Consider the following 72,089-nt stretch of genomic DNA (forward strand, 5'->3'; position numbering starts at 1 on the left):
AATGATAGGATCACGAAATTATGTTCAAGTTAGATTCAGTGTCGACTTGGAGAAGTGAACTAGCAAATCTAAGAAATCTTATGCATTAAAGGTAATAGGGTAAAGTTCAAAGCAGATGTGCAGAGCGAAGTTTATTACGCAGACTTGTAGGTGCCTGGAATAGGCAGCTATTAGCAACAGTGGAAGTAGACAGGGTAGCAGAATTAAAGAAACTGTTGGACAAACATATGAATATGCAGAGAATGGATATGTTTGATTCATTTGCTGGAGATTTTGTTTAATTTGGCATTGAGTTCAGCAAAAACATAATGTGCTGCACAGTTCTATGTTTTATTTGCTGTTCATTAAATATGTGTTGACAAGTTGCTTGTCAATTTCTGTGGAAAATGTGAAAGAGGCATGGATAAAATACTTTTAGAAAATAAAATTGGAGACGTGTAGTTCCTTTATATAGGGGACATGCTATGATTTTAATGGTCAGCCAAAACATGTAATACTTTGCAACAAAGTAACAGTGATTCATTGAAGACTTAACATGGGTATGGATTAAGTTTACCGTTTTACAACATGTAAAGTGCTAAGTTATTTGATGTCCTTATTCTAGTGCTTTGATTGGTTTCCAGTGATGCACCTCTTTTGGGTTTTGTTATGTCTAATTTGTATATGGTTCTACATATGCTTAGTGATGGTGCGTGATGGTTGTACATCTGCTAATATTAAGGCCTCACATCTTTGAGAACTAAGTTATTTTCACTCTTTGCCATCTTCTTGAAACAGCAAGCATCCTACAACAATGGAAGGTTGGGTTTCTTAGCTTACTTTGTATGGCTTACATAGTCAGTATTTATTATCCATCACTAATCCTTCGAGAATGTGGTGATAGACCACGTTCTCAAACACCTGCAATCTTTCCAGCACTTCCCCCAAACTCTTCTGGGGTGAGAGTCTCAAGATTTGGACTCTAGAATGATGAAAAAAATCATGAATTGTTCCAGGTGAAGCTGGTAAGCCCCATTCATAGGCAGTCGGACAGTTGGCTATGGGAAGAATGGGAATGTAGGTGGACAATGTAGATTTAGATTCTATTTCTTTTCCTAATAAATATTATTAAATTCCACATTAATTCCCAAAGAAATCAATGAAGAAATCTTTTGCCCTTCTGCGAAAAGAAAAGACTAGGTACTACTTTTTAAAATTATAGTGGTGCAGCAATAAGGCTGCCCAGAACACTGGGAGAAGCTCCGTTTTATTTTACCTTATAGGCTTGCTTCAGTTGAGCCTGGTTTAATGCCTCATCCAAATGATGGTCATTTATGATGCATCACTTCCTCTGTTTTGCACTGGAATGCCATCAATTCTTGTTCTATTCTCCCCATTGTGGAGCATGAGCTGAAAATCCTTTGATTAAGAAGTGAGAATGCTGCAACCAAGGTCATTAATTATTTACACAAAAGAAAAAAAGTTGTCGTCAAGCCACTCCATTTGTAATGCATGCGATTTCACGTATGCTGTCAAACCTAAGTCGAGAATTAAAACTGAAAAACCTGGTAAAAATAATAAAACCAGTTTTTAAAAAATGTAAAATATTGGAGCTGCTGGTCAATGAATGAAAACGTCATCCTCCGGGATATGTACCATAATAGTGACGGAGTATTCCAGAAGAAACTTGAGACTATGAGGTTGTTTGACTTTGATGTTACCTTTGCACAAGGAGTGTAACATGAACTTTTATTTTTGTTCTATAAAGATTAACAGACTTCCAGATTTCATCTGTGATTGAATATAAATGAGTTGGAGCTTAGTTTGACCTGTGAATTATATTGATGAATTATTGATCCCCGTATTTATAGTAGGTATTAAACTTCAAGGAACTTATAATTTGAATTGATTTTCTGCATGTGTGTTTCTCACATATGTTGGTTTATTGATGAAATAGTTAAATGGTCAGATGATTAAATAAATTAAATGTATTTTTTATATATAAAGTAATAACAAAGGCAGAAATTCAGAGTTTATTAATTTCACTGGCTTGTGATTTTCCAGCCTCCCTATTAACAAACAATGAAAAATGGGTCACAGCACAAACTTCAGCAGGGATATCACACAATGCTCATTGAATGTCACTCATTTAAACTAGGCACCTTTCATATTTCGTATAATTAGATTAGGCATTCAAAAACTTTCAAAATTATTTTAATCAGGGAAGTGTTGAGAATGTTCCATTTCAAACAGCACTGTGGAATCAGAAGATGTACTAAACGCCTTAAACCTCTCTTGAGCTCTTCGTGTAAATGAGAAAAATGCAATCTATTAAATTTCAGAAAAAATAAAAGTGAACAATGAAGTCATCACGTAGTAATCTCTGGAATTTTAAGATCAAGGACACAGTAGAGGCTGCCTCGTTAATTATATTTAAGACATAGATTTTTGTATAGTTGGGGAATTAACCAGTCTCTGCTACTTTGTGTGCCTGTAATGTCACCTGATTTGTTAGTCACAGATAGTGACTCATTCTCACCGAATCCCTCTCTCTAATTGGAATAAATTCCTGCAACATATCATAGAATAGCTATTTGCCACAGTTCGCTTATCTACCAAAATCACTGATATTTTCCTTATCCACCTTAGACTCCCCCATCTTCAGACCCTTATTTAAGTTGAAGACAGTGTTTTTTGTTCTGTTATGTTCACCCTAAAACTACATCTTGTATTCTACCATACCTCCTTGGCATCTTTAATCACAAGATCACATTAATCATTCCCATGACTAAATGTAAAATTATCTATTTTACCTTCAACAAAATACTGGTCTAAGAAGCATCGCACAAATCCTTCTATGATATCCTTGACATTCTGTTTATCTAATCAATATGGCCACTAATATCTCCCATTACAATTGCAATTCCCTTCAAGCATGCCCTTGATAATTACTTATTTATGCTCTGCCCTAACAGAATGTCACATTTTTGAAGCCCATAGAATATTTTAACCTTCCCTTTACTATTCGTGATTTTAACCCGAACCGATTTTCTACTTTGTCCACTGTTGCTAGGCTATAACTCAACACCATCCTCATATCTTTGAGTAACTGCCCTGTCTGCCTTTTTGCCCTTTTGGCCGATATATTTGGAACCTTGTATAAACTGGAATACTGACCCATCCATTCCTATTCATCCTGCAACCATATCTTTGTAATAGCTATTGAGTCATACTAATTGCCACCTGTTCTGTCATTTGTCTATCTTGTGTAAAAACTATGTACATTTAAATATACAAAACATTAGGATAGATAATTTTACAAATTTTACCAACTCTTTGAATTTTCTGCACAGTTTTGTGTACCTATACATTTTTTTTGTCCAGCTTGTCACACTTTTTTGTCATTGCCACATCTCCATTCACTAAACAAGCCAATGGGATCTGTAGGTTAGGTGGTTTGGCTCTTTTTTTTTCCCCAGAATGAACATGTGAGGACATAAGTTCAAGGTGAGAAGGGGGAATCTTCAAAGGAGATGTGTGAGGCAAATTATTTATACAGAGTGGTAAGAGCCTTAAATGTGCTGCCTGGGAAGGTGGTGGGAACAGATACAATGGCAATGATTAACAGCCATTTAGACAGACCATGAACAGGCAGGGAATGCAGAGATAGAGATCATGTGCAAGCAGATTGGATTAGTCTAGAATGGCATCAATGTTGCCACAAACATCATGAGCCAATGAGTTCTTCTTGGTGCTGTATTTTTCTGTGTTCTATTAGCCATTCTTGGAGCCCTCCATTCTTCTATTTAGTTTACAGCTATGCCAACAATGCTCTTTATGTTATTTTTCCAGGACACTGGCCCTGGCACTGTTCTCATGAAGCCCATCTGAATAGAACCTTTCCCTGTACTGGTCCCAGTGTCCCATGGATCACAACATGTGTCTCTCTCACCATGCTTACCTTTTGCATCCTTTGTCAGTTTGTACATTGCTCAGGTCATGTTAATCTTGCCCCAAACTCTTTGTAAACCCTTAGCAGAACATTCTTCCTAATCCAACCTACATCAATAATGCCTTCATGGACTGCAGCAATGGCATCCTCCCCCTCCTACTCCACCCCAGATGAGAGGACCCCCTGCTTGCTGGTGTGCCCTCCTTCCCTTATCCACCTTTTACCTTCTGCCTTTGGGACTGTACTCCTCTCCCCCTCCCACCACCCCCCCCCCCACCATTTTGCCGACATTTTTTCATAGCTTGATGAAGGGCCCAAGCCCGAAATGTCAGTTATGTAACTTGACGTTTACTACATAAAGGACATTGTTTGACCAGCTGAGTTTCTCCACCATTGTGTTTTTATTTGGATGACCTTAAGCACCAAGAAGGCAATATATCCTTTGGGACTCTCAATCTTTATGGCAGAGAACAGTGTCCATTCCTATAACTCTGGTATTCCATATGACTAAAATTTGGAATCATTTTGATAAGTTTCTATACCCTTTCTAATGCCTTTATGACTCGATAGTACTGAAATCTCCAGTTACTTTTATGAATATCTCCACCTCCACCTGAAACTCTGGCACAGTGGTACTGTGGTTGCATTTACCACAATTTCTGGCATAGATACCCCTCAATCTGGCATATATGCCCCTCAATTATGACTAGCCATTTATTCCCAGTGAATGCTAATATTTTTTCTTCTTCCATTCTGCTACACCAATGGTTCTCATTCTTTTTCTTTTCACTCACATACCACCTTAAGCAATCCCTCATTAATCACCAAGCACCTATAGCATAGCGATTATTTAAAGTGGTAAGTGAGTGGAAAGAAAGAGGTTGAGAACCACTGCATTAGGCAGTCCTCAGTTTCTGGTCCATTTAATTTCTCCTCACTGCTATCCTTTCATTCCCTAATGTTATGTGTGCCTTCTTGCCTGCTTTCTGTTTGATGACATCCAGTTGTTATCTTTCATCATCACTTTACCATATTCCTTCTTTAGCACCATCGGTTGCCCCCATTCCCTTTAATATCTGCCTATCCTCTCCAAAGTGGACCAGAACAGCATTCTTCTCGCATCATTAACACTAATGGCAGGGAAGAGTCCTTGAAAAGAGTGCCTATTCCCACCTGTACAATGCAGGGTCCAGAACAACTACCTTCAATTATATGAAGACAGGGATACTGTTCAGATTGGTTAGTTAAAAGTGCAGGTAGAGGATTAGGGTTCAGTTCTTGCACTCAGGGAGTGAGGGGGGAAAAAAAAATATCCCGAGGATAGGAAATTTTTCTTCAACGATTCAGAAAGGTTTGACTGGGGCTTTGATTCAACTCCCATAAAACTGCATTTGAGAAAATGTATTCATTGCTATTTTATTACATGTAGTTAGGGAATAATGGAAACATACAACATCACAGCACAGAAAACAGGCCCTTCAGCCCTTCTAGTCTGTGCTGAACTATTATTCTGCCTTGTCCCACTTACCTGCACACATTCCATATCCCTCCATACCTCTCCCATCCATGTACCTGCTCAAATTATTCTTAAATGTTAAAATTGATCCTGTATTCACCACTTCATCTGGTTCTCCAACCACTCCCTGTGTAAAGAAATTCCCCAAAACATCCCCCCCTTTCACCATTAACCCATGTCATCTTGTTTTGATCTTGTCTAACCTCAGTGGAAAAAGTCTACTTGCATTTACTCTATCTCAACCCATCATAATTTTGTATACTTCTATCAAATGCCCATAAATTTTCAATGCTCCAGGGAATAAACTCCAAACCTGCTCTATCTTTCCATGGAACTCAGTTCCTGAAGTTCTGACAACATCCAAGTAAATCTTCTCTGCGCTCTTTCAATTTTATTGACCAAAACTGCACACAGTGCTCCAAATGTAGCCTCACCAATGTTTTGTACGACTTCGCCATAACATCCCAACTCCTATACTCAATACTTTGATTTTTGAAGCCCAATGTGTTTAAAGCACTCTTTGCAATCCTCTCTACCTGTGATGTCACTTTCAGGGAATTATGTATCCGTATTCCCATTCCATACTCCTCTGTGTCCTAGCATTTACTGTGCATGTCCTTCCTAATTACCATAGCTCACATGTTTCTGCATTATATTCCATTTGCCCTTTTGCAGCCTATTTATCCAGCTGGTCCAGATCCCACTGAAAGCTTTGAAAGTCTTCCTCACTGTCTACTCTACAGTAAAAGCCCTAAAATTTGGACTGCCTGGGGATTGGGTCGGTCCAGATTTTTGCATTTTCTGGATTCTCAGGCAGGACATCTGTGGCACTTATGCAATGCAAGCACACAATGCATGTACACATGCAAAGGGTTATTGAGAAGTCTGGATTCTCGGGTGGTCCAGATTTCAGGCAAGAGTTTTTGAGATCCAGATTGTCAGGTGACCTGGATTTCTGGCATCTGGATTTTTGGACTTTTACTGTACCTCCAATCTTTGTGTCATGTGCAATGTACAACTTTAGGCACAGTTTCCAAGCTTTTATACTTTCCTTGTGAAGTCCCACACATCAAGAATATAAATGGAGTATTCCTGCCATGATTCATCCTGCCAGTGTAATTTCACTTTTACCCTTTGCACATGTGATAATGTCTTTAACATCTACAGTGCACGTACTTTACTTAATGGCAGTAATTGATCAAAAAGTCATGCATTGTAGTTTGTGCTATTAACACACAATTCAACAAGGACCACAGCACAGCAAAATAACAAAATATGTGTGATTTATAGTTTCTTCCCAGGGAAATTGTTTTCATGTGTTAATATCACTGTAATTGTTAGTTCCATAAGCCTGCAGCCAGCAACTATCAGTAGAAGATCTGTTTATAGTATAAGCTCGATATGTGTAATCACGAGGTGGACTCATTGTTGATATTTGAATCAAGCACAGCAAAAAGGCTCAGACAAACCCCTCCATGCAAACCCCTAGAAGACTCATTCTCTATGACCTTTAACGATGGGCCTACTTGTCAATGCTCCTGCTGAACTCTTCCCACAAATGGTGATTCAAGAAATATGTGGTTTTTTATTGTTTCTCAAAGGGATATATCAAGATGGTACTTTCTTTAAGAAGGATCTGTGGAGCAACTTTTTTTTCCACTCAGATGATGGTAGCTGTATGGAATGAACTGCCAGATGAAGTGAAAGAGCCAGATACAGTGGAATCCTGATTTACTGCAAACCCAGATATAATGCAATCAGTCAGTGGACCCCTTCATTCTCTCTTTCCATTATTGAAATTGCTTTCCGATCAAATGGAACGTATCGTTGGAAGACCAAAAAAAAAAAAATTTAGTGAAAGATATGTTTCACACATTTGACCTGATCAAGAATAAAAGTCAAACCCAAGTTGCGCGCGACCTCGGCACACCTGAATCAAAACTTCGTGGCTGGAAATCTCAGGAAGACAGATTTCGCACGTCGCTTTGGAAAGTTGTGGAAGAGACAGGACAAAAGGCCAAATGCATGAAGACAGCCAGCCTCGATGACCTGCTGGATGAGTGGTTAGTTCAAGCTTTTTCAGAATCAGAAGGCATTCCAATTTTTGGGCCTATTCCCAAAGCTTAACCAGTTAAGTTTGACCAGCTGATCAACGGAGAGCCCTCGCAGTTCAAAGCTAGCAATAGATTGCTAGACTGGTTTGAACACCATCGTGGGATTTCTCAAGTGTTTGTGTCTGGACAATGCCACCACCAAGGAATACCCGGCACTATTAGGAGAAGGTGGCTACATTGAAGAAAAAGTGTACATCAGTGATGAAACAGGCCTCTGCTACAAGATGATCCCAGACCACACGAAGTCTAGCAAAGATGACGGCCATTGACGTGAGGGGTTCAACGCAAAGATCACATGGCATTGTTGTTTTGTGTTAACAAGACTGAAACACACACGTTAAAGATGCTCATGATTGGCAAATTTTGCTCACCCCGCTGTTTCCACCATGTCAACATGAAGTTGTACACGTGCAGCAGCAATATTTGGATGACATAACTTTTTAGTCCTTGCTGTCTGTACTCTTTTGCGTAAGCAAAAAACTAAAACTCAAATCTCTTCTTTTGCTTGACCACTGTCCCGCCAGCTGCCAGTAGTAAGCCGTGATGGCTTCCCAAAGAACACTACAGCTATGATCCAGCCCCTAGATCAGGGGACCATCTCCATGTTCAAGCAGAATTACAGGCATGAATTAATTCATAGATGAATCCACAATGCTGGAAGACTATCTGAAAAGAATGAATGGTAAAGAAGTTTGCTACCTAGGTGGGAAGGGCCAGGCAGCAGTCAGTCTGTGTGTGGAAAAATGCTGGGAGAAGGGTCTGGGTCCAGCCTTTACATCACGATAATCCACCATGGAAGATGAAGATGATGATGTTGAGGAAGATTCCTATAGCTTCACAGATGAAGATGTGGACGAGGTTACAGAGGATTTTCACCAGTGATAGCCTGCTAATGACAAATGTCCAACATACGAGCATCTGATACACCCTGAGATTGTCCGTAATGTTACTATAGCACCGGTTCCTGAAGCACAGGAGGATGATAATGAGGAGCCTCCTCCCCCCCCAGCCCCAAAAGTGTTGAGTATCACGAGGCCAGCCTATGTTGGCTGGAGACCCAGGATGTGGACCATGTATAAATCCTCCAGCTCAGATGCATTTTGGATTTTGCTCATCGCCACTAACGTGCTGCATTCAGGAAATGGACACTTGATCATTTTTTAAAAAATATAAATGATGATTGCAAGAAATAAAAAGATGATTGCAAATACAGGTATGGTACATTTTTTTTTAAACTGCTGTTTTTCAAGACGCTGATTTAGGCAACCCTGCTTTTTTCATATTCCAATTTTTTTTTTGGTGGGGGGAACCAGAACCATCGCATTATAATGGGTTTTCACTGTACAATTACAGCATTTAAAAGATTCTGGGATAGGGACATGGATAGGAAAGGAAGAGAAGAATAAAGATCAAGTGGGATCAATGTGTACAGGTTTCATCTCTGTCACGATTAAGGTGGGCTGAATAGCTCATTTGTGTGCTGTATGACTCGGGTGAGTCTATGAATTACAGCTGGATTGGATAAGGCAGTCTGTCAATCCTATCAAAGTACTCACTGAGCAACCATTCTGAAAGCTTGATTGAACAGAGTAGAGAAACATTTAGTGCAAGCATTTACTGCATTGAGCAGAGACACATTTCATTTGACAGCAACAATTCCATGTTACTGATGCTTAGTCCTGTGTGATTAGCTCATGACATTTAGACATAAAGGTGCCATCAATCGAATGGCAAATGTCACTGTTAACAACAAGATTTCAATTTTCCCACAGTTTCGACTAATAACCAAACTTAAGAAATGTTGTTCCTGGCAGTTTAAATGTTAGGCTCCCTTATCCGTGAGCAGTCATCTGTAACTTCTACACTTCAGAAAGATTATTAATTGCAAATCACTCCTTGTGGATGGGGAAAAGAGATAGGGGATGATGGGATTGATTCTCCAGTGATTTCTCACTAACTTTTCAAGACAGTGGGTCTCTTGGAACTGCTCATTTCTGTCATCATCTCTGGTAACCAGTGGAAACAACATCGTCATGCAGTAAAAAAAAAAGAGTTAAATATTTACTTCCTTCAACATGGGAATAGTTGGCTTCTCATCTGGCATTCTTCATGCCAGGTGTAAATCAGACCCAGGGCAGTCTGATGGGATAAATGATAGGAACTGCACAAAATTCAGTAAGTATCATTAACAAACGCCCATGTCAGGCATTGTGTGGAATGGAATATTACTAATGACAGTATCATGCTTGGCAACAGTCAGAGGATGGTCTATCTCATCTGTTGCTGAATTCAGCACTGAATTCAGAAGCAGGACATGACATGCTGAACTGATAGGCCAGGTACACATTTTATTTGGTCCCTTGCCAATACAGATAATTTATAGCATGTTTTCATGCATTCAGATAAGTTCACCTTGTTTGAAGGTTGAAAAGTGCACATATCATTTATTTTCTTTATTTCACTGAATGTTAAGGTCTTCAATTCTATTAACATATTTAGAATTATTTATTTCAATGTGTCTGATCACCAAAGACATTTAGAAACTATAAGGAAGTCTTCTGAAAGCACTAACTGCCAAGAGGTCATCAGAGCACTCTAGGAGTGGGTTATCAGGATTCTCCGCCCGAGGCCCAGTCAGTCTCCAGTGGCTATGGACTGAGGAATAGCAGTTATTATTCCAGTTGAAGATAAGAGTTGGTGAGAAGGTTGCAAGAGTTGGTGAGAGGCATTGGACCCTTTCAAATTGTCTTGTAAAATGGGGTTAACTGGGCAATTTACTAGGTTGAAAATCCAGATAGAGGGCTATTTGTTTTTTTTTAAACTTTATTTATTCGTTCAAAAATCAAATGGTATATGACATATACAACAATTAACCATAAACATGAATGTTATTTTTTATATATAGGAAAAAAAAAGAAAAGACCCCCCCCCCTCTTTCAGCCAACCCTCCTAAGGAGAGCCATAAAGAAAGAAAAAAGAAAAATATTAAAGAAAAATTAAATATACATATTAAGATCTAATCAATGTAAATTGAAATGTAAATATTCTGAATATAACAACCACTTATTAATAAAAAAATATTTATCACATGAAACATACATAATTTTTTCCATTATTAAACAATATCTCATCTCATTATGCCATCTATTAATATCAATCATATGTGTATCTTTCCACATACTAGCAATACATTTTTTCACTACAGATAAAGTTAAATATACAAAAGCAAGCTGAAACATATCTAATCCCAAGCCTTATTAGGTTGCAAACTACCTAATAAAAATACTGTTGGATGTAAAAGTATTTTAATCTTATGCAGGTATTCTATAAACAATTGAATTTTCTTCCAAAAAGATTGTATATGTATACATGACCAAACAGCATTTAAAAATGTTCCAACTGTATTACCACATCTAAAACACAAATCTGATTCATGAAAACCATACTTTCTTAATTTTTCAGGTGTTAAGTATAATTGATGTAAAAAAGTATAGTTAATCATTGCATAACATCCATTTATCAATCTAGTTACACTATCATAACAGATGATAACCAATCATCCTCAGAAAAAAGAAAACCAGTATCCGTTTCCCATTTACTTTGAGATCTATCCCAACCCTTTTTATCCATACCATCCTGTAATATTTGATACATAGATGAAATATAACCCTTCTCTGGTACCTTCATAAGAAAAGTCTCAAATTCAGTCATTTCAGGTAAAATCATATCTCTACCAAACATACGTTTTACCAAAGATCGAATTTGATAATAGAGAAACAAAGAGTTCTTATCAATACCAAAACTGTCCCTCATCTGATTAAAAGATAAAAATTTACCCTCTTTAAAACAATCTCCCTAATTTTTCACACCTTTAAATCTCCAATGCAATAAACTTCAATTATGTATTGAAAAATAAATAAATTGATTATTATACAATGGAGTCAAAGCCGATAATTTACCCCTAGAGCCTATCATTTTATTTTTCTTTATCCATAACTCAATAACTTCATTAAATTAGTATAGGCATATTATATTGTTGTAACAAATTTATATTCCATCTAAATAAAAATTGATGTATTTCAAATTCAGAAATATTTGCCATCTCGATTTTGGCCCAACTAGGAGGCTGTACCAAATCCATCAATGAACTAATAAATTTAAGTTGGGCTGCTTCATAATAATTTTGAAAATGTGGTAAATGTAATCCCCCTAACTCATATTTCCAAGTTAATTTATTCAAAGCTACTCTCGAAAATGTATCTCTCCATAAAAACTCCCTAACCATTTTATTCAAGTCTCGAAAAAAAATATTATCAAGTAAATACGGAATAGATAGAAACAAATATTGTATACGTGGAAAAATATTCATCTTAATTATATTTATCCTACCCAATAAATTATTAGGTAAATCTTTCCATTTAATCAAATCAGTTTTAATTTTTTTTTATTAATGGAACACAAGTTAATTTATATAAAGATTGATAATTAACATCCAAAATTATACCCAAATATTTAATTCGATCAGTCCATTTCAAATTAATAATATTCTTATAAACTGAATAATCTCCTTCACTTTCCGGTAATATTTCACTTTTTTCCCAATTAACTTTATATCCAGAAAGACATCCATATTTTATTAAACACTCTTTCAAGTGCAGTAGTGATTGAGCTGGATTTGTTAAATACACCAATACATCATAAGCAAATAAATTAATTTTATACTTCTCATCTAAAACTTTCATACCTTGTATCTGTATATTTTGTCTTATCAGCTGTGCTAAAGGTTCAATCACTAACGCAAACGAAGCTGGTGATAAAGGACAACCTTGACGAGTTGATCTAGTCAATTTAAAAGGTTCTGAAATGAAACCATTCATCAATAATCTAGCTACCAGTTTACTACATAGAGCCCTAATCCAACCAATAAAGAAAGGACCAAATTTCTCCAAAACTTTAAACAAAAAATTCCATTCAACTCTATCAAATGCTTTTTCTGCATCTAAAGATATCACCATCGGGTGATCTGAAGATTGTCAAAATCTATTAATCAAACTAATCACGCACAAAATATTATCTGAAGCATATCTATTCTTTATAAAACCTGTTTGATCCATATGAATTAACTTGGGTAAAAATTTAGCCAATCTATTCGCTAATATTTTAGCTATTATTTTATAATCTAGATTTCACAACAAAATTGGTCTATATGAAGATACTTTCAAAGGATCTCTATCTTTTTTTGGGATTACTGTAATTAAAGCACGAGAACAAGACTCAGGTAATTCATAATGTTCTCCAACTTGATGTAATACATCCCCAAACACTGTAGATAAATAATCATTAAAAAATTTATAAAATTCGACCGAAAATCCATCATCACCAGGCGATTTATCATTTGGCATTTCCATCATAGCCATTTTAATTTATGAATCAGTAAATGGTTCTTCTAATTCCTGTATATCTGCATCCTCTAATATCGGTAAATTCAACTGTGATAAAAAAAGTATCAATCGATCCAGTTTCTTGTTTTCCTTCAGATGTATATAACTTTTTATAAAATGAACAATATTCATCATTAATCTCACGAGGTTTATAAGTCATAAGAGAATTCCATCTAACAGCATTAATAGTCCTTGAAATCTGTTCTTTCTTTAATTGCCATGCCAATACCTTATGTGCTTTCTCTCCCCATTCATAATACCATTGTTTAGTCCTATTAATCACACATTCAAATTGATAAGATTGCAAAGTATTATATTCCAATTTCAACCTAGATAATTCTATTTTCTGATGTTCTGTAGCATCTTTCCGGAATTCCTTTTCTAACTCATCAATCTGTTTCTCTAATTCAAGACTCTGATTTAATCGATTCTTTTTATTTTAGCAGTATAACTAATTATTTGTCCTCTCAAACAAGTTTTCATAGTATCCCATAATACAAACTTACTTTGAACAGAATTAGAATCTTCTTTCAAAAAAAATTAATTTGTTTTTTAAAAAAATCAATAAATTCCCTTTTTTTTTTACATCATTGTATTAAACCTCCAACAATAGGCCACTTATATTTTCTTAGAAGTTGCATATGTAAAATATAACAAAGAATGATCTATAATCACCCTACTTTTATATTCCAGTTGTTGTATATTCCCTTGTAAATGTGCCGATACTATAAATAAGTCAAACCTTGAAAACGATTCATGTCGAGATGAATAAAAGGAAAAATCTTTCTCTGTCGGATTCAAACATCTCCAAATATCTACTAAATTAAGATCTTTCATCAACGCTTGAACCTGAACTGCCATCTTAGATTTCTTAACTTTCTTCGGAGATTTATCTAATAAAGGTTCCAAAACACAATTAAAATCACCACAAACTAAAATATTATCATTAGCCAGACCCAAACATAAAAATGAATTTGAAATAAATATTTCATCATCTGCATATGGAGCATAAATATTAAGTAAAGTCCAAAATTCGCTAAAAATCTCACAATTCAATTTAAGAATACATCCTGCCTTTTCCTCCATTGATTGTAATTCAAAAGATTATTTTTTATGTATCAAGATTGCTACACCTTTAGCCCTAGAATTAAATGAAGAAGAATATACATGCCCAACCCAGTCCCTCTTTAATTTCATACTTTTCTTCACATTCAAATGTGTTTCTTGTAAAAAAGCAATATCAATTTTTGTTTTCTTAATATACGCCAAGACTCGCTTATGCTTAATCGAATTGTTTAATCCTCAAACATTAAAAGTAGCAAACCTCAACTTCGACATATCTACTAATATTACTAAATACCAATAATATCTTTATATGAAAACTCAAATCAATGTATATAGGCCCTCCAATAGGAAAAAAAATCACAAATTAAAAGCTAACTAAAATGAAAATAATAAAGAAAAAAAATCCCCCCCCAAAAAAAAACTACCAAAAAGTTAGTAATCCTTAAACAAAAATTGAGTGTGGGTCACCCACCAGTGGCTGATGACTAGTAAAGAACTTAGAGCAAATCTCCCCCTCCCCAGGCAAACAATGAATAACATCAAAATATCATAGTAACAAAAAAAGAGTAAGAAAAAGAAAATTCTTCTATTCATCCAAGAGATTCCAATCTCAGAAATCCCATTTCAGAAGAAGTTGAACACTTTCCATTCCAATTTTTTCCATTTCTGCCATTTCTTCTATTTCCAGAACAACCAGATTTTTCTTTAGGAGACAATGGTGGACTGCATTTTTGTCCTCTTATATCTGGCAATGAATCAGCAAAAATCATTGCTTCATGATCATTCTCAAAAAACCAAAATTGATAATCTCCATAAAACACCTTCAACACTGCCGGGTAGCGAAAAGTAGACTTAAAACCTTTACACCACAAAACTTCTTTAACTGGATTAAATCGATGTCGATGTTGAATGACATCTTGACTCAAATAAGGATTAAAAAACTCTGCTATTCTGAATCAATAACGGAGTTTGTCGTTGTCTCACATTTTGCACTGCTAGTCGAAGTATTGCTTCTCTGTCCAAATAATTCAAACATTGAATTATTACCAGTCTCGGTGGCTCACCAGCTGAGGGTGTTCTTCTTAGAGCTCTTTGGGCTCTTTCCAGTACCAATCTTCCAGAAAAAAAATTCTCCCCCTAATACTTGTGGGATCCAGTCTTTAAAGAAACAAAGAGGATCTTGTCCTTCTATACTTTCTGGCAGTCCAACGATTTTCACATTATTCCTTCTGCTTTGATTCTCCAAGTAGTCTATTTTCCTCTCTAACTTCTCGTGTTCTCCCAATTCTATGACTGATTTTTCAACCTTCAACACTTTTACTGTGTTAGAAGCCACTTGTTGTTTACAGTCCAAAAAAGCAGTCTGAAATTTTTTAAAATTCTTCATAAGATGCATCCACACGTGCTTTAACTATATTCAATTCTGAACTTATCATTTGAACCATCTCATTCATTAGAGGCTGAATAACTGCATTTAGTTGCTTACACTGTAGCTCAGAAAAGCTCAGCCCTGCTCTCTCTGATGTAGTGGCAGATCCAGGTAACTGCAGCTCCTGCTGCAACTCAACAGAAGCCATTTTAAAAGTTTTACTGTGGGTCTGGACTCCCAGCGATGGCACCCCGACTTCCTCAGAGGGTCGCCGCTGGTATCCCCCTGCATCTCGTTGTTTTTTCACAAAATCACGAAGGAAAGCAATATCTTCAGGTTGAAATGCTTCCTGATGCATTTCCAACAATAGAGTCTTCTTCCTGCATGCTCCCTCCATTGAAATCGAAAGGCTTTCCAAATCGGGATCCACTTCTTGGGTACACACACCTTCTTCCAGAGAACGGGTAATTCCAGCTCCATCCTTCACTTGGTGAGTAATAGACTTTTTTTTTCAGCTCCCACAGGCAGACTTTGAGATTTAGACACTGAAGAGATTAAGCCTGAGGCTGTATCAAGTTGTCTAGGCCCCAAATCTTTAGCACTTGGAAAATGTAACTTCTTCTGCACTTGAGGTTTAATATTTTTACCATTAATGGCCATAATAGTTCCTTAATACTTTAAATTAAAATTTAAAAAGTTTAAACTTGAAAACAAAGGGTTAAAAAACAGGTACTTAAAAGTCTGGCCAGAGAGGTCGAGATTACAGGTCTAGATTCTACGCCATCTTGCCAAGCCCCCCAGGGCTATTTGAAAGGGCTTCACTACCTCGGATGTTGTCAGAGAACCCAGTTAAACCTCCTCGAGTGTCCTCTTTCACCTATTTAACAGGGGAAATGGCTCACCGGTTACTCTGGATCATTAAATAGAAATAACACAGGGAAACGGCATCACTCACCACATCATCGCAGGGGCAGGATCCCCCTTAAGTTGCCAGGTTGGCGATTTAAAAGGTAGGTTAGGCTGCTTTTTGAAGGTTGCAGGAGGCACACATGACCTAATAATCTCACCCGGGTCCCAGTAGGGCTGGCCGGGTCCTGCAATTCGAAAGCACCCATTGACTGAACTGGCCATTCATGACCTAATATTACTGACTGGCTCCAATCATCAGTAATAATTGGAATCATTCCATATACAATGCAAGTTCTCAGCTGTTATAAAATTATTAATACTCTGATAAAACATCAAATCTAACATCTATTTGTGTTTGGTTTTAGTTCATGTTATCTTTTATCATTTATCTTTTCAATGTTTGACCCTGCTCAGTATCATTATTAAATCTTCCACTAACATACTAAGCTTTTTTTGCAATAATTTTGAACAGTAATTATTATTTTGGTTTGATTCGCTTTGCCATACAATTTAGTTGTAACTCAAATGTTCATGCTCATTTTTTTCTCTGTAATTATTTGCAAAAAGGTTTGAATAGATAAGATAAATCCAGATTGATTGCTGAGATATTTCTGTTCTGCTACTGATAAAATTAATTGGCCGAGAATATCAAAGCATTGTGCTGTTTAACAGGGTATAGATATGAAGATTATTTGTTTCTGGAACAGATAATGATCATGCATTTTTGGGTCAACTTGGGCAGGTCTGAAAATTTGATCTGGCACAGCTGTGATTTAACCTTGATTTGTTGACATGATTTCTCTGTGTTAGTCATGCATGAGATATCATAAATCCTGTTCAATTTTATGATGGTTTCCTTGAATAGATCCACGGTGTCACTGGGGATATGACTCCGATATATCCCTTCAGATTTTTGCTACTTACCTCCTCTCTTCAGGCTCAAAGTTCAGATTTATTGTCAGGGTAAATGCATGACATCAGATCTTTTTCCTATGGGCCAGGCAGAATTTCTACTTATCGTCAGTGCAAAAAACTGTACTCAAGAAAAAATGCACATACTAAAGAAGGAAAAATAAAGAAAGAAACATATAAACCAGTGGTTCTCAACCTTTTTCTTTCCACTCACATAGAACTTTAAGTATTCACTATGTTATAAGTGCTCTGTGATTAGTAAGAGATTGCTTAAGATGGTATATGGGTGGAAAGAAAAAGCTTGAAAAAACTGTTTTAGTTGTCCCTCATTGACTCGTTATATGCAAGGTTTCAGAACTCCAAAGGAAATGGGCCAGTGGCATTTTTTTCTCAAAGTATTTCAGTAACAATTGGGTCTTGAGCAGTGATTCTCAACCTTCCCTTCCCACTCACATTCCACCTTAAGCAATCCCTTAAGCAAACATATGTACAGATGGTAGTGTAGGATGACTGTGATTGGCTGAGAGTGTAGCCAGACCTATTGGCAGGTCTTAAAGGATTGCTCCTAGCCAGACCAGGTCATTCTGGACTGGTCAACCTACTTGTGATATGCTCCAGTCTTTTAGTTAATAAAAGCCTTGGTTTGGATCAACAGGTCTTTGGTTCTTTCACACTCAGAGTTATTGTGCCCCCATACCATGCCACAATGCAGTCAGTTGGCAAACATTCCATTACATATCACTAGAAGTTTGCCAAGGTTTCTGATGTAATGCCAAACCTCTGCAAACACCTGAGGAAGTAAAAGTGCTGATGTTCTTTTTCATGATGACATTAATGGGTTGGGTTCAGAGAATGTCCCCTGGTCCTCTGAGCTGGTGACTCCCGAGAAATTAAATTTGCTCACCCTCTACTTATTTGATCACCCAATGATCACTAGATCATACACCAGTGGTTCTCCCTTCCTAAAGTCCACAATCAACCCCTTGGTTTTGGTGAGTTTGTTGTTGATGCACCATTCAGCCAAGTTTTCAATCTCCTTCCTGTATGCTGTAGATGGTGCTGTTGACGTACTGAGCCACATTGTCATAGGTGTATAGTTAGTAGATCAAGGGGCCAAGTACACAGCCCTGTAGTGCTCCAATACTGATGGAGATTGTGGAGGAGCTGTTCTTATTAATCTGCACTGATTGGCAGAGAGGAAATGCAGGATCTCGTTATACAATGGGGTACTGAGGTCCAGGTCTTGGAGTTTTCTGATCAGTTTTGAGAGGGTTATGCCAAACTGTAGTCGATAAAATGTCTCCTCCTGATGGATGCAGCTTTGTTGTCCTGATGTTCCAACATTTTGTGTAGAGTCAGTGAAAATGGCGTCTGCCATAAACATGTTGCTGTGGTTGGGAAATTGGAATGGATGCATGTTGCCGCTCAGAAAGGAGAAGATACTCTTCAACCCCAGCCTCTCAAAACACTTCACTGTGAATGTGAGAGCCGCTGGTTGGTCATCATTTCGGGAGGTTACCACACTCATCTTGGGCACCTGTATAAATGAGGCCTGTTTGAAACAGGTGGGTACCATGTCCTCAAGTTAACATCAAACTGATCCCCAATAAACCCCTAATCCTCAAAAACTATCCTCCCCAATAGACCTCAGATGTGACCCAGTTCCTACTGGGATGCAATCAGCCTTCACTAGAGGTTGTACTGGTGCATAATCCTTAGTTCCAGGGTCTTCAGTGTAGCCCTGATATTCAATTTATTTTGTCAATGGCCAAATAGTGAGGTATTTCCTGTTTTGCATCCTCATCTTCTCATTCAGTAGTAGCATTCCATTATTGGCCCAAGTTGAAACACATTCAAATAGTGGACATGTGAAATGTTCTATTTATTCAAATTTTTGGGACCTCATCATAAACAATGGATCAGCAATTATTGTTCATCCTTCATTGCAATACTGACGTTCTTTTCAGTATACTGAAGAGATTTCCAGACTGCTGGTGTGAGTTGCTCTTTCTAGATCTAAGATGATAAAGAACCCTTAATAAGTATCTTGGTGAGGTAGTATGTGATTTAGGAGGGCATCCCACAATACATGGTGTTCCAATACACATGCTTATCTTCTTAAAGGTAGACATTTTGAGTTTAGCATGTGCTTTTTGAGTAGCCGTAAAGGCAGGCTGTATTTTGTAGATAGTACCTATTGTAGACAGTATGCCCAGATGTCAGAGGGAGTGAATGTTTTAGGTGGTTGAAGGTTTTCTGGTCAAGTTGGCTGCTTTTCCCTGAATGATATGGAATATAACTTTTATCCAAGCAAATAGAGAACATTTCCATCATCATGATAGCAGCACCCCTCCATGACCATAAAATCACTGTTGGCATTCTTTTTCCACTGGGATAGCTGAATATTAATTATCTATCCATCTTTTGTGTTTATTGTCTATTTTTAATTTAATTAATGTACACTATTGTAGTTGTGTGTTTTAAAGTACCTCTTCAGCTGCAGCAAGTAAGAATTTCAGTGCATATGTTCATTGTACAATGCATATGAAAGTAAACCCATTATCACAGGATGCAGTCTCTGATCTACTCTTGTTACAGCTGGTCATGATTCCTTGCATTGACTTTTAGTTCTCCACCATGATTGATGACTGTTCATGATTTTGATCTGATGCTTTTGTTCTGTTAATAGCGTGCTATTTCCGCAGTTTTATCAAACACGCATGCAGGCAACATTATAGCCTCAGCAATTTAACACTCACTTTCAGCTTCTGTTTGCCGTGATTTGATGCTCACAGTCAAGTGGTTAATATGGTGGTCCATGTTATCCAGATTTTGCTAGAGCTCAGTGTGGTGCTGAGGGCCCACTTCTGCTCAATCTATTCTCTATCTATCTTTGGTGAAGGGCTCACACCCAAAATGTTGGTTGTTCATTTTTATCTTTGCTATATAAAGGTCACTGATGTGCAGAGTTTCTCCAACCATTGTGTTTTAAGCTCCATCTATCTCATTTTGCACAGTGAATTACCACACAACATGAAGGAGGGAGTTCTCAGTTTGATGATCTTCCTTACAGATAAATGGGAACCGTTTGTTCTTCAAGCTACAGAGAGCATTTCCTGCTTTGAAATTAAGGAAGTTATACAGGCTATGCCAAATTGGAAATCTTCTGGAGACAATGGGTTTAATGTAGAGTTTTATAAGATGTTTTATGAAGATTTGTCTCCTGTATTTATGGAGGTGCTTCAACAAATAACAGATGAGCAATCATTACCAGACTCTTTTTTCAAGAGCGATAATTGAAGTGATTCCAAAGAGAGACAGAGATCCATTGAATGTAGCTTCATATCGACCAATTTCTTTATTAAATGTAGATTATAAAATCTTTGGCTTGGCTTCGCGGACGAATATTTATGGAGGGGGTAAAAAGTCCACGTCAGCTGCAGGCTCGTTTGTGGCTGACAAGTCCGATGCGGGACAGGCAGACACGATTGCAGCGGTTGCAAGGGAAAATTGGTTGGTTGGGGTTGGGTGTTGGGTTTTTCCTCCTTTGCCTTTTGTCAGTGAGGTGGGCTCTGCGGTCTTCTTCAAAGGAGGTTGCTGCCCGCCAAACTGTGAGGCGCCAAGATGCACGGTTTGAGGCGTTATCAGCCCACTGGCGGTGGTCAATGTGGCAGGCACCAAGAGATTTCTTTAGGCAGTCCTTGTACCTTTTCTTTGGTGCACCTCTGTCACGGTGGCCAGTGGAGAGCTCGCCATATAACACGATCTTGGGAAGGCGATGGTCCTCCATTCTGGAGACGTGACCCATCCAGCGCAGCTGGATCTTCAGCAGCGTGGACTCGATGCTGTCGACCTCTGCCATCTCGAGTACTTCGACGTTAGGGGTGTAAGCGCTCCAATGGATGTTGAGGATGGAGCGGAGACAACACTGGTGGAAGCGTTCTAGGAGCCGTAGGTGGTGCCGGTAGAGGACCCATGATTCGGAGCCGAACAGGAGTGTGGGTATGACAACGGCTCTGTATACGCTTATCTTTGTGAGGTTTTTCAGTTGGTTGTTTTTCCAGACTCTTTTGTGTAGTCTTCCAAAGGCGCTATTTGCCTTGGCGAGTCTGTTGTCTATCTCATTGTCGATCCTTGCATCTGATGAAATGGTGCAGCCGAGATAGGTAAACTGGTTGACCGTTTTGAGTTTTGTGTGCCCGATGGAGATGTGGGGGGGCTGGTAGTCATGGTGGGGAGCTGGCTGATGGAGGACCTCAGTTTTCTTCAGGCTGACTTCCAGGCCAAACATTTTGGCAGTTTTCGCAAAGCAGGACATCAAGCGCTGAAGAGCTGGCTCTGAATGGGCAACTAAAGCGGCATCATCTGCAAAGAGTAGTTCACGGACAAGTTTCTCTTGTGTCTTGGTGTGAGCTTGCAGGCGCCTCAGATTGAAGAGACTGCCATCCGTGCGATACCGGATGTAAACAGCGTCTTCATTGTTGGGGTCTTTCATGGCTTGGTTCAGCATCATGCTGAAGAAGATTGAAAAGAGGGTTGGTGCGAGAACACAGCCTTGCTTCACGCCATTGTTAATGGAGAAGGGTTCAGAGAGCTCATTGCTGTATCTGACCCGACCTTGTTGGTTTTCGTGCAGTTGGATAATCATGTTGAGGAACTTTGGGGGACATCTGATGCGCTCTAGTATTTGCCAAAGCCCTTTCCTGCTCACGGTGTCGAAGGCTTTGGTGAGGTCAACAAAGGTGATGTAGAGTCCTTTTGTTCTCTGCACTTTTCTTGGAGCTGTCTGAGGGCAAAGACCATGTCAGTGGTTCCTCTGTTTGCGCGAAAGCCGCACTGTGATTCTGGGAGAATATTCTCGGCGACACTAGGTATTATTCTATTTAGTAGAATCCTAGCGAAGATTTTGCCTGCAATGGAGAGCAACGTGATTCCCCTGTAGTTTGAGCAGTCTGATTTCTTGCCTTTGTTTTTGTACAGGGTGATGATGGTGGCATCACGAAGATCCTGAGGCAGTTTACCTTGGTCCCAACAAAGCTTGAAAAACTCATGCAGTTTGGCATGCAGAGTTTTGCCGCCAGCCTTCCAGACTTCTGGGGGGGATTCCATCCATACCTGCTGCTTTGCCACTTTTCAGTTGTTCGATTGCCTTATATGTCTCATCCAGGGTGGGAACCTCATCCAGCTCTAGCCTTAGGGGCTGTTGAGGGAGCTGGAGCAGGGCGGAATCTTGGACTGAGCGGTTGGCACTGAAAAGAGATTGGAAGTGTTCTGACCATCGGTTGAGGATGGAGATCTTGTCGCTGAGGAGGACTTTGCCGTCTGAGCTGCGCAGCGGGCTTTGGACTTGGGGTGAGGGGCCGTACACAGCCTTTAGAGCCTCGTAGAAACCCCTGAAGTCGCCAATGTCCGCGCTGAGCTGGGTTCGTTTGGCGAGGCTAGTCCACCACTCATTTTGGATCTCCCGGAGTTTGCGCTGAAGATGGCTGCATGCGCGACGGAAGGCCTGTCCAGATTATAAAATAATAGCTAAAATATTGGCGAATAGACTTGCTAAGCATTTACCTTATTTGGTACATGCTGACCAAGCAGGTTTTATTAAGAATAGGTATGCTTCGGATAATATTCTTAGACTGATTACTTTGATCAATGCATCGAGGCAGTAGCCAACCAACCAATGATTGTTGCACTTGATGTGGAAAAAGCATTTGATAGGGTTCAATGGAATTTTTTTATTTAAAGTTTTAGAAAATTGGACCCTTTTTTACTGGTTGGGTTAAGGCATTATATAAAAATCCAGTTGCTAGGGTGGTGACGAATGGCCAAACCTCTTCGTCATTTGAATTATCACGTTCAATGCGTCAAGGTTGTCCATTATCACCAGCCCTATTTGCATTGGTCATAGACCATTAGCTCAAACAATTAGACAAAATACTAATATTAAAGGGATAAAAATTGCAGAAGATGAATATAAGATTAATTTATTTGCCGATGATGTATTGATATATTTAACACATCCAGAACAATCTTTGAAACATTTGCAAAAGTGTCTGGAGCAACATGGAGTATTGTCTAGGTATAAAGTAAATTGGGATAAGAGTGAAATATTTCCAATCTCAGGTGGTGATTATAATTATTGAAGAAGATTAAAGTGGATTTGAATAAGTGAAAAGATCTCCCATTAACATTAATGGGCCAGGCAAATTGTATTAAGAATAATATCTTTCAATGTATTCAGTATCTCTTTCAATCGATTCCATGTTCACTTCCAAAAGTATTTTTTCAGGATTTGAATACAGTGGTAAGGAAATTTTTGTGGAAAGGTAAGTTAGCTAGGGTAGCATTACAGAAACTGACTTGGAAATATGCCTTAGGAGGACTTCAACTGCCTCATTTTCAGAATTATTACAAGGCTGTACAATTAAAAATTGTAAATACAAATTTTACACAACCTCCTAGTTGAGCTAAAGTTGAGTTAACTAGTATTTCTGAGTTTCAGTTTCATCAATTTATATTTAAGTGAAATTCTTGTTTATAACAGGGACATAATATGCCTGTTTTAAAACATTTATTAGGGATTTGGACTAAAAGGAATATTATTATAGGTTCGAGGGGTAAATTTGTGACCCAAACTCCATTATATCAAAATAGAGTTATTCCTTTCTCAATGAATAATATTTATTTAAAGACTTGGGACTCTGAGAGTATAAAGGTGGTCAAGGATTGTTTTGAAGGACAGTTTATTTCTTTTAATCGACTTACAGAAAAATTTGGAATACCATTTAATTCTTTATTTGTGTATTATCAAGTCCGAGCTTTGGTCAGGGATCATTTTGGAAGAGAAATGAAGCTACCTGAATTAACAAAGTTTGAGTTTTTGATTTCACATACACTAAAAAATGATTTTATTTCTGATATGTACACTTTGTTACAAGATAGTATGAATAAACCGAATTTAAATAAATCTAGAAATAAATCAGAAGATTTATCTTATGATATACTCAGGAAGATTGGGAAGTTATGTGTCAAGATGGGATGACTAAACTGCTTAATGTAAAATATAGTTTAGTTAATTATAAATTTTTACATCAGCTATATTTGACTCCTGAGAATTTGAAAAGATATGGATTTAGTAATTTGGATTTATGTTTTGGATGTGGATTACATATTGGAACATTTTTACATGCAGTTTGGCTTTGAGATAAAGTTCAACCATTTTGGGGGAAAATTAGAGTATTTTTTGAAAAAGTATTTAAAATTAAATTGCTATTAGACCCAGATATTTTTTTTTTTGCTGGGTTATACTGTATCTTTGACTGGTTTGGGGTTGGACAAGTTTCAGATAGTTTTTGTTAGTTTAGCATTGGCAGTAGCATGGAAATGTATTGCGATTACTTGGAAGGATAATGTAGGAGTAGATATAGCTCATTGGCATAATGAATTGAGGTGTTGCATTTATATGGAGAAAATAACATATAATTTGCATGATAATTATTCTTTTTTTGTCCAGATGTGGTCACCCTATTTGGAATGTATGGTGTAGAAATATCTTAAATCCTTTTATTATAAGTTTGTGATATCACACATCAATGTATGTAATTCATTGATATATGCTTTTTGTTGCTCCCCTTGCAGGTGGAGGGAGGGGGTTGGTTTGATTTTTTTAGTTTATTTTGCTCTTATTTTTATGTATTATTTCTTATGTATTTTGAAAATCTTAAATAAAGTCTTTTTTTTTAATAAAAGAGAGCATTTCCTGCAGAAATGTTGAAAATGCTGAATCTGGAGGTGAGTGATCAGTGGTGATGTCACTGTCACATTTGATGATGGACATTTAAACTCTCCACCCAACCATTTTCCGTGCCCTTGCTACTTTCAGTGCTTCTGCTGTTTGATGTTCACTTGAAGGAAGACTGATTCATCTTCTGCATAAATATAGTTGTCAGTGATAATTAGGATTTTTGAAATTATATGCCTGAAAGGTGTGATTCTGCAAGAATGAAGATATCTGGCTTCTCTTTGACTTAGCTTCTCCAATTCTGGCATGCTTTCAGAAATTTGTGAGGATTTGGTGTCCTTCTTTTATGTCTGATGCCTTGGGTCAGTACCAGGTTGTTTGCCAGGTTTTATTCTTTAGCCCCTTTCACACTTGTAAGTGATCCCAGGATTCAAACGGCAAGCATCCTTGAAAGTGCTAAGTGTGAAAGCAAAATCAGCTCAACGCCGTCGTCAGATGATGTCATCTCATGACGGGAATTGACAGCCTCGACCCCTAGTACAATCATGAACATCTGCAGATGCTGGCATCACAATCAGGCAAGTGTGAAAGGGGTAATTGCACTGTGGGATTGAAATACCCAAATATTTGACTGAATGCAGGAAAAATTTTTTAAAATGAAGGTATAAACCTTGCCATGGAAGAGAGAAGAAATAAATAGCAATAAACAGCAATAAGTAGCTGTAGAGCTCGTCGAAAGAACCAAAGACTTGTTGATCCAAACCAATGATCCGACCTGGCTAGGGACACAACCCTTTAAGGCCCAGACAATAGGTGTGGCTTAGCTCCCAGCCAATCGCTGTAAGCACAGTCTAGATACAGTAACTATATACACTATGTACATTGGTGATAGATCTGTACTATCACATTCACCCCTTCTTGGAGAACTGACCCTGGGAAAAAAAACCAAAAACGAGGGAGAGAATGAAAGGAAGGGGTAGGTCAAGGACTGTAGCGGTCAGGGGGTCTGACCATCCGGCGTGACTGCCGTGGTGCCGGGATTGGGGTCGCTGGAGTGGTGTCGCCAGCGGGCTCGTCGGGTGCGACTGCTCCATCGCTCAATTCCCCAGTCGTGTTGTCGGCAGGGTGGCCCGGGTCATTGGGGTGCTGTTGGTCCTTCTGTTACGGCACGGGGCCTGGAGAATAAAGAGTTGGGGAAGGTTGGGTTGGGGGGTTTGCTGGGTCTACCGCGTCCTGAGCTAGGTCCCACACCGAAACAGTGTCCTCCCGCCCATCTGGGAACTCAACGTAGGCGTAATGTGGGTTCATGTGGAGTAGAGTCACTCGGTCGGCCAAGGGGTCGTTCTTTGAGTGCAAGACGTGGCGTCGCAAAAGGACGGGGCCAGGGACGGTGAGCCATGCCGGTACAGTGGTTCCTGATTCGGATTTCCTCGGGAAAAGGAACATCCTTTCTTGGGGGGTGGCATTTGTTGCAGTACATAGGAGGGAGCGGATGGAGAGTAAGGCACTAGCGAGAACCTCCTGCCAGTGAGAGGTGGGGAGACCTTTAGACCGGAGAGCCAGTGTAACCAGTCTCCATATGGTGACATTCTCCCTCTCGACCTGGCCGTTACCGCATGGGTTATAGCTCGTGGTCCTGCTTGAAGCAATACCACACTCCAGAAGGTACTGTCGCAGCTCTGCACTCATGAATGAGGACCCCCTATCACTGTAGATGGAATTGGGGTACCCGAAGATGGTGAAAATACTGTGAAGGCCCTGTATCACTGAGGTGGCAGTGGTGTCTGGGCAGGCCACAGCGAATAGGAAGCGGGAGTACTCGTCGATGGCTGTAAGGATGTAGGTATTACGGTTGGTCGACGGTAGGGGCCCCTTAAAGTCTACGCTAAGACGCTCGAAGGGGCGGGTGGCTTTGATAACATGGGAGTTATCCGGATGGAAGAAGTGGGGCTTGCATTCAGCGCACACCGCACAGGCTCGGGTCATGGAGCGGATCTCCTCGACTGTGTAGGGTAAGTTGCGCGCCTTGACAAAGTGAGCAAACTTAGTGACCCCTGGATGACAGAGCGCCTCATGGAGTTTCCATAGTCTGTCCATCTGTATGCTGGCGCATGTCCCCCTGGAGAGCGCGTCAGGCGGGTCGTTGAGCTTACCAGGCCGGTACAGGATGTCATAGTTAAAGGTGGAGAGTTCGATTCTTCATCTGGCGATTTTGTCGTTTTTTATCTTACCACGCTGGGTGTTGCTGAACATGAAGGAGACTGCGCGTTGATCAGTCAACAGTGTAAAGCGCCTCCCAGCGAGCTAATGTCTCCAACGACACACCGCTTCAACTATGGCCTGGGCCTCCTTCTCGATCGAGGAGTGTCTACTCTCCGAACCCTGGAGGGTTCTGGAGAAGAAGGCTACAGGCCGACCGGCCTGGTTCAAGGTGGCTGCCAGGGTGAAGTCGGATGCATCACTCTCGACTTGAAACGGGACAGACTCATCGATCGCGTGCTGCGTCGCAGCAGCGATGTCGGATTTGATTCGATCGAAAGCTGCTGTGGCTTCGGTCGAGAGTGGAAAGGAGGTGGTCTTGATAAGAGGACGCGCCTTGTCGGTGTAGTGTGGAACCCATTGGGCGTAATACAAGAAAAGGCCCAGGCAACGTTTGAGAGCTTTCTGGGTATGTGGGGGGGGGGGTGTCCATTAGGGGACGCATGCGGTCAGGATCTGGCATGACTATCCCGTTCTCCACCACACAACCTAGAATAGCGAGTCATGTGGTCCGGAAGACATACTTGTCCAAATTGTAAGTCAGGTTCAGCCGACGGGCAGTGTGCAGAAATTTGTCTAGGTTGGCGTCGTGGTCCTGCATGTCGTGGCCGCAGATGGTGATATTGTCCAGATATGGGAAGGTAGCAGTTAGCCCGTTCTGGTCCACCATCCTGTCCATTTCCCGCTGGAAGACCGCGACACCATTCGTGACCCCAAATGGTACCCTGAGAAATTGATATAGCCGCCCATTCTCTTCAAAGGCCGTGAATGGTCGGTCCTCGCAGCGGATGGGGAGCTGGTGGTAGGCCGAACGTAGGTCAATAGTGGAGAAAATGCGGTATTGGGCGATCTGGTTCACCACATCCGTGATGCGTGGCAGGGGGTACGCATCCAGGAGCGTGAAGCGGTTAATGGTCTGGCTATAGTCCACCACCATCCGTAGTTTTTCCCCATTCTTGACAACCACCACCTGGGCTCTCCAGGGGCTTGAACTGGGTTCAATGATGCCCTCATCCAGCAATCTACGCACCTCACTCCTAATGAATTGCTTGTTTTCATAACTATATTGCCGACTTTTGGTGGCCACAGGCTTCCAGCCAGGGGTGAGGTTTGCGAAGAGTGCTGGCGGGGCAATCCGGAGTGTGGAAAGGCCGCAGGATTGGCCCCGGGGCACGGGGGCGGGTTGCTCGGGTGCTTCAGGGGTGGGGCGATGGCAGACTGAGAGGGGAGCGTGGGGTCCCCCAAAGTGTAGGGACACCATTTGGAACTGACACTGGAAGTCTAATCCCAGCAACACTGGGGCGCACAATTGGGGAAGGACGAATAATTTGAAGTGGGTGACCATTACGGCCTGTACTTCCAGCATGGCGATGCAATACCCCTTTATCCCAGTCGAGTGCGACCTCATCGCTAATGAGATCCTCTGGGTAGTGGGGATAATGTCAAGTCCCCAACGGAGAGCCAGATCTGGCTGGATAAAACTGTCAGTTGACCCAGAGTCATATAAGCAATTGGTGTAGTGTCCATGCACTTTAATCAGTTCCATTGCTCTGGTGAGGGGATGAGAGCATTGCTGGTTTAGTGTTATTGAAGCAGTTGACAGGGGAGTTTTGCGCGATGACGTCATGCAACGGGATGACGTCACGCAACGGGATGACGTCACGCAACGGGATGACGTCACGCAACGGGATGACGTCACGACATGGGATGATGTCACGACACGGGATGACGTAGTCAACGCTCGAGGAGCAGGTTGGAGGACCTCCCGGAAGTGCTGTTGTGGCGGCATTGGCGGGTGAATGGTAAGTAGTGGGGTTTGTAGTTGCTCGCGATTGGCATGGGTAGGTCGTTGGTCGCGGCGGTCGGGCCCTGGCAGTCATCGGCGATGGACGCTAGGGTGAATACCTGGTTGGGCACGGGGGTGGCCATGGCGGCGGCAGCAGCAGCGGTAGCGTCGGCCCCGGGGGTGGCTGTGGTGGCGGCAGCAGCGGCGGTAGCGGCGGCCCCGTGGGTCCCTGTGGCGGCGGCAGCAGCGGCGGTAGCGTCGGCCCCGGGGGTGCCTGTGGCGGCGGCAGCAGCGGCGGTAGCATCGGCCCCTGGGGTGTCTGTGGTGGCGGCAGCAGCGGCGGTAGCGTCGAGTGTTCCGTACGGGGGCGAGAGGCAGGCCAACACCATGGTTGCGAGGGTGGGCTGCCGCTTCCGGGTTCGGCGTCTCCGTGACGTCAGGCGTTGCCATGCAGGGGTGCCCTCGCTCTCATTGGACGAGAGCTCTGGGGAAGAAGAGTTTGAATGGGATAGTGGTGATTGGGCTTCACACGAGGCACTGTGTTTGCTGGCGGCCATTTTAGACCTACAGACTGCAGCAAAGTGGCCATTTTTAAGGCACTTCTGGCACTTGGCTTTTCTTCTGGACACTGGGGCCTGCTGTGCTTGTCCCTCCCGCAGAAATAACATTTCGGGTTCGCACGGGGCAGGGTAGCAGCAGCCGACAGGCCGTCAGTATCTCGGGGGGTGGTAGGGTAGTAGGGCACTCTACTCACATCAGAACGAGGGGTCCAGTCCCTAGAGAGCTCGGTGGACTTTAAGGCTGCATCCTCCATTGTGATTGCAATCCGGGCCACATCCTCTAGTTTTTCTACCCCTTGTTCGAGCAAGCGCAGCCTCACTTCATTCGATCGGAGCCCGGCCACATAGGCATCCCGGACGAGATCATTTGTGATCTCGGCAGCAGTTTTGTCCACACAGTTACAGTCCTTGCCCAATGCCTTTAATACTTGTAAATATGCCCTGCTGGACTCACCGGGCTGTTGCTTCCTCGACGCAAGCACGAGCCGGGCATGAACTCTGTTCACCGGTTGATTATACAGTCCTTTCAGTACCTTTATGGCTGCTGTGTAAGTGGTCTCATCCTGGATGTTCTCGTAGACTCTCAAGGACACCATAGACAGCAATGCTGTTGGACGCTGGTTATCCTCCTCCACCTCAATGAGTCTCAGGAAGTTTTCAAAGTTCAGCAGCCAGAAGTTAAAGGCTTTGAAGGCTGTAGCTGACCGTGGGTCGATATCAGGTTTTTCTGGCTGAGTTAAACGCTCCAACCCTTTCAAAAAAATTCTTTTGCTAATAAAATTGTAGAGCTCATCGAAAGAACCAAAGACTTGATGATCCAAACCAAGGCTTTTATTAGCAAAAGACCGGAGCTCTTCACAGGTGGCCGACCAGTCCGGAATGATCCGATCTGGCTAGGGACACAACCCTTTAAGGCCCAGACAATAGGCGTGGCTTAGCTCTCAGCCAATCGCTGTAAGCACAGTCTAGATACTGTAACTATATACACGATGTACATTGGTGATAGATCTGTACTATCACAGTAGCAATAGCAGACAATTTTTAAGCAGGGTGGGAAAATTGGTAGCGCTATAGCGCACTATTTTTAAAGACCATAGGGAAAAAAGCAATGGCGGACCTGACTTCCCAGAATGCCATGCGGCAGAGAAACCCCTCTATGAATGCTCCATGTATGCAGCTGGGCATACAGCCCTTTCTCAGCCACATGGCATTCTGGGAAGGCAGGTCCACCATCACTTTTTCCCACAGTATTTATAAATTGTACGCGATAGCGCTACCAATTTTCCCACTGTTTAAATTGTACATGATAGAGCTACCAACTTTCCCATGCTATATAAATTGTGTGCTGTAACACTACAAACTTTCCCACGCTATATAAATTGTATGCTGAAGTGCTCCCAACTTTCCCACGCTGTTTAAAAATTGTCGTCTATTACTATTTATTGCTCGCAGGTTTCAATAGCCCATATAAAGTTTATATAGGTCGGGTCAACAACAACAGGGGCACATACTGTGCTGAACATAAAGCTTAATTATGTTATAATTAAGCATGATTAATTTTGTTCAAATATAAGATCATAATACATTGATCAGGATTTAGGGCAGGTCCACCATCACTCAACGTGTCATGATGTCACCAGTAGAAGGTAGAACATTCCTAATCCCAGGAATGGCTCCTTGCATTCAGTGTCCCAGTTAAGAGTGGTTAAGTGTGAAAAGCCAAATCCCCATTCCTATCCTGGGACACTGAACGGCAAATTTAGTTGGATGCAAGTATGAAAGGTTTCCTCGTGGTAGTTTGGTACAATTAAGTGTCATGCCAGTCCATTCAATTTTCAGGCATTTTTTTTGTCAAATCAAAAATTGTCTTTCAAATAGCTTAAATTGTCCTGCCTTTTTCATATTGCAGATGAGGAATGCAGAATATGAATTCAGACATATCTCATTGGTTACTTTCATTTACCATTTAACGGGTTCAATTTAAATTTCTCGTTCAAGTCCTAAACTCATTTTGAAACTGCAACTCCGTAAATGAATTACTGTAACAAATATATAAAAATGGAATGAATTTCACATTTGAAATCTTTCATTCCTTTACATTTTGCTGTGGTATTCACGATTTGTCAAAAAAATGCCAGAAGATAGATATTGTATTATCAATCTGCATTACACTGACATTTAGGGAATAAATATGCTTTCACTATTTTAATCATGATTCACTTATTTCTGGTAATTTCCTGCTCTGTGATTTAACATTATATATTTATCTTTGAAGTACAAAGTTGGTGTTTACTATGGATTTATAGAATTAGAGAATTCTCGGAATGGAAACAGGCCCTTCAGCTCAATTGGTCCTTGCCGTGCAAGTCCCACTTGCCGTGCAAGTCAAGTTTATTGTCATCAGATTGTACAAGTACAACCCGACAAAACAACGTTGCCAGTCCTCACTGGACAAATATGGACATGCAGAAATACAACCAGCTATAACACATTTACAGACGAACAATACATATGCAGGACAAGTATTATAGCTATAAAAATAAATAAATATTGTTTTGTACATATGAAAAGTCTCAGATGGTTAGTGTGAGGAGTTCCTTTGGTCGTTCAGCGTTCTCACTGCCTGTGGGAAGAAGCTGTTCCTCAGCCTGGTCGTGCTGGCTCTGATACTTCTGTATCTCTTCCCTGACAGGAGCAGCTGAAAGTCTTGGTCTGTATCCCTCTAAACCTTTCCCATCCATGTACATCTTTAATGTTTTTCAAATGTTACAAATGTTCCCACCTTCACCACTTTCTTTGGCTGCTCATTCTTTACACCCACCATCATCTGTGTGAATAAGATGTCCCTCAGGTCCCTTTCAAATCCTTCTCCTCTCACCCTAAATCAATACTGTCTAGTTTTAGATTCCTCTATCCTGGGAAAAAAGATTAACGTGAGTATTTAACCTTATTTATGCCCCTTGTGATTTTGTCTACCTCTGGGCCACTTCAGTTAACAATCAGCTAAATTGTTGTGGGTCTGGCTCTAATTTCAGTCAAAAAGGATCAGGATTTATAACCTTTATTTGAAAGAAAATATATTTTTCAGCATTTAGTTTCATAGTGACTTTTATTTATTACAGATTTACTTAAATCTTGATATTCAAATTCCCCACTTTACTTGGTTAAATTCAAACGCATTTCTCCAAGTTATTGATCATATTGTTGGATTATAAATCCTGTAACACCAATGGAGGTTTTTCACAAATTTTTCTAGATTGTTGTTTCAGGTGACCATTGTCCCACCCACATGAATGGACTCTGACTCTATTAAGAATCCTATATCACAGATGGCGATCAAAGTGATCTTGGATATAATTGATTAAAGGAAAGATTGATTCTTTCCACCATGCATGTAACAAGGATCCTTTGTTTCACATTGCTGAAATCTGTTTCTGCTCTGTTCACATTTTTCTCACGTTAAAGGACATTGCAAAATTTTAATGTCACACATCAAGTTCTGCCATTCTACTGGCTCTTTTCAAAGGCTACTTTATAGCAAACACTTAAATTTGTTCCTTGGCTCCTGATCCTATAGCTGCTCCAGGAGTGTAAAAGGATGACAAATCAAGGAAACTCTACAGAGTACCTTGAAGTACTGTCACAATCACTGATGTGTCAACACACCATTTGCTGAACCATTCAGCACTGTTAGGCAGTCAGTTATATTCCCCGTCTTCAGTGGCACTTTTCAGTGGCATGCCAGTTTGTTAACTGGGGCTATTTTCCATATATTTAATTAAAGGTTACATGCAAATAAGGTTCAGGCCTTTCAACACTAACTTTGACTTAGCAGCATATCTTACTCCACTGAATTTGTATCTCTTTATGGTAAGAAAGATTTGCTTTAACATATAGTCTTTCATGATCTCGAGATAGTTCAAAGTGCTTTACAACCAAAGAAGATATTTTGATATGAAACCAATGGATTGTGTTGGCGCACATACACGCATGGTGAACTGGCCCCGCTTGTAGGGTTGCGTGGTGGGGCAGCCAAGAGAAGATGGCGCCGTCGGCAGACTTCCTTGCCTTGTGGCTTTAGCCCAGCGTGTGCTTTAGGCAGACATGATGACATCACCGCCCGCATGGGGGCGGAGCTCATGCTGCCCTTAAAGGGCAGAATTTGAAATAAATGGTTTTGAGAACCTCCAACGTGGTGGTTGTGAGTCTCCTTCATTGGAGCTGCAGCTACATTGGTGACCGCGACGAGTCCAGATGTTTTTCTGGTCTCCCAGCATGGATTTCGCAGAGATCAATGCTGTCGCAGTGAAACTGCCCCCCCCCCCCACTTTGGTCACATCGCCCACGTACATGGTTCAGGCAGGTGGAGGTGCAGTTTCGCCTCAGAAACATTTCTTTAGATGCCAGAATGTTTTACCACATCGTGAGTGTACTCGATGAGGAGACCGCAGCCAGAGTGGACAACCTCATCCAGAAACCACCGGAGGATGATAAATACCCTGCCCTCAAGAACCTCCTCCTCGGCACATTCAGTCTCTCCCCACAACAGCATGCCTCCAGACTCCTGCATCTGGACAGGCTAGGAGACAGAACACTGTCAGCCCTGATAGACGAGATGGTGGCACTGGTGGAGGATCACAAGCCCTGCTTCCTGTTCCACCAGAGCTTCTTGGAGCAGATGCCCAAAGACATTCAGCTCCTGCTGGCGGACGAGGACTTCATGGACCCACGGTGAGTTACGGCCTGAGCAGACACCCTCTGGCAAACCAAAAGGGAAAATGAAGCCACCCTCGGCAAGGTCACCTGCCCAGGTCCCAGCCGGTCACAGCCCCCCCCCCCCCCCCCACAAGCAGGAGGAGCACCACCCCACCTGGTGCTTCTACCACCAATGCTGGGGGACTCAAGCTCATAAGTGCAGACAGCCCTGTACCTTTCAGGGAAACTACTCGGCTAGCTGCCGTTGATGGCTGCAGTGGCTGACTACACAAACAGCCTCCTGCATGTGACAAATAAGTCCACTGGCCTGCGTTTCCTGATGGACATCAGAGCGGATCTGAGTGTCTTACCCCCAACCACCCTCGAGACCTGCACCCGAGCATGGGGTCCCACCCTGCTGGCAGCCTACATTTCTGTCATCAAAACCTTCGCACCCACAGGGTGCAGATCCAGATTTGGAACGACAAGTTCTGCTGGAGGTTCTTGCTGGCCTCAGTGGGTACTGCACTATTGGGGGCCAACTTCCTCAGAGCACATGGCCTGCTGGTGGATGTGAAAGGCAAATGACTAGTCAAAGCTCGCACTTTCCACTCAGTCCACCTCAATGCCATGGAAGCCTGCAATCCGGAGATAGCCACCATCACTGCTGCCAGGGAGGAGTATTCCAGCATACACAAAGAGTTCCCCACCATCCTGAAGCTGCATTTCACCACCGCCATGCCAAGCACAAAGTCTATCACCACATCTCCACATAAGGCCCCCCACTACATGCCAAGGCCAGGTGACTACTGCCTGAGAAGCTAAAAGCTGGCCAAAGAGGAGTTCTCCCACCTGCAGGAGTTGGGGATCATCCGCTGGTCCGACAGTCCCTGGGCCTTCCCTCTCCACCTGGTCCCCAAGTCTTCTGGGGGCTGGCAACCCTGCAGGGATTATTGATCCCTGAACGATGCGACTATGCGGGACAGGTATCCCATCCCGCACAATCAAGACTCTACGGCAAACCTGCACGGCGCCCAGGTCTTCTCGAAAGTCAACCTCGTAAGAGGCTACCATCAGATCCAGGTCCATCCGGAAGACATCGGTAAGACTGTGATTGTCACCCTATTCGGGCTGTTTAAATTCTTGCGGATGCCCTTCGGACTTAAAAACGCGGCCCAGACTTTCCAGCGCCTGATGAATGAGTCGGCAGCGACCTGGACTTTGTGTTCATATACTTTGATGACATTCTTATTGCCAGCCATGACCACGAGGAGCACAAGGTCCATCTCTGCACCGTTTGCCCCTTTGAGAGTTTAGCCTCATGGTCAACATGGCCAAGTGCAAGTTCAGCAAGCAGACGCTGCAGTTCCTGCATCACACCATCTCGGGCGACCTCCAGAGCTCAAGTATAGTGCCTTCAACAGGGAAGTCCTGGTCCTGCACCTGGTCATCCGATACTTCCGGTACTTACTGGAGGGCAGACTATTCACTGTGTTCACCGATCACAAGCCACTCACACAGGCCCTCGCAATGGCCAAAAATCCCTGGTCGGCCAACCAGCAACGCCACCTCTCCTACGTGTCGGACTTCACCACTGACATCCAGCACAAGGCAGATAGAGATAATGTCATGGCGGATGCGTGCTCTTGACCAGCAATCCACAGCCTCACCCCCAGCCTAAACTAACCCAGTTGGTGCAGGCACAGAGGGAAGACGCAGAAACAGAGTCCCTCCTTACTGCCATTACAGGGCTCCGCCTTCAGGACATCCGTTTTCCAGGTAGCCCAGACACAAAGCTCTATGATGTTTCCACCAGTTCGCCGCATCCAGTAGTCCTGCCACAGTGGAGGTCACGGTCTTTCAGCATGGTCCACGATCTAGCACACCCCTCGGTCAAGAAATTGGTGTGGATGGTGGCAGAGCGGCTTGTGTGGCACGGGCTCAAGAAGGAAGTAGTCTAAATAGCAGGGAGCTGCACGCAGTGCCAGACCTCCAAGGTCCACCGGCATACGGCCCCGATTTAACAGTTCGACCCAGCGGTCAAAAAGTTCCAGCGCATAAATGTTGATATCGTGGGCCCACTAACAGTGTTCAGGGAGGTGCGCTGCTTGTTGATGGTAGTTGACTGGACCATGAGTTGGCCGGAAGCCATCCCCATCAAGGACACTTCCACCAAAACATGTGCCAGTAACTTGCTTGCTCACTGGATCGCCAGGTTCGGAGTCCCGGTGCACATCACTAACGACAGAGTCGCCCCATTCACCTCTGCCCTCTGGACACAGTTGGCGAGCCTGCTGGGGGTTAAGCTCCACCTCACCACAGCGTATCACCCACAAGCTAATGGCCTGGTGGAGCAATTATACCGCCACCTGAAGTCGGCCCTCATGGCCCGCCTCACTGGTCCCGGATGGGCAGACGAGTTGCCCTGGGTCCTCCTCAGCATCAGGACAGCTCCGAAGGAGGATCTGCAGGTATTGTCCACAGAGTTGGTGTATGGTGCCCCACTGTCGTTACCTGGTGAGTTCTTCGGCCCAGAAACTGCCTCCATGACTGACCACCCAAACCTGTTGGCAGATCTCCGCAACAAACTCACCTTGATGGCCCCCCCACCTCCAACGCACCACAGTGCCTGATCACCCTGACTGCCCAAAGAGCTGGATGCAGCCGAATTCGTCTTCGTCCGGCACGGCCTGCACATTGCGCCCCTGCAGCACCCTTATGAAGGTCCGTGCAGCGTCCTGCAGCTGTCCGGAAAGACCTTCATGTTGGACATTGGGCATAAAAGCAAACTGTTTACGATAGACCGCCTCAAGGTGGTGCACCTGGACCTCACTCAACCGGTTCAAATGGCTCAGCCCAAGTGCAGAAGCCATCCACCCAAGTGGCAGGACGAGTAAGCCGGATCTTGGCGGGTTGTCTGGAGGAACACATACTCATGGCGCACTGGCCCCACTTGTACCACTGCGTGGCAGGGCAGTCATGTGAGGATGGTGCTGTCGGGGGACCTCCTTGCCTCATGGCTTTAGCCCAACACGTGCCTCAGGCAGATGTGATGATTTCACTGCACGTGCTGGGGCGGAGCTCAAGCTGCCCTTACAGGGGCGTGCGTGGGATTTGAAATAAACAGTTTTGAGAACCTCCAATGTGATGGTTGTGAGTCTCCTTCATCATACCTGCCACTACAGGGTGTCAATAATAATTGTATAAATATAAAGTGATGAGTTTTGTGGATCATCTAGCTGCATAGGGTAAAATTAAAATTTCTCAACACTAACATTGAAAAATGATCCTTGGGCAGTAACATGAACTCAATTTGTTTCAAAGGGTAGGAATTAGGATAAGTCTTAAATAATTTGAATACATTCAGTTTATGTTTTGAATTGTTTTGGAATGGTTTTCAAGTGTTTCGCTTGTTTTAATTTTAAATATTTCAACAGTCATTCAAACTTAGTCACCTTTTGAATATTGAAGTATGACATTCAAAAGCATACAATTTTATTTACAATTTTCTGGAAAGGTGGAGATAGTAAGAGGGTGTGTCCTATTGCTGACATGTCCCTGCAACCAACAACTCCTTCCCACATAACCCTGCCAATTCTGACAACTCCCTCCAGATCTGGCCTAGAGAATTAGTTGACTTGAGTCTGGAATGTTGAAGTGGATTGAGCACTATGGTTGCTTTCATCTTGTTCCAGAACTCAACACATCCTGAAAACATTCTGAGTAGGAATTGATCCAAACTAATTTGGGAGACTCTCCCTGAAAATCTTGGGATTGAAGAGCAAAGGGAACTAAGATTTAAAAAAAATGAGATGGATCTGGAGGATATCCTTAGAGTTGTGGAGAGTTCTAGAGGAGTGACAGTTATTGATAATAGAGCTTGAATAGGTATAGATAATTGATAGCTTTCTTTGAAGGTTCATTTTGCATAATCATGAAATCAATGGGGAAAAAGGGAAGCTGAATATCAAATGATAATGAAGATTCATATTATAGCAGTATAATAAAGGTCCATTTAGATGAATGATTCCATGTATTACTCTCAGAAGAGGAAAGATGGCTGAATCAGTGGTAAGGCTTTGCATCAACAAGCTTCAGAGAGTGCAGGTAAGAGGCAAGGAATAGTCGGAGTTAAAGTCAGAATGGCCACCCTATTCGAGGAACAAAAAGGATTTAGCAGGTAGGTAAAGGCAGGCTTTTTTAGATATAGTATCATATATTTTGTTCATCTAGTCATAGTCAGTGAGAATGGCAGCCAAGACAGGGGAATGATCCTCTTGGAAAATGTGGGTTGTAAGGGAAGCCCTGACAACTTTATCTGTGAGAAATGCTTCCAGCTGCAGCTCCTGACAATCCATGTTAAGGAAGTGGAGCTTGAGTTGGATGAACTCTGGATCATTCGGGAGGCAGAGGGGATAATAGCCAGGAATTACAGGAATATTGTCACACCTAGCGGGCAGGAGGAGGGTAGATGGGTGACAATTAGGAGAGGTAAAGGGAACAGGCAGGCACTGCAGTACACCCCTTTCGCCGTCCCATTCAATAACAAGTACTGTATGCTATTTTGTATACTGTTGACCTACCAGGTCTCTGGCACGGATGCTTGCCCTGTGAATAGGAAGGGAAGGGAGGAGAAGAGGCTAGCTGTAGTGATAAGGGATTCCATAGTTAGGAGGACAGAGAAGATGTCTGTGGAAGAGATTGAGTATCTTGGATGGTATGTTGCCTCCCTGGCTCCAGGGTCCGAGACATCTCAGATCAAGTTCACGGTATTTTCAGGAAGGTGCTAGTGAGGTTAGAAATAGAGGATGATTCCACTTAGCACATGGCTAAAGACATGGTGTTGGAGGGATGGCTTCAGGTTTCTGTATCGTTGGGCCCTTTTCCAGGGAATGTGGAACCTGTTCCGATGGGATGGTTTGCATCTGAACAAGAAGGCGACTGATATCTTTCCAGGAAGGATTGCCAGTGCTGCTCTGGTGGGTTTAAACGAGCTTTGCAGGGAGAGGGGAACCAATGTGACAGAGCAGATAGAGGAGTGGAGGAGAAATTAGAATATATTAAAATTGCTTGCACTGTTAATATGGTGGAAATGTTCTCAGGTACATCTATTTCAATGCACTGAGTATTGTAGAAAAGGCAGATGAGTTTAGAGTGAGGTTTGACATGTGGAATTTGATATTGTGTCCATTAGTGAAACTTGGTTGCAGGAGGGGCAGCACTGGCAGCTGAATGTCCTGGGCTTCTGTTGCTTTAGATGTGATAGAACGGGGGAGATGAAAGGGGAGGAGTGGCATTGCTCCTCAGGGAAAATATCACAGCTGTGCTCAGGCAGGACAGACAAGAGGGATTCTTTTCTGAGGCTATATGGGTGGAGCTGATGAAAAGGAAAGGTATAACCACACTTATGGGGTTGTATTATAGACCACCCAATAATCAGTGAGAATTGGAACAAATCCGTGGAAAGATATGAGACAGCTGCAGGAAACACAAGGTTATGACAAATAGGAGATTTTAACTTAACATATATTGACTGGGATTGCCATACTGTAAAAGGGCTGGATGCCTTGGAGTTTGTCAAATGTGTTCCAGAAAGTTTTCTAAATCAATATATAGAGATGTGAAAGTCAGCCCATGCTGTAATAAAACAACCAGAACCAATTAAGCGTACAACAGTTTATTCAATCTTGTTAATATTAGTGGGAGTTTAGTAACTCGTTCTCTACACTGAGCCCCACTCAAAGCATACAAAGTGTTTGCCTCACTTTTAACCTAGAAGTTTCACACATCTGGCGATTCTTATTTTTACACATCATGTTCCCTTGTGGAGTGTGCAGATGGTTGTGAAATGTCAGGCTGTCCTTACTCTAGGTGTATTAAGCCATGAAAGACCTCAACAATGAAGACGCTGTTTACATCCGGGAGTCTTTTCAATCTGAGGTGCTTGCAAGCTCACACCAAGACACAAGAGAAACTTGTCCGTGAACTACTCTTTGCAGACGATGCCGCTTTAGTTGCCCATTCAGAGCCAGCTCTTCAGCGCTTGACGTCCTGTTTGGCGGAAACTGCCAAAATGTTTGGCCTGGAAGTCAGCCTGAAGAAAACGGAGGTCCTCCATCAGCCAGCTCCCCACCATGACTACCAGCCCCCCCACATCTCCATCGGGCACACAAAACTCAAAACGGTCAACCAGTTTACCTATCTCGGCTGCACCATTTCATCAGATGCAAGGATCGACAACGAGATAGACAACAGACTCGCCAAGGCAAATAGCACCTTTGGAAGACTACACAAAAGAGTCTGGAAAAACAACCAACTGAAAAACCTCACAAAGATAAGCGTATACAGAGCCGTTGTCATACCCACACTCCTGTTCGGCTCCGAATCATGGGTCCTCTACCGGCATCACCTACGGCTCCTAGAACGCTTCCACCAGCGTTGTCTCCGCTCCATCCTCAACATTCATTGGAGCGCTTTCATCCCTAACGTCGAAGTACTCGAGATGGCAGAGGTCGACAGCATCGAGTCCACGCTGCTGAAGATCCAGCTGCGCTGGGTGGGTCACATCTCCAGAATGGAGGACCATCGCCTTCCCAAGATCGTGTTATATGGCGAGCTCTCCACTGGCCACCGTGACAGAGGTGCACCAAAGAAAAGGTACAAGGACTGCATAAAGAAATCTCTTGGTGCCTGCCACATTGACCACCGCCAGTGGGCTGATATCGCCTCAAACCGTGTATCTTGGCGCAATTTTGAGGAAATGAAAAAGGATCTAGAATGTGTGAATTGGGATAAATTGTTTTCGGGCAAGGATGTGCGAGGTAAGTGGAGGACTTTCAAAGGTGAAATTTTGAGGGTACAGACCTTGTATGTTCCTCTCAGGATCGAAGGGAACCTTGGTTTTTGAGCGATGTTGGGGATCTGGTTCGGAAGAAGAGAGAGCTATATAATAGGTACAGGCAATGTGGACCAAATGAGGTACTTGAGGAATATAAAGAATGCAAGAAAAACCTCAAGAAAGAAATAAGGAAGGCTAAAAGAAGACATGAGATTACTTTGGCAGATAATGTGAAGGAAAATCCTAAGGGTTTCAAAAGATATATTAAGAGTAAAAGGAACAAAATTGGTCCCCTTGAAGATCAGAGTGGTCGGCTTTGTCTGTAGCCAAAAGAGATGGGAGAAGTCTTAAATGATTTTTTTCATCAGTATTCACTCAGGAAAAGGGCATAGTCTTGGGAAGTAAGAAAAACAAGCAGTGAGATCATGGAATCTATACAGATTAAAGAGGAGGAAGTGCTTGCTGTCTTACCTGACAAGATATTCACTCAGTCCTTGAGGGAGGCTAGTGTAGAAATTGCAGGGGCTCTGGCAGAAATATTTAAAATGTCCTTAGCCACGGGTGAGGTGCCAGAGTATTTTGGATGGTTGCTCACGTTGTTCTGTTGTTTAAAAAAGACTCCAAAATTAACCCTGAAAATTATAGGCATGTGAGCTGGACATCAGTAGTAGGTAAAATATTTTAAGAGATCAGATATATAATTATTTGGATAGCCATGGACTCATTAGGGATAGTCAACATGCTGTGGTAGGTCATGTTTAACAAATCTTAGTTTTTCAGGAGGTTACCAGGAAAGTTGATGAAGGAAAAGGCTGTGGATGTTATCTACACAGATTTTAGTTAGACCTTTGACAATGTCCCGCATAGGAGGTTAGTCAAAAAGGTTCAGACACTAGGTATCCATGGAGAAGAGGTAAACTGGAATTGATAATGGCTGGACAGGAGAAGGCAAATAGTAGTGGTGGATGGTTGCTTCTCAGACTGGAGGCCCGTGACTAGTGTTGTGCCTCAGGAATCAGTGCAGGGACTATTGTTGTTTGTCATCTGTAATCAATGATCAGGATGGTAATGTGATAAATTGAATCAACAAGTTTGCAGATGACACTAAGATTGGAGGTGCTATGGGCACCAAAGAAGTTTTCAGAGCTTGCAGGAGGATCTAGACCAGGTGGAAAAATAGGCTGAAAAATGGCAGATGGAATGTAATGCAGTGTAAGGTGTTACATTTTTAAAGGACACAGAGGAATGCAGTAAAACAGAGGGATCTGGGAATACAGATACATAATTCCCTGAAAGTGACATTACAGGTGGATAGGGTTGTCAAGGGAGCTTTTAGTATATTGGCGTTCATAAATCAAAGGGTCGGAGGAGACAGTGAGTCAGTGTCTGGTGTCGGGTGAGAGGAAGAGGAGCCAAGAGACAGCATCAGAGGGTGAGTAAAATAAAAGCTGCACTTACCGGGACTTGGGCTCAGTCAGGTCAGACTCGGGGTCAGAGGAGACAGCGAGTCAGTGCCTGGTGTCGTGAGAGGAGGAGGAGGAGCCAGGAGTTAATTGGGGTTCATTGGTAAGGGGCAAATAAAAGGAGTAGAAACGGGGGGAGAGGCCAGTGAGGAGCAGCGCAGTGAGTGAATGGCCCAGTGAAGGAGTGGGGACTTTGGTTCGAGGAAGTGGCCCAGTGAAGGAGTGGGGACTTTGGTTCGAGGAAGTGGCCCAGTGAAGGAGTGGGGACTTTGGTTCGAGGAAGTGGCCCAGTGAAGGAGTGGGGACTTTGGTTCGAGGAAGTGGCCCAGTGAAGGAGTGGGGACTTTGGTTCGAGGGACTTCGGTGAGCAGGGGCTAAGAAGGAGCTTATTAGTAAAGGGTATTATTAGTAAAGGCCGTTGTCATACCCACACTCCTGTTCGGCTCCGAATCATGGGTCCTCTACCGGCACCACCTACGGCTCCTAGAACGCTTCCACCAGCGTTGTCTCCGCTCCATCCTCAACATCCATTGGAGCGCTTACACCCCTAACGTCGAAGTACTCGAGATGGCAGAGGTCGACAGCATCGAGTCCACGCTGCTGAAGATCCAGCTGCGCTGGATGGGTCACGTCTCCAGAATGGAGGACCATCGCCTTCCCAAGATCGTGTTATATGGCGAGCTCTCCACTGGCCACCGTGACAGAGGTGCACCAAAGAAAAGGTACAAGGACTGCCTAAAGAAATCTCTTGGTGCCTGCCACATTGACCACCGCCAGTGGGCTGATAACGCCTCAAACCATGCATCTTGGCGCCTCACAGTTTGGCGGGCAGCAACCTCCTTTGAAGAAGACCGCAGAGCCCACCTCACTGACAAAAGGCAAAGGAGGAAAAACCCAACACCCAACCCCAACCAACCAATTTTCCCTTGCAACCGCTGCAATCGTGTCTGCCTGTCCCGCATCGGACTTGTCAGCCACAAACGAGCCTGCAGCTGACGTGGACTTTTTACCCCCTCCATAAATCTTCGTCCGCGAAGCCAAGTCAAGAAGATTATAGTAAGAAAGGAGGAAATGGAGTCAGTTGGGGTAGTTAAGTGCTCCAATTGTGCGATGTGGGAAGTCAAAGAATGCACAGCTGTTCCTGATGACTACACCTGCAAAAGGTGCATCCAATTACATATAATCAGTGACCGTGTTAGGGAGCTTGAGCTGCATTTGGATGAACCGAGGATCATAAGGGAAGCAGAGGCAGTGATAGAGAGGAGTTTAAGGGAGACAGTCACCCCTAGAAGGCAGGAGTCAGGGAATTGGGTGACTGTGAGGAAAGGAGGGAGAGCGCCAGTGCAGAGTACCCCCTGTGGAAGTGCTCCTCAGCAACATGTATTCGGCTTTGGATACTTTGGGGGGAACAGTCTATCAGGGGCGAGTCTTGGGGGTCAGGTATCTGGCACAGGGGCTGCCCCTGAGGTTCAGAAGGGAAAGAAGGATACGAATAGGATTCTTGTAGTTGGGGATTCATTAGTCAGAGGGACAGATAGGAGATTTGTGGGAAGAGATAGGGGATCCAGGTTGGTCTGTTGCCTCCCTGGTGCCAGGATCAGGGATATCTCTGATCGAGTACATAGCATTCTGCAAGGGGAAGGAGAACAGCCAGAAGTTGTGGTCCATGTGGGGACCAATGACTTAGTTAGAAGTGGGGATGAGGTCCTGAAACAAGATTATGTAGAATTAGATAGGAAGTTAAAAAACAGGACCTCCAAGGTAGTAATCTCTAGATTCCTGCCCGTGACACGAGCTACTGAGGGTAGAAATGGGAGGATGTGGAGGATGAATGCATGGCTAAAGAGATGGTGCAGGGGGCAAGGGATAATATTTCTAGATCATTGGGATCTCTTCTGGGGAAGGTCATACCTGTACAAGAGGGACGGACTCCACTTGAATGGAGGGGGACCAATGTGCTGGCAAGTAGATTTGCTAGAGCTGTGGGGGAAGGTTTAAACTAGTTTGGCAGGGGGGTGGGGAACAGAGGGTGAGAGCAGTGTCCAGGGAGTATGGCCACCTAGCTAGGAATAAAAAAGATAACAAAGGTAGGATGGAGATTAGGGTAGAAGGTAAAAAAGAGAATATATGTGAGGGTCATTCTCTGAGATGCATATATTTTAATGCAAGAAGCATAGTGAACAATGTAGATGAGCTGAGAGCATGGATAGATACTTGGGGGTCACGATATTGTGGCAATTAGTGAGACCTGGCTACAGGAGGGGCAGGACTGGCAACTTAATGTTCCGGGATACATTTGTTTTAGATGTGATAGATCAGGGGGTAAAAAAGGAGGAGGAGTTGCTCTGCTTGTTAGGGAGGACATTACTGCCGTGAGGTGGCAGGATGGTATGGAGGGATCGACCAGTGAGGCTGTTTGGGTAGAATTGAGGGGTGGAGGAGGCAAGAGGGTGCTAATAGGGGTGTATTACAGACCACCAAATGGGCCAAGGGAATTAGAGGAACAAATTTGTAGGGAGATAACGTATATGTGTGAAAATCATAGGGTAGTGATCATGGGAGATTTTAACTTCCCACACATTGATTGGGATACCCATACGGTTAGAGGGCAGGATGGGCTGGAGTTCGTTAAATGTGTTCAGGATTGTTTTCTAAATCAGTTAGTAGAAGAACCGACTCGGGATGGTGTAATACTGGATCTCCTGTTAGGGAATGAGCTAGGTCAGGTAGCGGACATTAATGTTGGAGAACCAATTGGGTCTGGTGATCATAATTCTGTTAGTTTTAGGGTAGTTTTAAAGAAGAGCAAGGAGAGGCCTAAAGTTGAGGTTCTGGATTGGAAAAGAGCAAATTTCGAAGGAATAAGAAGGGATTTGGGGAGTATTGAGTGGGACAGGATATTTTCAGGTCAGGATGTTAATGAAAAATGGGGGATATTCAAAATAGAAATTTTGAGGGTACAGAGTAGTTATGTCCCAGTCTGGATCAAAGGAAACGCTGGAAGTCATAGGGAGGCTTGGTTTTCAAGGAATATTGGAAATTTGGTTAGGAGAAAAAGGGAGGTGTACAAGAGGTATAAAGAGCAGGGAGCTGAGAAGTTGAAGGAGGACTACAAGGAGTGTAGAAGGAATCTTAAGAAAGAAATTAGAAAGGCCAAAAAAAAAGGCATGAAGAGGCTTTGGCTGATAGAGTAAAAATAAATCCAAAGGGTTTCTAAAGGTACATTAAAAGTAAAAGATTAGTGAGAGATAAAATTGGACCCCTTGTAGATAGCGAGGGTAGGCTGAGTGAGAAGTCTGAGGAAATAGGGGAAATTTTGAATGATTTCTTTGCCTCGGTATTCACTAGGGAAAAAAATGTTGAACTAGTTGAAGTAAAGAAAAATAGTGGGGAGGTCATGAAGCATATAAGGATAACCGAGGAGGTAGTGATGGCTGTGTTAAAAAAGATAAAGGTGGATAAATCTCCGAGACCGGACAAAATATTCCCTAGGACACTCAGGAAAGCTAGTGGACAGTTAGTGGGGCCATTAACAGAGATATTTAGGATGTCACTGGCCATGGGGGTGATACCAAAGGATTGGAGGGTGGCACATGTGGTTCCTCTGTTTAAGAAAGGGTCCAAATGCAAACCTGGGAATTATAGGCCTGTAAGTCTGACGTCTGTGGTGGGCAAGTTAATGGAAAGTGTTCTGAGGGATGCTATTTACAAATTTTTGGAGGTACAGGGATTGATAGGGAGTAATCAGCATGGTTTTGTCAGGGGTAGATCATGCTTGACAAACCTGATTGAGTTCTTCGAGGGGGTCACAAAAAAGGTTGATGAAGGGAAAGCTGTGGATGTTGTCTATTTTGACTTTAGTAAGGCTTTTGACAAAGTTCCCCACAGGAGGTTAGGAAAAAAGGTGGAGGCATTAGGTATAAATAAGGAGGTAGTGAAATTGATTCAGCAGTGGTTGGATGGAAGGTGTCAGAGAGTAGTGGTAGAAAATTGTTTGTCCAATTGGAGGCCGGTGACTAGTGGAGTTCCTCAGGGTTCGGTCCTGGGTCCATTATTATTTGTTATAAATATTAACGATCTGGATGTAGGGGTAGAGAATTGGATAAGCAAGTTTGCGGATGACACAAAGATTGGTGGTGTTGTGGACAGTGAGTTAGATTACCGTAGATTAAAAGGTGATTTAGGAAGGCTGGAGGTGTGGGCTGAGAAATGGCTGATGGAATTTAATACAGATAAATGTGAGGTGCTGCATTTTGGAAAGGCAAATTTAAATAGGTCATATACATTGAATGGTAGGCAATTGAGGAGTGCAGAGCAACAAAGGAATTTAGGAGTTATGGTAAATAGTACCCTCAAGGCTGATACTCAGGTGGATGGTGTGGTGAAGAAGGCATTTGGAATGTTGGTCTTCATAAATCGGAGTATTGAATTCAAGAGTAAGGAGGTTATGATGAAATTGAACAAGGCATTGGTGAGGCCAAATTTGGAGTACTGTGTATAGTTTTGGTCACCAAATTATAGGAAAGATATAAACAAAATAGAGAGAGTACAGAGAAGGTTCACGAGAATGTTGGCAGGATTTCAGGGTCTGAGTTACAGGGAAAGGTTGTGCAGACTGGGGCTTTTTTCTCTGGAGCGTAGAAGATTGAGAGGGGACTTGATAGAGGTGTTTAAGATTTTAAAAGGGAAAGACAGAGTAAATGTTGATAGGCTTTTTCAATTAAGAAAGGGGGAGATTCAAATTAGAGGACATGATTTAAGATTGAAGGGGGAAAATTATAAGGGGAACATGAGGGGAAATTTCTTTACGCAGAGGGTGGTGGGGATGTGGAATGAGCTTCCGGCAGACGTGGTCGAGGCGGGATCATTGGTTACATTTAAGGAAAGACTGGATCGTTTCAAGGATAGGAGGGGACTAGAGGGGTATGGACCGGGTGCTGGTCAGTGGGACTAGGAGGGTGGGGATTTGCTACGGCATGGACTAGTAGGGCCGAACTGGCCTGTTCTGTGCTGTAAGTGGCTATATGGTTATATGGTTATATGGTTATATGGTTATATGGTTATTGAGTGCAGGAGTTGGGAGGTTATGTTAAAATTGTATTAGAAATTAATGAGGCCAAATTTGGAATATGGTGTGCAGTTTTTGTCACCAAACTACAGAAAATATATCAATAAGATAGAATGAATGCAGAAAAGATTTATTAGGATGTTGCCTAGACTTTAGGAACTGAGTTACAGGGAAAGGTTTAGCAGGTTAGGACTTTATTCCCTGGAGCATAGAAATGAGGGGAGATTTGATAGAAGTATTTAAAATTATGAGGGGGGGGGATAGAGTAAACGTAGAAAGGGTTTTTTCCATTATCTGCCAAAGTAATCTCATGTCTTCTTTTAGATCTGGTTACAAACCAAAGGACATGGATTAAGAGTGAAAGGGGAAAAGTTTAGGGCAAACATCAGGGGGAAGTTCTTAACACAGTGGTGGGGGTATGGAATGAGTATCCAGCTGAAATAGTAAATGTGGAGTCAATTTTAACATTTAAGAGGAATTTGGACAGGTACCTGAATGGGAGAGATATGGAGGGCTATGGACTGAGTGCAGGCCATGGGGACTAAGCAAAGGAAGATAGTTTGGCACAGACTAGGAGGGACAGCGAGATCTGTTTCTGTGCTGTAATGTTTTATAGTTCTATCACATAAATCTCCAGCTCTCTACAAATAGACAAAATTTATCTCCAGTTCATACCCAACTTACTTTTGAAGGACCCCGTTGATTCTGGGCCTATCACACTTGCAGGCAACAGATCATAACTACTGTATGCAAAAACACTTTTTCAGCAGATGAATTTCTTGCAAAAAAAAACCAATTAAAGCTATATTCTGGGTCCTTGAATAATTTACACATCGGAATAGCTTTCTTCTATTTGTTATCTAAACCTGTCACGATTATGTCCAATTTTTGTCTCCCCAGGGTAATGAAATACACTACCTTTCCATCAAAGTTGTTGACCTGCTGTGCCATCTTTGATGATCTCTGCACATGGAGTATAAACTCTCTCTGTCCTCAACATTACTCACTCTCCTCCCACTGATTGCTTTTTCACTTGCCTTGTGGTATCTCCTACTTCTCTTTTTTTCATCCCAACTATTACCTAAAGCTTTCCTTTCCCTTTCAATCACATAACTTGTTCATGAGATAAGAAACTTGAGCAGATGTATTACAGTTATTGCTTTTGAAATATTAGACACAATTGTGGAGTAATACACTTTGGCAGAAGGAATAGCAAAAGTTAATTGAAGCAATATTGAACAATTTTTAAGAATGTTTAAGAACACAAAGGCTAGGGACCAATGGTATAAATCTTTAAAGTCTATATTGATACAATGTTTAATAAATTATGATATACTTGGAGACATGGAATTCAAGAGCAGGGAGATGTGTGCAGCCAAATGATCCATTCATGGAGGAATTATTGTAGATCCTTGAGGATTAGATAGTTTGTGACCCACAAATCCTAAAATTAGCCAAATATTTAATACCCCAGCATCCAAAAATTGAATCAATGGCTCTGGACGTGTCAGAATAGAAGAATAGATATAAATGAGTATTTGTCGAAGTTTCACCACATTTTTCCTTCTCTGACCACCTATTTTTAAAAATTATTCAAATATCCATAAAATTATTCAAATATCCATAATATTAATAAAAAAGTCATTTAAAAACTACATGTCTGAATTCCCATTCTTTTGTAAGGTAAACACTATTAGAAACTATGCAGAATGCGTCCAAATAATTTATTTACTTATGTCATTACATTGAATTGTGTGCTTAGTCTGCTTCATTTAAAAAGGCAGAGGAGGCTTTTAGTTTTCATTTTTCCTCTTGAAATATCATTCCTTTGTGAACATACAATTACATTTCATCTGACCACAGATGCTTCGAACATCATGTTGGACACATGGGTGTATTTTGGGCAGTTTGGGGTTGTGGGCTTGAAGGCCCTGTAATCATGATGTATCTCTAAATTAATAATTAGAGTGAAATTCCATTGAAAATGTAACCCCAATTTAATTCTTTTTTAGCTGAATGTTAACTGTATAACAAACTAAAGCAGCAGCAGACAAAAGATGGCAAAAGAGTTTAAAGTTCTATTTGTTCAGGCTAGGGGGGAAGCACAAAGCTTGTATCAAAAAAAGTGATTAAAATATAGCCAACAGGGCTTTACCTTCAAAGAGAGGCCTATCATCTGTAAAGACACTGTAGACGTAAAAGAGTGATGTGGTCAGTTAGCAACCAATGTTGACAGGTGAGCCATTGAGATTGAGCTACTGTCAGACAGGGACGACCAGAAATGTGCCTCATCAGTCATTGGCAGGTTGAAAGCAAAGAGGGGAAGGGGAAAGTGAATGTGCCCGCAGTGTAAACTGTCACATTAAGGATACTGTAATTTTGAAAACTCAATTAAATGTATTCTCACACAATAAAGAAATCTGGTCTTCTATTATTTATTAAATCCTTAGTCAAGGCTTGCACAACCAGCACATTCTAAACATAAATAGGAAGGGAATACACTAGACTTACATTTGCTACTTATTTGCAATTCCGAAGGACATATGTGGATTCTCCTTCATGTGAAATGTTATTCTCTTGTTTTCCTTTCTCTCATTTCAGCTTTCTGCTTACTTGATTCAGCCAGGTTGACAATGGAGGTAGTCCCCTGACAGGCACTATCCACCCTTTCCTTTACTCATCGTCTTTATCTCCATTGTTATCTCGGACAGCTGAAATCCAAAGGGAAAATCTAGAAATAGAACTATGTGTCAAAACAAAAAGAAAGCAAGAAAATGTTTACAAATGGATAATGTTATATAAATAGGAACTAGTCAGAGGGAATTCCATCTGAATTAAAGTTTGATTTGTTAATCTATCATTGCAGACCATTGGAACATGCTATTACCCTGAGAAGATACGTTATATTTCATATTATGGTATAACTTGGTTATTAGAAACTTTCTATGTATTTATTTGTTTTCTGCATTGCTTTACCTTTCTGGCAGCTACTAAATCTTACTGTTGAAAGATTTTGATTTACTTTGTGTAATTTGTTTCCTTCCAACATGGTTCTAATATTATTCTTGATAAGGTTGACAATTATAAAATAACAACAGGTCAGAGTGAATTTGATTTAAAAAAAATAATATTATCACAAAGAGGTATAAGAGGTAGGACCTACAAAATAAATGGTCAGGCACCAAGAAATGTTGATGAACTGAGAGACCTAGAAGTCCAAATCCATCATTCTCCGAAAATGGCAACACAGGTCAACAAGATGGGTAAAAAAACACGGGCGGCCTGTTTGCCTTTCAAGGAGGGGTTTAGTATTAATGAGTTGGGACATAATATTGCAACATTACAGCTCTGCTTAGGCTGAACTGGAGCATTATGGGTTACCTACTGCAGGTTTCTTAATTGTCATTTACATAATATACAATGTATTTTTAATTTTTTAAAAATTCTATCTACAGCATGGTAACAGGCCCTTTTGGCCCACGAGCCAATGCCACCCAACTAACCTACAACCCCGATATGTTTTTAGTTTTTAGTTTATTTAAAACAGCTCATGTTGACCAAAGTGCTGTACAGATCAAAATACAGAATAAAATGAATACGACAGGTTAGAACACAGGTAACAATCAGGTGCATGAGGAGGACTCAAAACACTAGTGAATATAAAAAAGTTGATGGAAGGGGCCAATTTGGTAGAAAGTGGAATGTTGTTCCACATTTTGGGAGCTGCAATAGTGAAGGTGCGATCTCCTCTGAGTTTACGATTTGAGCGCGGAGCAGCCAAGAGCCCCAAGTTAGCTGACCTGAGGGATCTTGAAGTGAAATAAGGTGTAAGGAGATCTGTGTTATAAGATAGGGCTAGACCATTAAGGTCTTTATAGACAAACAGGAGTACTTTAAAATCAATTCTGAGCAGCTAATGGAGGAAGGCCAGAATAAGAGTGATATGGTCCCTCTTCTTGGCACCTGTCAGGAGCTTGGCTGCTGCATTCTGAACCAGTTGCAGACAGGATAATGACGACTGACTAATCCCAGTATAAAGAGAGTTAGAATAGTCTAAGTGGGAGATTATAAGGGCATAGATAACTTCCTCAAGATCTTTAAATGAAAGGAATAATTTGATTTTGGCAATAGTACGAAGGTGGAGAAAACTACCCTATACTACTGCATTAACGTGTTTGCCAAACTTGAAGGTGGAATCAAATGTGGGGTTTAATGAGGGTGGATAAGTTACCAAGACTAATGGAGATAATTTTGGTAGAATTAGGGGGACCAAATAGGATAACCTCAAATTTGCCCTCGTTTAGCTGTCAGAAGTTTTGAGCCATCCAACATTTTCTGTCCTCCAGACAGTTAGTGAGGCTGGCTCTCTTTGATTGGTCATTAGGTTTCAAGCCAAGATGGAGCTGAGTATCGTTGGCACAGCAGTGGAAAGAGATGCTGTGTTTTTGAATGATATGACCAAGGGGAAGCGTGAGACCTCTCAAGAAAGGGTAGTTGAAGAAGAGGGAAATTTGACTATATTAAATGAGAAAGTCATATAATTAAGATATGATTGAACCAGTTCAAGGCCGTGTCATCGACACTGACCCATACTGGAGACAGTCTATTAAAATAACATGATCTACAGTATCGAACATTGTCCTAAGATCCAGGAGCATTAGAATGGCAGAGCCACCTGAGTCATTAGAAAGGAGCCTTACTTTTAGTAAGGCCAACTCAGTGCTACAGTGGGCCTTATAACTTGACTGAAATCTTTCTGATATGCTGTTTTGATGTAAGTAGGGCAACAATTAGCTAAGAATAACTTTTTCAAGGACTTCTGACAGGAATGAAAGTTTAGAAAGAGGTCTGTAGTTTTTGGGTGTGGTGGGGTCTAAGAAAGGGCTGGACCACAGCACGTTGGAAACAAATTAGAACAATCCCAGTGGCCAGGGAACTGTTAATAATAGAGAAGATGCTTGGACCGGCTATGTCGAAAACATCCTTGAGGAGGGGAGTAGGGATAATGTCCAGCAGGCAGGTTGTAGGTTTCATGGCGGACACAATCTTTCTAAGGGTGATGGGCTAAAACAGTCCAGGTTAGATGAACAGAACTGTGCTACTGTTAGGCTATGGGTTGGGGGAAGTGGGGTATGCTTTTCCTGATACTCTCACCTTTGTTGATGAAGAATTTAAAAAATTTTTTCACCTTTGTTAAGAGAAGCATCAGAGTTGATTTTTTGAACAGTGGGAGGAAACGAGAGCACCTGGCGTAAACCCATGCAAACACAGGGAGAACGTACAAACTCCTTACAGTACGCATAAATTTGAACCCAGATCACTGGTGCTGTAATAGTGCTTCACTAATTGCTACACTAACCATGCCGCTCTGCTAAATAGACATAAAGAGGTTTCACAAGCCACCCACTCCCATCCCCATCTCACTAGGAAAAGAAAGAGCAGCAAAAGAGATTCCTTTCATGAGTGTTCAGGATCCTGTCACCTCCAGGTGCTTCCATAACACGCAGAGACACATGGTCTCCTATCTGTTTCAGTGGTGAACCAGAGCATCAGTAATGATGGATAAGTCACTCACCTCAGACCTAACTGAAGCTGCTGATGTCCAAGGCCATTTGGGAGCATTGCTCACCATTAGCACCCTCACCAATTCTGGTCTTGATATCTGGTTGTCACAATAATTCATAATGGGTGGTGATCAGGACAGGGGTTCCAATCCCATGCTGTCTGAAAGGAATTTGTATGTTCTCCCCGTGTCTGCGTGGGTTTTCCATGGGGGCCTCTGGCTTCCTCCCACCATTCAAAATGTACCAGGGTCTAGGTTAATTGGCTGTAAAGTGGGCAGCATGGATTCATGGGCTGAAATGGCCTGTTACTGCACTGTATTTTTTAATTGAATAAATTTAATAAAGAAAATATTCAGCATCCTTCCAGACAAACCCGCAGCCTGGTGTGAGTCATTTGGTTGACAAGCTCCTTCTGAGTCTCTTGCTGTGATTTCCAACCGTATATGGGTCCTCTCCAAGTCTTCTCAGTGGGGTGGTCTTCTCCCACTCTGGTTCCCTACTTGGGTCCGCTTCTCCTCGATGCTCTTAACATTCATGGTTTGGGATGCTGAGCATGGGTGTCAGCATATTGGGCAAGGACCTCCATAGTTTTGCTGATGAGTTTTTTTTTAAATGCACTGGACCTGTTCTACAGGCTGTTTAAACCTATGCAGGACCATTAGCATGTTGACTGCCAGGAGGACCCCGATGGAAGACGCATCTCCGCCACTCCCCAGTCCTCACCAGCGGCAGTGCTGCCATAACCAAAGCTGCAGCTATGCTGCCGTCTTTGTCAAGAGAAACTGCTGAGAAAATTCACCCGGATTTTTCCTGGATTGGGACATTTTAGTTATGAGCTGAGTCTGGATAAACTATACCTGTGTTCCCTGGAGTGAAGGAATTGAGGGCATTACCTGATTGAAGCATATACGATTACCAAAGTCAAATGTAGATGAGATAATCAGAATCTTTTTTCCCGTGCTTGCACCATCAAAAACATGAGAGGTGAGAGGAAGGAGTTCTAAGGGGAATTTGAGGGGTTGTTTTTTGTGCACACAGAAGTTGATATCTGGTGAGTTTATTGAAGATGTGTTGCAATGGCTAAACTTTGCATTGAGCTTTTCTGTTGTTTCATCCTGCTTAAGGATTTATCAAATCTGCTGCTCCAATTCTCCTGCCAATTTTTTTTTTGTATTCTGGTCCAAGTCTATAGGCAGTTCCTACATTCTGCAAATACAAATGTTGACTTCAGGAAGGGAAACCCAGAGGTGTTCAATCCAATGATCATTGGGGAAGGGGGTGAACAAATTTAAGTTATTGAGAATCATTATTTCAGAGGATCTTTCCTGGACCCAACACACTAATGGCATCCTGAAGAAAACACATTGGGGGCGCTATTGCTCAGGAGGCTGTGGAGGTTTGGAATGACACCAGAAATGTGTGGTGGAAAGTGTACTGACTGCCTACATAATGGTCTGGAATGGTGAATGCAAATCCCTGCAAAAGATAACAGGTAACAGCCTAGGACATTGCAGGCAAAACCATCATCACCATTGAGAACATCTACAGGGAACGTTGGTGTCGGAGAGAAGCAGCAATTATCAAGGATCCACACCACCCAGCACACACTCTGTTCTCATTACCATCAGGGAAGAGATATAGGTGCCACAAGACTCACACCTCCAAGTTTAGGAACAGCTGCTACCCCTTCACCATCAGACTCCTCAACAACAAACTCAATCAGGGACTCATTTAAGGACTCTTACTTGTGCACTTTATTGATTTTCTTGGCACAGTCAGTTTTTTTAAGTTTCTTTATTTGTTTACATGCATACATTGTGTAGATTTTTTTATTTTGTCCTTCCAATAAGTGGTGATTCTGTTTCACTCACAGGAAAAAGAATCTCAGGGTTGTACTCCGACAATACTCTGACAATAGATCTGAAATCTAGATCTAAGGGACAATCATTAAAAGTTTAGAAGTTTTGACCATGATTTTCACATTTCTTTGTGGTTGATTTAATTTTAAATTCAAAAAATTCATGCCATTTTTTGTACTTGAGTAATGTTGTGTGTCAAGATTTTAAAGCCAACGTATAAAATGTAGAGCTATGCCATTAAGGTGGAAGGAGGAAGATAGAAATATTATCAATTTACTGTGGGGTTTACTCTCACCTTGGAATTATCCTCCTCTATATGTTCTCCTTTCTGCAACTATAATGTCACATAATTTGCTTTTCTATTAATTAAGGTGATCAATTTGACACATTTCAGCTCTTCAAACAGGGGTGATTGAGTTCCTCACATTTTGTTGATTATAGAGGCCAGAAATAAACTATGATTGGCTTAACTATAAAACTTTGCAATTACCACAATAAATATGTCATTGTGTCAAGTACTGAAGTGCTCAAAACTGAAGTCCTTGATTACTGACTGTCGCCAGGATAATTCTTGGAATTCTGATCATTGCTGCAAGGTTGAATTCTGAGCCCTGCTTGCCGATACCAGTGTTATTAACTGCTTCCTTTTGCACAGAATGCAATGCTTTGTTGAATGAAAAGTGAACTTGATATGTGTTTAAATTTAAAGCTTTCATTGCTATTGTAATCACCAGCTGAATTGAATAGACCCCAGAGAAATGACTTTGAATCAGATAGCTATAGAATTCTGGCTCTGTTGTTAACCAGTTCAAAACAAAACTGTAATTGTTTCCTGAAGAGTAAAACAACTTCTTGAACAGATCTATATTTTGAGTAATTCATTACATTGGAGAAACAGGTGACAAAAAAAGTGCTAATGAATTTCAGTTCTATCTCTGTGTATTCTTTTTTCTTTCTTCTCTTTTTTCTTTCTTCCCTTTCTTCTTTCTTTGGCTTGGCTTCGCGGACGAAGATTTATGGAGGGGTAATGTCCACGTCAGCTGCAGGCTCGTTTGTGGCTGATGCGGGACAGGCAGACACGGTGGCAAGGGAAAATTGGTGGGTTGGGGTTGGGTGTTGGGTTTTTCCTCCTTTGTCTTTTGTCAGTGAGGTGGGCTCTGCGGTCTTCTTCCAAGGAGGTTGCAGCCCGCCGAACTGTGAGGCGCCAAGATGCACGGTTGGAGGCGATATCAGCCCACTAGCGGTGGTCAATGTGGCAGGCACCAAGAGATTTCTTTAAGCAGTCCTTGTACCTCTTCTTTGGTGCACCTCTGTCTCGGTGGCCAGTGGAGAGCTCGCCATATAACACGATCTTGGCAAGGCGATGGTCCTCCATTCTGGAGACGTGACCCACCCAGCGCAGCTGGATCTTCAGCATCGATACTTTACAAGGAAATACAGTGATCTCAAGTAAAGAATTTTCTGTGGAAATTATTTTATTGAAAGGAAACAGACAAATGTACATTGTTAGTAATTTTAAAGGTTATGTGCAGCAGGCCCCATAACCTGAGTGAATGTCAGGGCCATGCAAAATGTTGACGCTGGTGAAATTCAACGGAGCGTAAGAGATATCACCAGTGATTTCCAAATGAGTAGATGGCAGTATGTCTGAGTTTTACTGTGCACACTTCTATTTCCATGAGTTGACAGCCAAAAATCTTCTTTATCAATGCCAACTTTATCTCAAGAATTTTTAATTTATATAAGAATACAAATGATGATATTACAGTAAGAACATGGTATTCAGCCCCTTGAGCCTTCTTTCAGTTCTAAATTACACATACAGTATTGTTTGAGCAGTGATTTCACCCCAATCATGTACAGCTGCTGTGATTTCTTCACTTTTATACTTTGCTTGCAAGTTTGGCATTGGCTTCTGCCAAACTCAGACAGCTAATATTTCTCTGTGTCATCTACAGCTAATATTTCTCTGTGTCATCTACAGCTTATTCTACCCATCCAAAGACTGCATACTTTGCAATTCATAGCTCAGCTTTGGCATCACCACCATAAAGTATGTTAAAAGTGTGATAGAATGTCCTTCACTTGGCTGAATGAATGCTGCTCCGATAGTACTTACATCATGCAGACAAAGCAAAAATTACACTACCTTTAACATTCAGTCCCTTCATCACCAGTGCATCTGGCTGCAGAGAATAGCACCTTTTGAAAATACTTACAGTATTTATCTTGGACACTCAGATAAACCTGTGACCTCTCCTATCAAGAAGGATTGATGCACCAGGTGCTTGGAAAATTCAGTACAAGTAGGACTCCTTCCAAGTTGGAAGAAAACCATCCTGGTTTGGAAATGTGATATGCTTATACCATTCAGTATCAGGGGTATAACCAGGTTCTAAAGTGACGGGGAGTGAGCGAGCACATAAAAAAAGATGCTACGACACATACCAAATGGTGAGTTGGTCGTTGAATGGCGGTCCTAACTGATTTTTCAGTGGCGGCGGACCTGACAGTGACAGGGATGGATGGCGGCAGCATTGGACTGGGGGGAAGAGTCGGCATCTGGAGCGGGGGTACCTGTCGCTCCCCCTTCATCTCCCATAGCTATGCCACTGTTCAGTATATCAGACAACAGAGAGAGAGAGAGAGAGAGAGAGAGAGAGAGTTAGAGTTAGTGTTTCAAGTTGATGATCCAATGGCAGAACCATTCTGGCAAAAGGTCATTGACCCAAAATGTTAAATCTGTTTATTTCTTCCTCTACAATGGCTCCCTGACTGTCTGAATATGTGCAGCAATTTAAGATTTTATTTCAGCGTTCCAGCATCTGCAGTCATTTGTTTTTCTGATTTAGAAATACATTGTGATTTTGGAGTCAACCTTAAAAGTCTCTACACAACATAGCTTCACCAGATAGGCAGCAGCTGTTAAAGAATGTGGCTCACCACAATTTTCTCAATGGAAGTTAGGAATGGGGGATAAATGCTGGCATTGCCCATTACAGTACAGCCACATCAGCATTGCTTTACTATGTTATAATCATGAGTAAGTTCAGGTGACTTGCCATCATCTAATAGCTCAGAGACTTATACTTCCAGCACCCCAAATGAAATAGCCAACAATATGAAACTGATCAATTCATTCCTATTTGGTTGCCTGTCATTTTATCAATTGGCAATTCACACTAACAGACTATCCCCAGCCAGCGAAATGAAACCAAATATATTGATGCATCCCGATGTCTAATTCTCCAAATCTCAGCTATTTCACTATATATATATATATATATAAACATTTCAAATAATGTTAACATTTATCCCATACTTTCCCTTCAATTTTTTTTAAGTATTTACTAATTTTTCAGACACTTGGCCAGTAATAAAAAACATAGAAGAGAAAAGGCAGTAGAGTGATAGTCTTTCAACCCACTATGATACAGTGAATATAAAACCAACCTAAACAATTCTGACTGGCTGCACATTATTTGTATCCATCTATTACCTGCCTATTTATGTGTCAGTCTAAATACTTCCTAGGTGTTGCTATCATAAACAATTCTACCATTTCCCCTGGCAATGGGTTCCAAGCACCTACCACTTTCTGTATAAAATGTTACCTCACAAGTTTTCTTTAAACTTTCCCCCTCTCACTTTAAACAAGCCCTCTGGTACCTGACATTGCTGCCTTGGGAAAGATTCTGACCATCTTCCCTATCTATGCCATTCATCATTTTAGATACATCTGTCAGGTTGCTCCTCAGCCTCCAGTCCCCCAACAAAACAATTCAAGTTTTCCAACCTTTCCTTATAGCAAATACACACCATTCCTGGCAACATCTCTTCTCAAATGTCCAACTGATCTAGATCCTTCAATAATATTCCTCACTATCCACAACTCTTAACAATTTCTGTGTCACCTGCATACTTCCATTCAGAATAATTTCATTTTCATCCAGATCATTTATGTCACGACCAGAGGTCCCAGCACTGATCTTGTAGTACACCACTGGCCAAAGACCTCCAGTCACAGAAACACTGCTCCACCATTACTTCCACAACAGTGGATCCCATAAGACTTAATCTTCTGGACCAGGGATATTGTAAAATGGTTAAAGAGTGAACTGAAAGCTAAAACTAAGACATACAATCTGTCAAATGAACACTCCAGTGAACACGAAACATGGGAAATCCCATTCTCTTTTAGATACTGCCCAGGTTGTTTACATCAGCAGATTCCTTGCCTTCACATGCCAAAGGTTTACTTGATTGAACTGTGGGAGCAATACATTAGACGTGAATGAGCTTTGTCAGCTATCTTTGGTTTAATGTGGGAATTCCTCCTTGTTTCTCAACCATATTAAATTTATTTGTCACATTATACCCAGTACAATGAGGAGTTCTTCCATGACTCGTCTAACAGCTCAACTATAATATCTATACAACCATATAAAGAAGGGTGGAACAGTTACAGAGAATAGAGTTGCAATGGAAATAAGTGTTAGAGTGAAGTGAACGCAGAGAAAGATGGTTGTATTTTGTCAAAAGAGAGGCTAGGCTAGTGGCATCTTGCACCAGGTTTCCCCAGCACCATATTGCTTCTTTTTGCAGGCATGATTTAGTCTCACCAATCCCTTTCTTCCTTAGTTATCCCTTCACCTGCAAATGCTTCAATATTCTGTGGTCTGTCGTGGAGTTATACAGGACGGAGAAAAGTCCTTCGGCACAATTTGTGAAGTTACCTGCTTGAACTCATCACATTTTTATTTATTAGCACTTATTCCTCTAAACCAGCAGTTTTCAAACTGGCCCCCTAAACTCACATTCCATCTTAAGTATTCCCTATGACATAAGTGGAAAGAAAAAGTTTGAAAACTATTGTTTTAATTGTACCTAATTGACTCGTTATGTCCACGGTTTCTTAACTCCAAAGGAAATGGGCCAATTACAATTTTTCGCATGCAAAATATTTCAGTAACAATTGGGTCTAGACCAGTGATTCTCAACTTCCTTACATTATCACCTTAAGCAACTCCTTAATAATCACAGAGCATGATTGCTTGAGATGGAGTGGGAGTTTAGGCGGGCAGTTTGAAAACCTCTGCTCTAAACATTTCTGATCCATGTCGCTGTTTATATATCTTAGAAGTGTTAGAATTGTCCCTGCTTCTACCACTTTGTCTGCAGTTTGTTCCATATGCCAGCAAATCTCTGTGTAAACAAGAAGTTGCGCTTCAGAACTCATTGAATCATTCCTCTCTCTCTCTCTCTCTTTAAACCTATCCCTTCTAGTTTTAACATTTCTTACACTGGAGAAAATATGCCTCCTATGGTTTTATATATCTGGATGAGGTCATCCCTCAGCCTCCTGAACTTCCAGGGATAATAGTCACAGACGGAACAGTCTCTTCTTACAACTCCATTGCTTCAGCATGTTTTCTGTATTCTTTCCCGCTTAATTACGTCCTCCCTCTACCTTGTGACCAGAACTGCCTGAAGTTCTCCTTGTGATATCACCAACATCTTCTATTATCGTATCAAGTAAAGTAAGCAATGCCTTGGCAGGTTGAGGCAAGCGTGCCAAATTGCCTTCACCACCCCGTCGATCTGTGTTACTAATTTCAGGTATCCCTCAATGTACCAGAACCTCAATCTCCATGGATGCACACCATCAATTTTCACCACAAGTCAGCTTTCATTATTAGATCAACACTTCTCTTTGCTCTATTATTCTGCCATTTTAGAATGCTGGAATATTATGACCCTGATGCTGACTACCATTCAACCATGGTAGTCATGTCTATTGGATCAAAACATTTGTCTCTGTCTTTGCCAATGAATTTACATGGCTACATGTTTTCTTTGCTTTCAGATAAAACTCATTTGGCTTTAACAATATATGATTATTCAATGATTTGCCATTCACTTGGCCCTATCAAACATTCGATTCATTTCTGACACATACTCACCATTGCCCAAATTACTAAGCTGCCCTCTGGCCTTGATTTGTTCTATTTGGTTATCAATTTCTTCTTACCTCCTTTTCCATCTATTCAATTTAATGTATTTAATTCCTTATTTTGATCCTATGATTTTGACAGGCCTTGGTCACAACAAAACGAAGTGAGGCCTATCCCAATGAAGTACTCACCTAGTCCTTTTGTATTGCTCCCAGCGCACATGAATGGTTAATCCTGTCATTCGCACCACACTTTGAACTACACATTCAACACTTTGATCTGTTTGACTCCATTTTGCAATGATGCAGGAAAATGACAGACTTTATTTATTAAATTTGTTTGGGTTTATTTTCTATACTTCCCTAAAATTTGTTGCTCTAGTAGTAATTTTTACCACCCCAGTCACAACACTGTCCATTATGCTTTCCCCTTCATGTCCGCATTTCTTGTCGTATTGTTGTAGTTTATTTATATAGTGCGTTTAACACAACGCATGTTGATCCAGAGCGCTGATTGCACAATTAGGAATAAAATGATTACTATTTAAACGATGACAGACAGCCAAAATACACCGGCACGGCGATCTTTTTACATAGACTGTTATTGTTCAGTCTCGTGTGGGTCCCACAGGTTAAGAACCAGACCAAAATGCAGGTGCAAAGCACACTTTTATTTCAGGGATGGAATTGAAACAACGGGGTTGATATGTAAAGCAAACTTCTACACATACACAATACACAGGGGGTAAATATACACTTTCGGATGATGAGGGGGAAACCTACAGAAATTGGGGAAGTTGCAAAAGCATAAACATTCAACAATAAGATCAAGGTGATACTACATACCCCCACCCTTTGATGGCTACCTTGCCTCGAGACTCACCCCAACTCAGTTCAGAAGGTGATACTTACATGCCACAAGGAGTCCAGAAAGACAGAACAAAGGGGCAAATGGTTCTTTATAGCTATGCGGACAAAGCTGGGGGGGGCTATTCTTAAGGGTCATTGTGGGCCCTGTTGGTTGCTGTGGCAAATGGCTTGAAGCCAAGTACAGGGGCTCAACAGGGGTGAACTGGGGTGATTCACCTGGGCCAATTGTAAGGGTCACCTTGATGGCTTGGGGTGAGTCTTTGACCTTAATTGGCAGGTAGTGTGTCCTCCGAACAGGAACGCAGCTGCGCCACTCGGTGGTGGATGCTGCCTCTCCATCCAACTCTGAATATTAATTATTTAAACTCTAACCTGTTACTTCCGATTGTAGCAATGAACACTTTCAAATTTCAAATGAACAACAGTGCTCCAAACACCAGACTTCAAAGGACAAGCCCTGAACACAAATAAGCCTGGTCGCAATTCCGTTTGGAATTGCAAAAAGTCCAACCGCAGCCATCTTAGCGCTGGTTTACCAGCATCGGCAGGACTTGGATGTTAAAGTCTGCCAGCTTCAAAGGGAAACTATCGACCAAGTCACAATTTCTCGAGGCAGCAGTGCCTCAGTTCACCTCAAAGCGTCCCCACCCCTGCCCCGACATCAGACAATTTGAACGCCTTGAGGCCTCATGCCTCAGGTTGACGTCGATGAACATATCCTTTGGGATTTCTACTCCACCGCTACAGTGGTATTGGCCACATCACCAGCCTACCCCACAGCTCGGTCTCTTCAGTAGGCCTCACTCCACGACTGTCGAGCTGCAAATCTTGTGGTTTTGTCTCAGCCTCCCGCTCATTGTTTAGCGACCCACAATAACAACACATTTCTCTCCAGCTTCCCGGAGCTATCCTGAGCTAGGGTGGGTAAAATAGCTTTCAGGGTTCCCAGTCACAGTGGTAGGGACACCAGCTATCACTTCTAACTGTATTATCTCTGATTAGTACATATTCCTACATACTACACTCCTTTAACACTACTTGAATGGCCTCCTAAATCCTGGTGCAGTAATCACAACATAGCTTTTATTTTCAGTTTTAAAGGAAAAAAATCAAACGCAGAAACCTTGAAACAGTGCAAACTGTCTCCCTATACCTACCTGAATCACAATTATATCCTCCTGTTTCTGAAAACATATGAACCACTACGGGGTATGACTTTTCCATGGACTCATCTCTCCACAGGGCTCTCCAACATGCAATGCAATCATGTATGAACCCATCGCTGTGTCTGTGGCTGTTTTCCAATAGCATTAAGCATGAAGTTCCAATAATTGTTCGGTCCTTATTCCACAGACTCTTCACGTGCACTGGGTTGCAACTTTGAAACATCTTCTACTGGTCACATCTTCAGATATCAGTTGATATTGAGTACGTTTCATCATTCCTGGCCTTTGATGCCAGAGATAGTGTTGGAAACATTCTTACTTGTTGGATGGCTGAGTACAGGAAGAACACATGGGTGAGATGTTTATACATAATACCCTTTGGTCGACCTAAGTGGAAATGTTCCTTAAAATGCAGAAAAGTTGAATGAGTGAGCAAAAATATATGTGTGTAGTGTAGATAAAAGCTCACACTCGAGTGGAGGGAGAACTGATGCTTTAATTAGCTTACAACACAGGTAGGGTTCATGAACAGGGTTCAGGGTTTAGGCGGGAAACCAGAGTTATATACGGGATCTTGGAGGAGGAGGGACCGGGAGATGGAACCAGTTGTCAGTCCAGGACATGTCGAGTGAATCTCAGTTCATTACAATGTGCGGATGGAAGACAAGGTGCAAAATTGGAGATCGCCTTGAGACCACAAAACAGGCTGTTTGCACCATTGAGATTCCACCTTATTTCCTTTCCCTATGGTTATTCTGTATTTATACTGTCTTTTTTATAAAGTACCTGCTTGGTTGATGCAAGCAAGGATTTCAGGCATATGTGCAATGCAGTTACATGTGTGACAATAAATTCATTATCATTATCTTCCCTTTTGGTAAATGAGCAGAGCTGATATCGAAAGAAATGTGTTCTTCTGTGCAGGTCAGTGGAAGCCAAGGTATGTACAACAAATGATTGGGAAGTTAAATGTGATGTTAGCTTTTATTACATGAGGATTTGAATTTGAAGTTTCAAAAAGAATGCTTAAAAATAAAATTATGAAAGAATCATGGCTTTCTAGTGTTACATTATTTACCATTAAAAGGCAAAGCAAACATAAATATCATGGAAAAACTGCACACCATTGTTTGAGAACCTACTCAGTTTGTACAGGAGCTTTTAATTTCTCATTTATTCCAACGTGTCAACTATCTGCAATGACAAGTAAAGCTTTTTTTCTTCAATTAAACTTGCAGACTGTACTGCTATGAATATTTAATTCCTGTGTATTCTAGATTAATTCTGTAGACTGGAGAACATCTTTTTTAAAATTCACTTTTTGCCTTAATTGCCCTCAACAAGTTGATGGTGAGGAATCTTCTCGAACCGCTGTAGTTGTTTTCATTAAGGTCCTTTGAGGGAGGGAGTTCCAGGATTTAGCTGCAGCATCAATGAATTAATCATATATTTACAAATCTGGTTGGGGTGTGAGTTGGAGGGAACACCACGTGCTGGAATTTTCATGCCGCTATTGCCATTTTTCGTCTTGAAGACAGAGGTTATAGCTTTGGAAGATGCTTGAGAAGTAACTCAGGCAAGGAATCAAAGTTGCTGTGGCAGGAATGCTAGCAATCAAGCAGGGTGTTCTGTCCTGGATTGCGAGAAGATTATTGAGAGCTGTGGTGCTGCTATCACCCAGCGAAGCAAAAAGCATTCTATCATATACCTGCTATGTGTCTTGTAGATGGTGAGAATGCTCTCGAGTATCGTGAAGATGAGTCACTCTCTGCAGGGTACCTCACCTCGAAATACTCTTGCAGTCACAGTGTATACAATAAAATCCCAGTGATCTGGAATTCAACCAACCGTCAGCCTCAAGCAACAGGCAAAAAAAAATTGTGGAAAATATATAGGTAAAAATAATGAAAGTTTAAAATTGTCGCTTAACCTAGCAGTTAGCTCGCCAATCAGATAACATACAATCCCAAGCAACCCGAAAATTAACTTATCTGGCAGATACCAGGGTTTTTTTTACTGCATATTGTTGGCTTAGTTCAGTGGCTTTCAATCTTTTATTTCCATTCACATACCATCTTAAGTCTTTTCTTCTTTGGCTTGGCTTCGCAGACGAAGATTAATGGAGGGGTAATGTCCACGTCAGCTGCAGGCTCGTTTGTAGCTGACAAGTCCAATGCGGGACAGGCAGACACGGTTGCAGCGGATGCAAGGGAAAATTGGTTGGTTGGGGTTGGGTGTTGGATTTTTCCTCCTTTGTCTTTTGTCAGTGAGGTGGGCTCTGCGGTCTTCTTCAAAGGAGGTTGCTGCCCACCGAACTGTGAGGCGCCAAGATGCACGGTTTGAGGCGATATCTGCCCACTGGCGGTGGTCAATCTTGCAGGCACCAAGAGATTTCTTTAGGCAGTCTTTGTACCTCTTCTTTGGTGCATCTCTGTTTCGGTGGCCAGTGGAGAGCTCGCCATATAACACGATCTTGGGAAGGCGATGGTCCTCCATTCTGGAGACATGACCTACCCAGCGCAGTTGGATCTTCAGCAGCGTGGACTCGATGCTGTCGGCCTCTGCCATCTCGAGTACTTCGACGTTAGGGGTGAAAGCGCTCCAATGAATGTTGAGGATGGAGCGGAGACAACGCTGGTGGAAGCGTTCTAGGAGCCGTAGGTGATGCCGGTAGAGGACACATGATTCGGAGCCGAACAGGAGTGTGGGTATGACAACGGCTCTGTATACGCTTATCTTTGTGAAGTTTTTCAGTTGGTTGTTTTTCCAGACTCTTTTGTGTAGTCTTCCAAAGGTGCTATTTGCCTTGGCGAGTCTGTTGTCTATCTCGTTGTCGATCCTTGCATCCGATGAAATGGTGCAGCCGAGATAGGTAAACTGGTTGACCATTTTGAGTTTTGTGTACCCGATGGAGATGTGGGGGGGGCTGGTAGTCATGGTGGGGAGCTGGCTGATGGAGAACCTCAGTTTTCTTCAGGCTTACTTCCAGGCCAAACATTTTGGCAGTTTCCACAAAACAGGACGTCAAGCGCTGAAGAGCTGGCTCTGAATGGGCAATTAAAGCGGCATCGTCTGCAAAGAGTAGTTCACAGACAAGTTGCTCTTGTGTCTTGGTGTGAGCTTGCAGGCGCCTCAGATTGAAGAGACTGCCATCCGTGTGGTACCAGATGTAAACAGCGTCTTCATTGTTGAGGTCTTTCATGGCTTGTTTCAGCATCATGCTGAAGAAGATTGAAAAGAGGGTTGGTGCAAGAACGCAGCCTTGCTTCACGCCATTGTTAATGTAGAAGCGTTCAGAGAGCTCATTGCTGTATCTGACCCGACCTTGTTGGTTTTCGTGCAGTTGGATAACCATATTGACCTTCGTGATGCCATCATCATCACCCTGTACAAAAACAAAGGCGAGAAATCAGACTACTCATACTACAGGGGAATCACGCTGCTCTCCATTGCAGGCAAAATCTTCGCTAGGATTCTCCTAAATAGAATAATACCTAGCGTCGCCGAAAATGTTCTCCCAGAATCACAGTGCGGCTTTTGCACAAACAGAGGAACTACTGACATGGTCTTTGCCCTCAGACAGCTCCAAGAAAAGTGCAGAGAACAAAACAAAGGACTCTACATCACCTTTGTGGACCTCACTAAAGCCTTCGACCATCTTAAGTAATCCCTTGCTAACCACAGAGCATCTATTTTTGCAGTCAATGCAAATTCACAAATTCATGTTTCATGCTTTTACTGGGTTAACTTCCAACTTTATATTGAAAGTAAATGAGCAGATCCATAAAGAATACCAACATCCTAAAATAATAAACTAACATAAAATCAATAAATTTTTGGAACACCTCTCCTCCTCTCCCTTCGCCTTACACTCCCATAATTCTTCACCATGTCATGTTAACATTTAAAGTAAAAAAAATGCTTTTTAACGCATATTTTTCACCAAACATATTTTCTATTGTATGAAAAAGGTATTTGGATATTGAATTCACCAAATATTACTGCCATATTATTTTAATGTCCATAAGGTTTTGTGTATTCCTGGCCTATATCAAAGAATTAAACAGAAAAAAAATGTTGAGGCAAATGTTGATTCTACCCCGTACAAACAAGTTGATTTATTCGCATAATCTTTAATTTAAATAAAAGGAATGCATTGCATAGATTTTTAAATGTTTCTTTTATTCAGTAATATGTGTTTAGTAAAAGCTGAACTTTGCACGAAAAGCAGATGGAGAGATGAACCAATTTGCTTAGCACTGATAAGAAGATGTAGCAGGGACGAATAGTGAGCATGTTTTCATAAATTGAGTTTATGATAATTGGATATGAGATTGTAGTTTCTAAAAATTGTAATGAGAACATACGATAGCCAGACACATTACAATAGAAGTATATCTTTTATCTTTGGCTTGGCTTCGCGGACGAAGATTTATGGAGGGGGTAAAAAGTCCACGTCAGCTGCAGGCTCGTTTGTGGCTGACAAGTCCGATGCGGGACAGGCAGACACGGTTGCAGCGGATGCAAGGGAAAATTGGTTGGTTGGGGTTGGGTGTTGGATTTTTCCTCCTTTGTCTTTTGTCAGTGAGGTGGGCTCTGCGGTCTTCTTCAAAGGAGGTTGCTGCCCACCGAACTGTGAGGCGCCAAGATGCACGGTTTGAGGCGATATCAGCCCACTGGCGGTGGTCATTCTTGCAGGCACCAAGAGATTTCTTTAGGCAGTCCTTGTACCTTTTCTTTGGTGCACCTCTGTCACGGTGGCCAGTGGAGAGCTCGCCATATAACACGATCTTGGGAAGGCGATGGTCCTCCATTCTGGAGACGTGACCCATCCAGCGCAGCTGGATCTTCAGCAGCGTGGACTCGATGCTGTCGACCTCTGCCATCTCGAGTACTTCGACGTTAGGGGTGAAAGCGCTCCAATGGATGTTGAGGATGGAGCGGAGACAACGCTGGTGGAAGCGTTCTAGGAGCCGTAGGAGGTGCCGGTAGAGGACCCATGATTCGGAGCCGAACAGGAGTGTGGGTATGACAACGGCTCTGTATACGCTTATCTTTGTGAGGTTTTTCAGTTGGTTGTTTTTCCAGACTCTTTTGTGTAGTCTTCCAAAGGCGCTATTTGCCTTGGCGAGTCTGTTGTCTATCTCATTGTCGATCCTTGCATCTGATGAAATGGTGCAGCCGAGATAGGTAAACTGGTTGACCGTTTTGAGTTTTGTGTGCCCGATGGAGATGTGGGGGGGCTGGTAATCATGGTGGGGAGCTGGCTGATGGTGGACCTCAGTTTTCTTCAGGCTGACTTCCAGGCCAAACATTTTGGCAGTTTCCGCAAAGCTGGACGTCAAGCGCTGAAGAGCTGGCTCTGAATGGGCAACTAAAGCGGCATCGTCTACAAAGAGTAGTTCACGGACAAGTTTCTCTTGTGTCTTGGTGTGAGCTTGCAGGCGCCTCAGATTGAAGAGACTGCCATCCGTGCGGTACCGGATGTAAACAGCATCTTCATTGTTGGGGTCTTTCATGGCTTGGTTCAGCATCATGCTGAAGAAGATTGAAAAGAGGGTTGGTGCGAGAACAAAGCCTTGCTTCACGCCATTGTTAATGGAGAAGGGTTCAGAGAGCTCATTGCTGTATCTGACCCGACCTTGTTGGTTTTCGTGCAGTTGGATAATCATGTTGAGGAACTTTGGGGGACATCCGATGCGCTCTAGTATTTGCCAAAGCCCTTTCCTGCTCATGGTGTCGAAGGCTTTGGTGAGGTCAACAAAGGTGATGTAGAGTCCTTTGTTTTGTTCTCTGCACTTTTCTTGGAGCTGTCTGAGGGCAAAGACCATGTCAGTAGTTCCTCTGTTTGCGCGAAAGCCGCACTGTGATTCTGGGAGAATATTCTCGGCGACACTAGGTATTATTCTATTTAGTAGAAGTACCTGCAAACTAACTAACCATATGATTCCCTTAAGCTTCACTTGAATGTTGCCTGTGGATCTTCCTTGGAATTATTTTTTGTCATTTAAGTATTTTATGTGCAATATTTCATTGGAATTAATGATTTATCAGTTAGATAAAACCAATCTGTGCCCACCAAAAATGAATAACAAATGTTAATGGAGCTTTAAAAACACCTTCAGCAAAATACATTTTGAATATTTAATTTTCATCAAAATTTCCAACTAATAAATGATTTAAAAAAATCTATTAAATATAAGGTGCTCTTTTATAGTTTTTTTCCTACATTACTGCCTGCAATCATCACTGTTGGGATGTGTGAACCTCCTTTCTTCTGGGTATGTTTGTCTGCCTTTTTAATATCAGCAATATCCCTCATTCTTTAGATAAAGAAATATTAATGCAAACAGCTGTCAATGCTGGGCAGACAGGAGATAAAGCAATTTCATTTATGTACTCTTCATTTACTTGCTCATCTAAAATTATAAATGCAGTAAAATCACTGATATCTGGCACCTATGGTGATTGGTAGATATCCAATAAGTGCATTTTCCAGTTGCTTGAAACTGTGGTTCATGATTGGCAAACTAATGCACACCAATTTTAAACTTCAGTATTTTTTACCAACTTATTTTATGCAATTTTTTTTTGCCAGTGTCTTGAGACTTCTGGCTGCTTAAATGCTGGATAACCAGGGTGGTCTCTCCATTCCCTGTCTCCTTTCACACAATTCCACCTAAACCCTTATCACATCCAATTAACACCTTTTGTCAGTTTGAATTCCTCCCCCATTGTTTGAATTCTGAGACTTTCCGATACATCCTGCTTTTGACTTTTCTGATTTTTCCTTGAAGAAGGGCTCAGGCCAGAAAATTCAGCAATAGATCCTTGTCAAAAATAACCTATATTACTGAATAAACCAGCTGGTTTCCTCCCGCATTTCAGTGTTTTTATTACAATCACAGCATCTGCAGCCTATCATGTTTCTCCCTTTCAGTAGTTTGTTTTTGCACTATGGTAATTGTTAATATTGATTTATCTATCCATGTGCTATATTTACTATTTTTGTTTAATTTTAATGTACCGTAGCTCATTCTTTACCAAGGATTCATTTGGCTGCAGCAAGAATTTTGTTGCATTTGGACATTGTATAATGAGTATGATAATAACCTCATCGTTTTACCCCCTCCATAAATCTTCGTCCGCGAAGCCAAGCCAAAGATTATCACCTGCAGTCTCTCGTGAAACACAACATTGCCTTAGATTCACCTATTTCAGAATTCCCACAAAATGTTTGGCAATGTGACCACAAGCTGCAGTATTGTGTGCTGATGGCATTTTTTTCCCCTCTGGCTTCTTCATTTCTGTTGAAGTTCATCCACTATTTTGAGGACAACACTATGTGGTATGACCGTGAACAATGGCATATTCAAGTGTCAAATTGTGAATTGCCAACAATTTGCTGTCAATCATTTCGTTCTTCAACATACTCACAAAACATACATCCAATATTTTGTTTGTCCAGAGTTTCAAAATGGCAATGGACTGAAAGCTTCTTGTGAACCATCTTCATTTTGAGGCTGATTACTTGTTCTGTCACAATAACCTTCAGCAATCTTCGCTTGCTTTGAATTGAAATGTTTTTTCCAACTTTTGTTAGTCTGATTCAACAATGCACCATTTGCCTTTGTTGCAATGAACAAATTCATAATGGTTTTATGAATCTCAGGACCTGCTTCAATCAAAAAAAATTGTCCTTTTTCTCTTCAGCTCTGCCCAGTTTTTTTGAATTTCTTGGAAATTCCAAGATGTTTTGCAGAAAAATACAGTGTTAATCATTCATTAGAAGTTTCCCAGTGGTGGCTGTACTTTCCATACAATTCTTGAGGGTAGAGCCATCTTGGAATAGCCGTCCAACTCTGAATGCGACATTTCATCAGCCCTAAGCAGCACTCCTCTGTGACTCAGAAATAAATTTGGATTAGAAATCAAAGATCATCAACAATTGTCTCTGTTGGATTAAACTCCAACTAAAAATTTCAACAAACAAATCCACGTTCCTTTGTCACTCTTTGTCAAACGATGATAATTTCTGCAGTTACTTCTCACACATAGCACAAATTGCACAAAGCAATTAGGTGCAAAGCTCTCTGGAACAGTAATTTATCTTACAAGACCCTGGAGAGCATTATTATCACCTACAAACAAATTGGCAAGCTCCTTTTTCTATGCTTAAGGAGTTATAGATTTCACTGGCACTTCATAAAAATACTTGATTTTTAAAAAAAAATTAGATATCTAACACAGAAACAGATCCTTTCAGTCCATTAACCCGTGCCGCCAAATTACACCCATTTGGCCTACCACCCCAGTACATTTTCAATGGTGGGATAAAACCGGAGCATCCAGAGGAAACACATGCAGACATGGGAAGAATGTGCAAACTCCTTATAGACAGTGCAGGGTTTGAACCTGGGTCCCGATCACTGGCATTGTAACTGTGTGGCGCTAACCATGCCATCCTTTTATCTACGTAATTTTAAAAATATATATTTTGTTGTTTGTCTACATTTAAATTTAGGCATAAAACACTATAATAGGCCCTGCTGTCCCTCCATCCTGTGCCACCCGAATACCCCAATTAACCTTGAGCCCCTTTATGTATTGAAGAGGGGGAGGAAACAGGAGCAGCTAGAGGAAACCCAGGCAGACACAGGAATAATGTAGAGATTTGTTACAGATAGCACCGGATTCGAACCCAGGTCACCGATGCTGTAATAGCATTGTGATAACCGCTACACTAACCATGCTGCTGGTCCTAGTGTTATACAGCACTGATGCTGGTCCTGCATCCCAATGGGTCATGCTAGCCATATTACTCTCTTCTACATTAATCACATTTTGATTCTCCCAAGATTTTTATTTATTTAGTCATACAGCAGAAGTAACAGGAACTTCCAGCCCATGAACCCACATGACCCAAACACACCCTCATGACCAATTAACCTATGAATCATTCTTTTGTATGTAGGAGGATATTCGAGCACCCAGATGAAGTCCATATGGACGT

General features: G+C 41.9%; 1 protein-coding gene across 1 annotated transcript; it reads right to left on the reverse strand.

Annotated features, from left to right (window-relative positions):
* Positions 1-16,211: 16,211 nt before the first annotated feature.
* Positions 16,212-29,429, reverse strand: LOC138753093 (outer membrane protein H.8-like). The gene is made up of 2 exons (XM_069915683.1): positions 29,160-29,429; positions 16,212-16,313 (listed from the first exon to the last, which is right to left on the reverse strand). The coding sequence occupies exons 1-2, from the start codon at positions 29,427-29,429 to the stop codon at positions 16,212-16,214; spliced, it is 372 nt and encodes a 123-aa protein (XP_069771784.1).
* Between the last annotated feature and the right edge of the window lie 42,660 nt (positions 29,430-72,089).

Source organism: Narcine bancroftii, chromosome 2 (genome assembly GCF_036971445.1).
Source record: "Narcine bancroftii isolate sNarBan1 chromosome 2, sNarBan1.hap1, whole genome shotgun sequence".
Taxonomy (NCBI): domain Eukaryota; kingdom Metazoa; phylum Chordata; class Chondrichthyes; order Torpediniformes; family Narcinidae; genus Narcine; species Narcine bancroftii.

Excerpts from the sequence above, each read along its gene's own strand:
- LOC138753093 (XM_069915683.1), bottom strand. The coding sequence starts at position 29,429 with ATGGTGTTGGCCTGCCTCTCGCCCCCGTACGGAACACTCGACGCTACC. Across the intron at positions 16,314-29,159 it reads CCACCCCCGTGCCCAACCAG|GTGAAAGAGGACACTCGAGG; the intron begins GTATTCACCCTA and ends CCTGTTAAATAG.